This window comes from Coregonus clupeaformis, chromosome 25 (assembly GCF_020615455.1).
Source record: "Coregonus clupeaformis isolate EN_2021a chromosome 25, ASM2061545v1, whole genome shotgun sequence".
In the NCBI taxonomy this organism is placed as follows: domain Eukaryota; kingdom Metazoa; phylum Chordata; class Actinopteri; order Salmoniformes; family Salmonidae; genus Coregonus; species Coregonus clupeaformis.
Genome location: NC_059216.1, coordinates 12,505,208 through 12,567,178, shown reverse-complemented (window position 1 = coordinate 12,567,178; position 61,971 = coordinate 12,505,208). Strand labels below are relative to the sequence as shown.

Genomic DNA, 61,971 nt, shown 5'->3' with positions numbered 1-61,971 from the left:
ATTTTTTTAATAATCCTCATCAATCTACACACCCTATAATGACCAAGTGAAGGTCCCCAAGAACGCAGTTGCTTCAATCATTCTTAAATGGAAGAAGTTTGGAACCACCAAGACTCTTCCTAGAGCTGACCGCCCGGCCAAACTGAGCAATTGGGGGAGAAGGGCAACACTCCACCAATCAGGCCTTTATGGTAGAGTGGGCAGGCGGAAGCCACTACTCAGTAAAAGGCACATGACAGCCCGCTTGGAGTTTGCCAAAAGGCACCTAAAGGACTCTCAGACCATGAGGAACAAGATTGAACTCTTTGGCCTGAATCCCAAGCATCACGTCTGGAGGAAACCTGGCACCATCCCTATGGTGAAGCATGGTGGTAGCAGCATCATGCTGTGGGGATGTTTTTCAGCGGCAGGGACTGGGAGACTAGTCAGGATCGAGGAAAAGATGAACGTAGCAAAGTACAGAGAGATCCTTGACGAAAACCTGCACCAGAGCGCTTAGGACCTCAGACTGGGGTGAAGGTTCACATTCCTACAGGACAACGACCCTAAGCACACAGCCAAGACAACGCAGGAGTGACTTCGGGACAAGTCTCTGAATGTCCTTGAGTAGCCCAGCCAGAGCCCGGACTTGAACCCGATCTAACATCTCTGGAGAGACCTGAAAATAGCTGTGCAGCGACGCTCCCCATCCAACCTGACAGAGCTTCAGAGGATCTGCAGAGAAGAATGTGAGAAACTCCCCAAATACAGGTGTGCCAAGCTTGTAGCGTCATATCCAAGAAGACTCGGGGCTGTAATCGCTGCCAAAGGTGCTTCAACAAAGTACTGAGTAAAGGGTCTGAATACTTATGTAAATGTGATATTTACGTTTTTTATTTTTAATACATTTGCAAAAATGTCTGAAAACCAGTTTTTGCTTTGTCATTATGGGGTATTGTGTGTAGATTAATGAGGGGGGAAAACGGTTTAATTAATTTTAGAATAAGGCTGTAACCTAACAAAATGTGGAAAAAGTAAAAGGGTCTGAATACTTTCCGAATGCACTGTATTAGTAATGACAGCCTGGACAGTGACTGCGGTTCGTTTGGCTGTTCTTTAATGTCCTGTACAGCGTCGTCTTTGTTGGGATGCCAGATTTGGTCGCTTGGGGGGCAGCTGTTCTAGATTACTAGGCGGAAAGCACCTGTAAGTAAGGCTAGGGGGCAGATGCATTGAATGGCTTTACAATCATATGTAGTAATAGTGATTTGGGGGGGTGCTTATATCTTGCAAATCCCAACTCCCCCTTAGACACGTACAGGGAGTGGGGTCACCATTGTCCAGCACCATTGTCCAGAGCAATTGCGGGTTAAGTGCCTTGCTCAAGGTCATGGCTCCAGGATTCAAACCAGCGACCTTTCGGTTATTGTCCCAATGCGCTAACCTCAATGCTACCGGTCCATTAGTCCTCAGGGGCACATTTGCACCTGGCCAGAGGTGACCCACTCACACAGCAACAGGATAATCCGTCTTGTGAGGGTTTTACAGTAACTAAACAACAACCTATTGTCTTTATGGCTAATGCTTTTGTTGTAACACCTGCTCCAGAGACGGGCCAACACCGGCAGTGTGTGCACATTGAGCAAGGTGCTACATCAGCGTTGTTGCCATGGGCAACATGCAGAAAGGACAGTCAAAACAAGGTCTGGAGGGGGAGTTGAGCTGGCTCCACAGTCGTTGAGATTGCTGTATAATCCCTGCTTTTCATAAACGATTTGAATATGCTTGGGTATAATTTTCTGTAGGCTATCCTATCCAAACTAGGCATACTATTTTGGAGGCATTGTACAGACCATGAGATAGATATGTTATTTATTTGATTGTCTATTCCATAGCCATATCATTTTCAAAAGCCAGTTAATAGTTTGGCTAAAACAAAATTGAAAGTTATTTGCTGTGATATACTGATTACTTTATAGTGCCCTTTTCTCTCATCTGCCAGCTATGACTAATGACAACATCTGTAATAAGAATTTTAAAAATGGACAGAAAATGGACAAAACAGTCCATCCCAAAGTTTTTGATATATAATGTACTAGATGCGTCTTGTGAGGGTTTTACAGTAACTAAACAACAACCTGTTGTAACATCTGCTCCAGAGGCGGGCCGACACCGGCTGTGTGTCTGCACATTGAGCAAGCTCCTACATCAGCGTCGTTGCCATGGGTCTCATTGTGCGCCAGTGGGCCTCCCTGGACATTCTGTGACTTCGGCATGAGTCATCCTCTCCACCGGACAGACAGCTGTGTATGTGTGTGTGCATACACGTGTCAATCCATGTCTCTGTGTTGATTTTATTGTCCCCAGCACAAGGTGCACCTGTATAATGATCATGCTGTATGAAAATGTATGCACTCTGTCGTAGTAAATATATAATGTTATAGCTTGGTCTGACTAAAATCTTGTGCATGACCCATCTTGTGTTGGGCCTTTGTATTTAATACAATGCACAAGGACTTCTATCTTGTCGGCCTTATCAGCAGGTGGCTATGGACAACACCCACGCCATAGGTCTCTCAGTTCTCCCAACTCACGAGTTCTTGCGCTGAGGACACACACCCCCACACACACACACACACATACACACACACACACACACACACACACACATCATCATTGTTAAACATACACACACATACACACACACACACACACACACACACATACACACACGCACACACACACACACACATCATCATTGTTAAGCACACACACACACAAAAACCCCCTTCTCTTAGGCTGAACATCTGAAGACAGAGAACCCGACTCAGAGCCAATGCAATGGAGGTGACCTCGACCAACTCATCAGGACCAATCAGAAGATCAGAACTACTAGAATCAACCTACTTTATTTTATTGTATAAAATGTCAGCACACAATGTTTAGGGGCTCGCTCTCTCAGATATCTCCCTACGAGATTGACGAACGGGTCCGTGCACGCTATTTACAGATATCTTTACCTCTGAATAAACTGCCTTATATTATACAATTATCCACCTTGTCCGAAAGTCTCTACTTGGTCTCCGTTCTCCAGTAAACTTGTGATCATCAACAACTCACAAACTGTAAGTTGCTCTGGATAAGAGCGTCTACTAAATGACTAAAATGTAATGCTCACTAACAGGGATGTAAACAAATTTGTGCACAACATTTGAGAGAAATACGCTTTTTGTGCATATGAAGAAATTCTGGTATCTTTTATTTCAGCTCATGAAACACTGGACCAACACTTCACATGTTGCATTTATATTGTTGTGCAGTGTTGTTATTTATTTGATTGTCTATTCCATAGCCATATCATTTTAAATTAATACTTCACAAAAAGTGGCTGTTTTCCATGTTATTTGATCAAGAAAAATATTTAATTTGATGTGGATGTTTTGTGTCTTTGCACATAACTTTGCACCTTTTGATGTAAATGTTTAAGCCAGGGTTTTGTTCTTTCTGGATTCCATTAAAATGATAATTGCAGAGAAATGGAAAGGGCAACAACTCTTATAATTCCAACAATAGAATCTTGCAAGATACTGTTCTTAATTATACAACGACCTTTTTTGCCAAAGCAGAAATGCTGAAAAAAATTGCTTGGCTACAGATGTCTATATCGGTCTGCTAATACTTGTAAAGGACCAGTGCACTACTTTTGTGATAAAAAGTACCCCTACTTCCCGCTGCTATGGATGCAAGGCTCCGCACTTCGCCCAAAGGCGCATGCCGCACAGAGAGCATAGCAGGCATCCTTCGTCCTTCCTCCATCAAGACTCCTCTCTGAAACCCTGCCCACATTTTTATTGTTTGCTCGGCAGATGACATCACGCCTTTAAATATTCCCGTTGCTTTTTCTTTCCTCCCGTCCTCCTCTCTTCATCCTACTCCAGCACTCAAGCAATCAAAAAGACTGAAGAGTCAAAGGGATCAACAATGGTTTTATAGCTGTTCTGTAACATCGAGGAAAGCGTTCAGTTTTGTAGACGGGCTGCACCAATAGCACATTGCTATCTTTGTGGTTTACTTTCTCCTCCCAGCACCCTTGTGTGAGAATTGCAGCGATTGTCCAGCTGGTCACTAGCCTAGGAAAAGCTGTTATTCGAATACTGCGTGGAAAGGGGGTGGTGGAGAGCGAGTAGGCTGAAGTTACCAGTTTGTTGGAAAATAATACATATTTAGTTTGGAACATTTTTAAGTTTAGTTCACAATGGCCCTGTCTGTACCCCAGAATGGAATCAAGGCGGATAACGAGCCCGTTATCGAGCTCTTTGTGAAGGTACGTCGCTGAATATTGTCCAGTAGCATGCTCTCTTTCGGCATTGGGAAAAGTTTAGATTGTTATTGAAATATTTTCTTCTGAATAATAAGTTAACATAATTATTACAAAGCTTAAATTGACAAATATATTTAGTAGTCGGCACTGGTTTGTGGAGTTATCAGTAAAACAATATATACTTGTATTTCTTGGAGTGCGTAGGACAGTTACAAAAGTGGGCTGGCCCTATTGATGTACCATTTGGTTTTAGTTATATTGCTGCCATTTGCGTGCAAAACTGTTGACTGGAGTAGCGTAGCCTACTGCGTATAGGTCTACACAAGTCAACGAGTCTTGCAACTAACATGGTGATCAGTTTGCCCAAGCGTTTTAAGATTTGTAACAATTTCAGTAGGTTCATTTTTTTATGAACTTCTCAAAGTGTGGCCATGTGGTTTTATGTCAGCCGTGTAGGGCGGATACCACGGCCCTCTTCCCCCATCATAAGACGGAGAGGGAGAAAAAAAGCGTCCCCCCCTTTCAAATGTGCCTCGATTTGATGAAAAAACAAAAAATTATAATGAATAAGCTTGAATTGTAAATGTAATTGAAAGTTCAGCAATAGCCCTTAAATCAGCGGAACATTGTAGCATTCACTCAATCGATAACCCATACATTGTAGCACCGAGTGGTCGCATTATGGTCAAAAGAATGCGGCCCTAGACTTAAATACAGGATTCTGGTCATAGGATATCTGGGAGCTTAGTTGTTTTTTTGTGAAGTCGAGGCACACTTGAAAGGGGGGATGAAGCTTGTGATATTTGTTAATTGGAGAGAGATTAATATCTTTACAAATGCTGTCTTATGTTTATTATTAGGTCCTGCTTAGGCTGATAATGATAGTGGTGTGGTGCAAAAAACAAAACAGGCTTTCCCCTCAAGTTTATAAGAAGTCGGAGTCAATGCATTGGCAATAATTGCTCAATTTTACACAGAAATGGGTAAATAAGCATTTGGCTCCCACAATATTATCCCTCAACAAATCTGCCAGAATGAGGATACTTCCCCCTTCTTAGTTGGCATGCATTAGCGATGAAGTAATACAGCTTGTTGTAGTTTCTGTGAGGAAGCTATTTGAACTTGCATTTCGATAAATCTAAAGTTACTCAATTAAAAAAGGTATATGAACTAGACTAGAAAGTTTGGGACATCAGACTGATAACCGACTTGGAATAAGACTGAAATGTTTTATAGACTCCCATCAACCCTGTTTGTGATCTGTAAATGTATTTTCTTCTTCTAGTTGCTTGGCAGAGCTGGAAAAGAGTGGGAGAGGGAAAACTGGGTGAGGGGGTGGGATCCTGGGGGAATGGAGGGGCGGGGTGAGGGGGTTTGGGGGCCTGAATTCAATTAGGAAAAAAACGTCAGTGGCCTTTTGCCTGCAAACAAGCTTTAATGGTGATGTAAACTCACTGCCCTCCTCCAAGCAGTGTTTCACTGGTGATTATGATGATCACTAGTTATGATGCTGCTGACAGTGTGATCTTGATACATGTTTCTCTTTTCTGCATCAAAGGGTTGAATGGCAATAGACATACTCATGATCTGTCAGATGACTCATTAACTTTTTGCAATATGACTGCAGTTATGGTGGACACGCATGAACTAGCAGTCTGTCCTCTTCATCGGCCTGTGTGAGAAAGGAGACAGAGACAAATCTATACCTAATTGTTTATCACAAATGGGTCAAAAACTATTTGCCTTTGCTCCATCTATCTAATTGGGGTTACCCAGTTCTGTGCTTGGGTTCAGTAGACAGATGTGATCTCTCTCTTTCTCTCACTTTATCCTCCTTTGTTCTCATCTACTGACACAGAGGTGATCTTCAGCATCCAGGAGAGAGGCCTTTGTTGAGGGAGGATGAGTACAGATAGCTAGCTACCTCAGAGTGAGCCACCCCTCGCATTCAGGAGCAGTTACATCATCCCTGGTGACGCCACACATTTGGCCATAACCGCTTCTGTCTCTGCTGCACTTTTGTACACAAGATCGTCCCCCATTATCCGTGTGTGTGTAACATAGTAAACGAAAGTCCAAATACTAATTTGAGTGTCCCAGATTTTTTACCCACACTGTTTACTGTTGGTCTTGCCAGGAGTCTATGGAAACTGTTTGGATTGTAGAAGTTAGTTCAGGCCTCAAGGTTTTATAGATGCGGAATTGCAGAAATAACCTGACGTCAATTTAACCCTTGATCCCCTGCAATTCAGCAGATTAATTATTGTTTTACAGTAGGCCTACACATAGAAGAAGCAGTAGTACTAGCTGGCATGTTGAGGAGTGTGAATTCTAAGTGATGGTGTTGATCTCAGTTGGCTCAAGAATTCCTTGATTCCTCTTCATAGCAGTCAAATTGGTAGTTAGTAATGTCTGCCATCTGTATGCTGAGATAAATGCACAACTCCACCGCCTACCAATAATGAAAACAGTGCCAATAAACATCGGAAGTGATCTATTATGTCCCTTTCTGTGTTATGTGCCACGCAGAGAGAGTCACATGGAAACCATGGCAACAGAGCCCAATAATGTACCAGTCATTGTTTTTTTAAAGAACCCCTGCAGGGATGTCTTCCCAGGATAACATCCTGAAGGTCAACACACTTCTCCCTCAGTCTCAGACCAGAGAGATGTCACGGAAAGAGCTGCTCTCATCCTGCTCTTCTCTCCCAGTACCGTCTGTCAGTGTGTCTGTCTGTCTCTTTGACTCCATGTAATTATTAGGAACATATTTGAATAGCTTATACACTGGTAGATGCAGGATATGTTTTGTTTACTCTTTGTCCTCCTTTGCCTCTGCTTAGTCATATCATTCTGTTGTAATTGTAAAAAAAATGCAAGATCCAGTTTAAACACTGGGTTAACCATCAATAAACTATACTGTTTTTTGGCCTCGCAAGTATACACTAGTATTAACTTGCCCTCAACCTTTCTTTCTGCATGTCAATCTTAATTTGCCCCTTGTTTGCATATTTACCTGAGTCTTTGATTGTAAGACATTCTTTCTACTTCGGGGTGACAATTTGAAGCCAATTGAGAGTAGCCTGTTTCTTTTATAGTCAGATCAATATAGCAGTTTATTCTCCCCAAGCACTATTGTACTGCTGCAGTCAGCATCATGAGTTAGGGGACAAAGATGAATGGTCTGTTGTTGTGTAGTGCTGATGTTAACTGTGAGCGGTAGCTCTTCTCTGCACTATGGACTTGCTCTTGCAACATCTGGGCTTCAGAATACTTCATCATTAAAACTGTCAGGACTGGGAGTTGGCCAAATGGGCCCAGCAATGTACCACAACACAAGATGAGGGGGATTTCTTGTTATACTGTGTGTCTATGTGCTCATGCCATCCTGTTCAGAGGAAAGGCTTGGTGCATGTTGGGAGGAAGTTGTCGTTTTAACCCTTCTGGTCCCAAGCAAGCCCTCTGCTAATGAGACATTTCTCCTGTAGACCCACGAAAGGAAACAAGATTCACTTAGAATAACAAGGAACGAGGGAGAATGATGGATAGGGAGTGAGAAAATGGAGAAGAGAGGGGGGAACATACAGTGGGGAGAACAAGTATTTGATACACTGCCGATTTTGCAGGTTTTCCTACTTACAAAGCATGTAGAGGTCTGTAATTTTTTTATCATGGGTACACTTCAACTGTGAGAGACGGAATCTAAAACAAAAATCCATTGTATGATTTTTAAGTAATTAATTTGCATTTTATTGCATGACATAAGTATTTGATCACCTACCAACCAGTAAGAATTCCGGCTCTCACAGACCTGTTAGTTTTTCTTTAAGAAGCCCTCCTGTTCTCCACTCATTACCTGTATTAACTGCACCTGTTTGAACTCGTTACCTGTATAAAAGATACCTGTCCACACACTCAATCAAACAGACTCCAACCTCTCCACAATGGCCAAGACCAGAGAGCTGTGTAAGGACATCAGGGATAAAATTGTAGACCTGCACAAGGCTGGGATGGGCTACAGGACAATAGGCAAGCAGCTTGGTGTGAAGGCATCAACTGTTGGCGCAATTATTAGAAAATGGAAGAAGTTCAAGATGAAGGTCAATCACCCTCGGTCTGGGGCTCCATGCAAGATCTGCATGGAGTCCCAGAGGCATCAGTGATCGTGAGGGATCAGCCCAGAACTACACGGCAGGACCTGGTCAATGACCTGAAGAGAGCTGGGACCACAGTCTCAAAGAAAACCATTAGTAACACACTACGCCGTCATGGATTAAAATCCTGCAGCGCACGCAAGGTCCCCCTGCTCAAGCCAGCGCATGTCCAGGCCCATCTGAAGTTTGCCAATGACCATCTGGATGATCCAGAGGAGGAATGGGAGAAGGTCATGTGGTCTGATGACACAAAAATATAGCTTTTTGGTCTAAACTCCACTCGCCGTGTTTGGAGGAAGAAAAAGGATGAGTACAACCCCAAGAACACCATCCCAACCGTGAAGCATGGAGGTGGAAACATCATTCTTTGGGGATGCTTTTCTGCAAAGGGGACAGGACGACTGCACCGTATTGAGGGGAGGATGGATGGGGCCATGTATCGCAAGATCTTGGCCAACAACAACAACCTTCCCTCAGTAAGAGCATTGAAGATGGGTCGTGGCTGGGTCTTCCAGCATGACAACGTCCCGAAACACACAGCCAGGGCAACTAAGGAGTGGCTCCGTAAGAAGCATCTCAAGGTCCTGGAGTGGCCTAGCCAGTCTCCAGACCTGAACCCAATAGAACATCTTTGGAGGGAGCTGAAAGTCCGTATTGCCCAGCGACAGCCCCGAAACCTGAAGGATCTGGAGAAGGTCTGTATGGAGGAGTGGGCCAAAATCCCTGCTGCAGTGTGTGCAAACCTGGTCAAGACCTACGGGAAACTGATGATCTCTGTAATTGCAAACAAAGGTTTCTGTACCAAATATTAGGTTCTGCTTTTCTGATGTATCTAATACTTATGTCATGCAATAAAATGCAAATTCATTACTTAAAAATCATACAATGTGATTTTCTGGATTTTTGTTTTAGATTCTGTCTCTCACAGTTGAAGTGTACCTATAATACATATTACAGACCTCTACATGCTTTGTAAGTAGGAAAACCTGCAAAATCGGCAGTGTATCAAATACTTGTTCTCCCCACTGTAGCAAGGGGTTTAGGATGTGTTGGGATAGGGCAGGCAACAATTCGGACAGAATTGCAACTTTATAGATCAGTTTTAAACAAGTTTACAGATAGGCATGGTCTCTGACATCTTTAGCTCTCTGTTACATCAACTTCGCTAAGAGGGTGCTGGAGTGCTCAACCTCAGAAATGAGAGGAATCTACCCTCTGGGCAGGCAGTGTAACCCAATCTGTCATGACCCGATCCCCTCTTCTCATGTTTCACATGCTGCCTGCATCCTCACAGCGACACACTGGTAAAATGAGCGACAGCGAGCCATGCCTAGTGTAGATAACCCTTAGTGAACTATCCAAACATAGCGGATAGAGTAGCAAGAGACCAACCTGACCCATCACTTCATCAACTCCGTCCTTCACTCTATCCAGATCTCTTTCTGTCATTTAAAGCCAAGCGTTTGGTTTTCAGTGTCAGTGGGTGAACTGTTCTAGCCACTAGGTCCATAGTATGGTAATTATACCATATAACCTATACATCTACACCTTTTACAATCGTGTGGATGGACTACTCAAGTCAACTACTTACTTGGCATTGTTACAGTAAGAATGAGCTCATAAGCTTTGGGACTTTGTGTGTGCCAGACTCTGGAACAGAAAGAAACGCCACAGTAGGTCAAAGGTGGGTTGTCTAGCGTTCTGGCCAGTTGGACCAACTGCTTAAAATGAGCAATGAGGCTGGTGTTTGTTTGTGTGGCCATGGTGCAGGCTTTGCTGCCATGTCGAACTGGCAAACACCCATAGCACAATGTTTGAGCCAAAGGGTAGTTCTTGACAGTGGTCTAGACTTTAGCCGTCTTTTCAGGGAATCGCCACATTTTGTGTTAGTTGCATCTATCAGATGCATGTTGAACAGTGGAGGCTGCTGAGGGGAGGACGGCTCATAATAATGGCCGAAATGGAATGGAATGGTATCAAACACAGGGATTTCATCTGTTTGATACCACTCCATTCCAGCCATCAGTCTCCCGAGTGGCGCAGTGGTCTAAGGCACTGCATCGCAGTGCTAGCTGTGCCACTAGAGATCCTGGTTCGAATCCAGGCTCTGTCGTAGCCGGCCGCGACCGGGAGACCCATGGGGCGGCGCACAATTGGCCCAGCGTCATCCAGGATAGGGGAGGGAATGGCCGGCAGGGATGTAGCTCAGTTGGTAGAGCATGGCGTTTGCAACGCCAGGGTTGTGGGTTCGATTCCCACGGGGGGCCAGTATATAAAAATAAAATAATGTATGCACTCACTAACTAAGAGCGTCTGCTAAATGACTCAAATGTAAAATGTAATTATTATGATCCGTCCTCCCCTCTGCAGCCTCCACTGATGTTGAAGGCTAAATGTAGCGTTTTAAAGATGTGTGTGTACAGAGTGAGTGGGACGGATGGTCGGTGAGGAATGCAGTGTCTCGGAGTCATCTGTCTGGGGTCTGTTATTTTGTAAGGCGGTGGAGAGTCACAGCACACCCTGACCTCAGTGTTTGTGTTGGAACAAACTCTTTAAACAACAGTCACAGGGAGATGAGCAAAACTGTTTCATCTTCACTTTTCCTGCACATTTGTCTTTCTTTCTCTTTTTCACCCTCCCCTGTTTCTGTTTTGTTCTTTGTTTCTTACATTACATGAGTCATGTTTCACTCAACTTCATCCCTGACGTTCAGTTATATTTATATACTGTGTTATTATTCTTAACCTGGAGAGAGTAATGGGTCACAATATTGATGACTCAAAGTGAGCTAAATTTGATCCCTCTCCACCCCTCGGTCAGTGTCCCATTGAAGCTTTCATGTTGCAAGTCTAACCTCCACTACCTCTGTAGGCCTGTCTGTCTGGGAGACGTTAGGTTTTGTCTAGGAGACGTTCGGTTCTGTCTGGGAGATGTTAGGTTTCCACTCCATGACATTCACATGATTCAGAGCCACACCAGGGTGTGATGCATTTCCCTTCCCGTAGGGTCTGACTCCTCCACACTCTCATCCTTCGGACCACAGCCACCCAGCCATAGCCAAGTCCGCCTTAGTCCCAGCCTGCCCAGTCTTCCAAGTAACAGCCTCACCTCACTTCCAAGTAACTGCCTCACCTCAGCCAACTCTGCCTATACCAGACCAGCAAACCAAGCCCAACTCCAGCCAGTCCAGTCAGTCCCAGCTGCCCCAGTCCTCCCAGCCTAGCCCAGTCTGCATGCTTGTCCAGCCCAGAGGAGGCGTAACATGACGTGGCCCTTCCCTTCCGAGAGGAAATTCCTCCTGTGTCAGGGGGCGAGAGACGAGAGGAGAGGAGTGCAGCGGAGCGCTTGTTGGACGGCCTGCCTGCTCCATATTTGGTAAACGTGTGAGCCCACCCAATTTAGAATGTTAAGTCTGAGCGAAGGGGAGGACATGACCGTCATGTTACTAAAATTAGGCCTGGAGCAGACTGGGCAGAACTCTCCAAAGGGAAAAACAATAGACATGCTACCGGTCCCGGTCTAAAGCGTTGATCTCCCACCACTCTGGTTGAGTGGAGTGGAGTGTTTTGGCCTCAATGATGAGGACTTTTAAAAAGGTTAGGTAGATGATCGTTATAACAAAGGCACTGATGAAAATGACCTGACTGGTAATTTCTACAATCCCTAAAGTGTGTTGCTGAGGGAGAGAGAGGGAGGCGGAGTGGGACATCTCATGATTTTATTGCTGTAATGTTCCTAGCCATAAAATGTTATGGGACGTGAGAAAAATACACCTTTTGTAAATGCCAGTTAAAATGCTGAGTAGCCAGTTTATTACAACATCCTGAAGCTAACTACAGTGCATTCGGAAAGTATTCAGACCCCTTCCCTTTTTCCATATTTTGTTACGTTACAGCCTTATTCAAAAATGGATTGAATTAAACTTTTCCCTGATGAATCTACACACAATACCCCATAATTACAAAGCAAAAACACGTTTAATACCTTGAACGTTGTGAAAATTCTGATCAAGAGTGGCCTACTATCAACAAAATATCTTGCATAGTTTGTTTTGTTTCGGTATGTTGCATTGAATGTGGCTAATATTGAGTTGATTCGATCACAATTGCCACAGTAAAGGGAAACATTGATAGTGTTAACTAACAGGGAAAACTCTAGAAAGTTGAGTGAAGTTCAATCTCTTGCTTCTCTCTGTTGGCTGATAGTTATTCTGCGCTGTGCGCTGCAGTCCGGGGGGAGCTGCACGGCAGTCTCGGGCTACTGTGCGCCTGCACACGCAAGCAGCTTAGAGGGAACATTGGTCCCCAGCACAAGGTGCACCTGTGTAATGATCATGCTGTTTAATCCGTTTCTTGATATGCCACACCTGTCAGGTGGATGGATTATCTTGGCAAAGAAGAAATGCTCACTAACAGGGATGTAAACAAATTTGTGCACAACATTTGAGAGAAATCAGCTTTGTGTGCGTATGAAAAAATTCTGGTATCTTTTATTTCAGCTCTTGAAACATGGGACCAACACTTTACATGTTGCGTTTATATTTTTGTTCAGTATAGTTGAGACCTACTGTACCATCAGACTTGACATGGTTCAAGATGGTTTTTACACCAGTAGCGCTACCATCAGTGATATCATGATCTATGACCTCTCCACTGGTGACATGGCAGTGTGTGTGTGTGGGGGGTGCATTGTGGGCCTCCCTGGACATTCTGTGACTTCGGCATGAGTCATCCTCTCCACCGGACGGACAGCTGTGTGTGTGTGACGTGCCGGTTTTTGTGTGTGTGCATACATGTGTTGATTCGTGTCTCTGTGTTGATTTCAGGTTCTCTCGTTACTTTGATATCAAAAGCCTAATGTCAGCTGTTGTTGCTTGCTGTAAGTGAAATGGGCCCATTCAAAGCAAAAGAACATTGGCACAATGTGGAATCTCTGAGGAGTTTATGTGGAATATGACGCAATCATCAGCAACTCCTGACTAATTTTAACATCAAAAGTAAGAAGATAAAGGGATAGTGCTAGGCTATTTCGTGTAGTGAATGATACTTGTTCAGTAATAGTTCTAAGTAAGTACTGTGGGATTGAAGTTTTCTTACCACATATAAAATGTGAAATTACGATGACTGCTGAATCCCAGACTCTGGTTTGTTTTCTGGAAACTAAAAAATAAACGTACATCGGTGTGATCTCATGACCATATTAGGTGCTGGCCCAAAATAATTTATTGCCTCACTTCAGAGTTTATTGGTCAGATTTTTTTTATCCATTGACACCCACAGAACCGTCCACAAACAAAAGAGCTCTGTGCCTTTCCTCCATATTCCTGCTTGTTATTCCCAACAAGGACCTCTGTACCACACTGCTGAATGTAACGGTTCTGGGACACTGCTCAGAGCAATGGATACCCCTCAGAGAGACAGAACTAAGCCATGATTCATTGACAGTTAAGGGCTTCAGACAGGGGTTAGTGTCACAGCTATTGTGTCCCTCAAATACAGAAACGAAATCTTATAAACCAGAGCTTACATTTTGTACAGTTTGTTTGTAGCCCCCAATATTTGTTGTACTTTTAGCTAGGATAAAAATGATAATATTGAGAGTTTAAAGTCTTAAGAATATCACATGATTTGCTCTCAAACGGTATTTTCTGTCACTTCTGTAGCTCTACTGTGTGAACCCCCTCACAGATAGACACATCACCAGTGTGTGTTCAATGTCGCATTGCAGACATTCACGCACACTGATTTTCTGTGACTTCACTGTATATCAGCCTCTTCCTATGCAGAGTATGTGAGCGGAGCGACGTGGTCCTAATTTGACTGGAGCGCGGAGCAAGATTCCCAAAGGCTGGAGCATCGGCCTGCTCGCCCGCTCCAATTTCGCTCAAGTAGCGCTCACTTCACGAGCTCAGGGCATGCCCGGCCCAGCATGCATTTGTAGTCTACTTGTGTGCTGCTATAGCCCCTTGTTTTAGCTACTGTCATGGAGTATGCTAAATATTTTCATAAAGAAACTGATAAAACACACAGGTGCAAAATTAAGGTGACTTACAAAGATGAGGACCAAGAGCGAGACAGGGAGTGCGATGTAGTGTCCACAACTAAAGAATCATGAAAAGACATGTATCCCAAAAGCTTGATGGTGTACTTACTACATGCACATGCTAAAAGAAAGGAACAAGGTGGGTAGATAACTAAGTGTGTCATTGTGGCAAAGTATTTATAAACTAAAAATCTGCTCTCTTAAACGTTTCGTTCATTTTTGTTCTATTATCTATACAATAGGCCATAATTGATTTTGGCCCAATAAGCCTGACATATTCCCATGTTCAAGAAGCTTTCTGTTTTGATTGGGTTATTTTACCTAAAAACCTTTTAAGCCTTCCTATAGAAAATAAAAATAGACACTTCTCACCCACTCCATCTAGCCTTTTTGTCTTCCTTTTTCCTTAACTAGGTTTATGCTAATTCCACCAGTCTATTCTATTCATGTATTCCCTCCTTCTCCACCATTCGCCCTCCCTCCCTCCCTCTCTCTGTCTCAGAGAAGGCAGGGCTGCAGGGAGTCTCAGTAGGATTATCAGACTAGGGCTAGGCTCTCTGCAGCTCTGTGATATGTGTGTTTCCGGCAGAGTCAGACAGAGGGCTGTGTCTGCTCTTTGCTGCTGCAGCCTCCAGTGGACAGGATCCCTGCCATGTTCTGACAGAGAGAGAAAGGCTTTCTCAGCTGCTGCGCTGTGGCTGGCCATCTCTGACCACTGGCTCTGCAGCCTGAGGAGAGGAGATGAGTTCATTCCTAAAACTGCTGCTCACTCCATTCATATACTAAACATGGCTGAAATCCACGGCCGTGTCTGAATACCCATACTTGCGTCCTAAATAGTAGGCTGTAAAAAAATAAAGTTTCATAGTATGTGACATTTCGAAAAATCAAATATACTTTTAAATGCCTGGATGTCATACTCTGACAACAGATGATAATCAGCTGTAAATTAGATATGGTGATGCCCTACTGAAATGAGTGAATAGCGGGAACAACGCATTCTCAGTATGCGAAAATATAAATCATTAAAGCTAATTTACAAAATAAACCCAGAATGCAATTATGTCATTCATTTGAAATGGTTTTGTATGTGCATTTTTCAAAATGGAGTATGCTTTAAATGCCAGGATGTTATACTAATTTCGGCTTTTGATCTAGTATAATTCGCTGCACACTTTCTGTGAATTTCACAGCCACAATGCATTGGAAGAGGGGGGCTGTGAGTTATGAGTAAACAACAAAACAACTTGGAAGATGGAGAATAGCGAAGCTTCTCCGGTGGTGTTCAAATGTAAGTATTTTTTGTTCTCAACATGATCACAACTATTGAAAACAGATATGCTGCCTGCCATGCCTTTAGCTAGCTACGTGCTTTAGTAGGTCTAGAAGTTATAACTGTTAGAACAGTAACGTTAGCTACAGGGTTACTTGCTGTTGAGCAACAACTTCATATTTAACGTTAGCTAGCTAGCTGCTACTTGTTGTAAATACCACTAGCTATAACGTTAGTAACGCAGTAGCCTACATTGCTATTTTCCACAGCGGTGCTGGTCCCAACAACGGCGGTTCATCTGTGTTGAGCTGATTGTAGTGTTCATGCCACGCAATATTAGTTTCTACCTGAACGGTTACTGCCTGAATGGGTCTAGTTTCATTGCACACAAACTTTTATGGTGTAAATAATGGTAAGCTACACTCGTTACAGTTTCACCTTGGCACTCCAATTTGATAAAGGATGTGGCAGTCTAGCTATCTACAGAAAGTTCACACAACTCTACTTTGCTCATTTTTTGGTTAATGTTTTATTTCATCGTATGTATTTTCAGGATTTACGTGGAGTGTGAGCTGAAGGGGCAGCTGTCACCTGCATGGGTGAAAAAGAAGTGGGAGAACCTTAAGCAAAAACACACGGTACGCTACTGTATGTTAGCTTGACATTTATTGCTGTACTTGGCTAATAAAGTTACCTTTTTCTCTGAGAGCAACAACACTTTCCAATCTATTTCCTATGCTTCAACGGAACATTCATGTATATACAGTGGCTTGCGAAAGTATTCACCCCCCTTGGCATTTTTCCTATTTTGTTGTCTTACAACCTGGAATTGTATCATTTGATTTACACAACATGCCTACCACTTTGAAGATGCAAAATATTTTTTTCTTGTGAAACAAACAAGAAATAAGACAAAAAAATGGAAAACTTGAGCGTGCATAACTATTCACCCCCCCCAAAGTCAATACTTTGTAGAGCCACCTTTTGCAGCAATTACAGCTGTAAGTCTCTTGGGGTATGTCTCTATAAGCTTGGCACATCTAGCCACTGGGATTTTTGCCCATTCTTCAAGGCAAAACTGCTCCAGCTCCTTCAATAATAATAATAATAATATAATATGCCATTTAGCAGACGCTTTTATCCAAAGCGACTTACAGTCGTGCGTGCATATATTTTTTGTGTATGGGTGGTCCCGGGGATCGAACCCACTACCTTGGCGTTACAAGCGCCGTGCTCTACCAGCTGAGCTACAGCTGGTAGAGTTGGATGGGTTCTGTTGGTGTACAGCAATCTTTTAGTCATACCACAGATTCTCAATTGGATTGAGGTCTGGGCTTTGACTAGACCATTCCAAGACATTTAAAAGTTTCCCCTTGAACCACTCAAGTGTTGCTTTAGCAGTATGCTTAGGGTCATTGTCCTGCTGGAAGGTGAACCTCCGTCCCAGTCTCAAATCTCTGGAAGACTGAAACAGGTTTCCCTCAAGAATTTCCCTGTATTTAGCGCCATCCATCATTCCTTCAATTCTGACCAGTTTCCCAGTCCCTGCCGATGGAAAAACATGGTGTTCTCGGGGTGATGAGAGGTGTTGGGTTTGCGTCAGACATAGCGTTTTCCTTGATGGCCAAAAAGCTCAATTTTAGTCTCATCTGAACAGAGTACCTTCTTCCATATGTTTGGGGAGTCTCCCACATGGCTTTTGGCGAACACCAAACGTGTTTGCTTCTTTTTTTCTTTAAGCAATGTATTTTTTTGGCCCACTCTTCCGTAAAGCCCAGCAGAGTGTACGGCTTAAAGTGGTCCTATGGACAGATACTCCAATCTCCGCTGTGGAGCTTTGCAGCTCCTTCAGGGTTAACTTTGGTGTCTTTGTTGCCTCTCTGATTAATGCCCTCCTTGCCTGGTCCGTGAGTTTTAGTGAGCGGCCCTCTCTTGGCAGGTTTGTTGTGGTGCCATATTCTTTCAATTTTTTAATAATGGATTTAATGGTGCTCCGTGGGATGCTCAAAGTTTCAGATATTTTTTTTATAACCCAACCCTGATCTGTACTTCTCCACAACTTTGTCCCTGACCTGTTTGGAGAGCTCCTTGGTCTTCATGGTGCCGCTTGCTTGGTGGTACCCCTTGCGTAGTGGTGTTGCAGACTCTGGGGCCTTTCAGAACAGGTGTATATATACTGAGATCATGTGACAGATCATGTGACACTTAGATTGCACACAGGTGGACTTTATTTAACTAATTATGTGACTTCTGAAGGTAATTGGTTGCACCAGATCTTATTTAGGTGCTTCATAGCAAAGGGGGTGAATACATATGCACGCACCACTTTTCCGTTATTTATTCTTTCTAATTTTTTGATACAAGTAATTTTTTTCATTTAACTTCACCAATTTGGACTATTTTGTGTATGTCCATTACATGAAATCCAAATAGAAATCCATTTCAATTACAGGTTGTAATGCAACAAAATAGGGAAAACGCCAAGGGGGATGAATACTTTTGCAAGGCACTGTAAGTGTGAAGATAAACATGTTAGAAAGGTGAAGTATTCCAGAGAAATGTACTGTAATTGGCATATTACCAGGGCTTTACATGTAGTATGTTTGATGCTGAAAGTGATCCTTTTCCATATTTTTCAGGAGTTGAAAGCTCCCCCCACCGGAGACAGCACTGAGGGAGGGGAGGCCACAGCTGCGTCCAAGAAGTGGTATGCGGAGATGGATGAGCCGCTGGGGGGCTGCCACTCCATCACCCAACCGGTCATCTCCACATCCTCCCAAGCTGTGGGCTCCTCTCCCTCCCAGAAAGGTCCAGATGTGGAGTCTGGAGAAGGAGCGGGAGAAGGAGGTGACTGCCAAGGAGGCATGTCTTATGGCCCTTTTAGAGGCCATGAAGTAGTTTTATGTATTTTGTGTATATTTAATTTAGCTATTCATTTTCTAATGTTTTTGGTGAAGTCCTTTTTTTGTGGATTTCAGTTTTTTCATTGAAATGTGTTTCTTGTTTGTAATAAACATTTTCATTTGATAGCAGGACATCTACTGTTGGTGTGTTTTACTTTCAACATTCAAAAATACATTTGCACATCTGAGCTATCTTGTTGCAGGTGCATGGTAACGATTAGATAACGTGAAAGAAAAAAGAAATCCGCACACTGCTCTTGCTAGCATAACTTTTTCTATCGAAGCTTACGTTTCGGCCTCTTGGCCTTCGTAAAATATTTTTTCTCTACTAAACTAAATAAACCATCTTTGGTATAATAATTGTAATTGCTAACATTTCTATAGCGCTTTTCATAGCAATCTCAAAGCGGATCAAAAGCAAAAAACAAACAAGCAAATACATAATCATGAGTAGCTTAGCTATAGTTGGCTAGGTCAACCAATAGAGGCAAAGTCTTTGAGTGCAAACATCCTCCAAAGATGGAGAGGGTCAGTTCATGGCTTGATCAGAGGAAAGTGGTCAGGGAGATGGTTGATGAAGATGGACTCTGGTGACGATCTGGTAGAGGGCTAATCTGGGACCATCCTGAGTCATATAGCCACTGGACTTATCCTTTACAATGTATTGCACCCACTTGGGTGATGCCTCAGCAGCTCTGGGTGCCAGAAAGCTCACTACACACAGTTCAGAGTAGTGGCCAGTCGTCCTCATTATGAGCCCTCTGCCACAGTTTACCCCAAATACGTTTTTCCAAATGCTAGCTACTTAGCTAATGTTAGCCCAAAACAACAACACTCCGGTGTTAGTGAAAGGCAATGGTGAAATGTCACTGGGTGGGGCTGTAAATGATCCTATCCGGTTCATATGTGAAGCCGTAACAGATGGTGCGTTCAAGACAACTGGGAAAAAAACATGCTCCGACTGGGAAAAATAGTTTTGAACGGTCATCCAACTCGGAATTACAAGTCAGAAACTCGGGCATCCGACTTCTCTGACCCGAAGATCACAGACGTCACGATTTTTCCCAGTCTGAGCTCGTTTTGTTTCAGAGTTCCCAGTTGTCTTGAACGCACCAAAACTAATCTGTTTCGCCTGTGGCATACTTTTTACTAAACAGTACGTGCTAAATAGTACGTAGTACTAATAGTACACAGTATGCACTTTAAGTAAGTAGTAGGCAAGCCAGATTTCGGACACGGCCCATGTCCTTTGTCTACGTACCATTTTATTCTGAAAGATGTAATTCACATGGTTACGTCTGTGCAATGATAATCAGGTCTTTATTATGAGTCTGGCCTCCATCGTCATGGGAATAGTCACCATGTCATGCTGTCATTCCTACCCCTGACACATAGTAACCAACAAGAATACAATCTCTCTGGACAAAAAGCAGAAAATAACCCATTGTTGTCTTTATAGTCCCATAAGTATCAGCTACTGGTCTCTTGTTAGATAACAATGGCCTGAGGTTCCAAACCGAGCAATACGATTTGATGGCAAGCATTTCATATATAGGAATCGAATCATAAGGAGGGGACACTGAACAAAGGCTGTGATCTAATCCAACCTTTTGACTTATTGAATTGAGCTCTAACAACAGATAGAACAGCAACTCCAGCCTCTAGCACAGCCAGCAGCAGGCAGAACAAACAGAGAGAACACACTGGGCCTCCACACCACAGAGAGAGAAACAGCAGACTGTCTGTACACACCAGCAGGGTGCTGTTAGCTGCACACACTGCCTGGAACATTCTGGAAACAAAGTTCCCTATTCATTCACAAGATCACTTCAGGCCGTAACTCTGCGAAAAAAGATTTTGGCTATGTATTATTTATTGTATTTCTAGTGGTAAAGGGGGACGTTAGCACCATGGGAATAAAAATAAAGTTGTATAAATGTGTCATGAAGCCAAGCCCTATCTTGGCACAGGTTCGTCATTACTCAAAAGGCTGTGGTATGCCATTTTAATTAGTGTCTATGACATTGGAATGGGCCTGAATCTCAGAGGAATTTTTCCTTCCTCAAGATGCCCTCTGCGCTGGCCAGAGGGAAGGAGAGACATGGAATGAGAAAGAAATGGACAGGAGGCTAGGGAGAAGGGAGGGTAGGCTACAAAGTGACTGACAAGACAAGGAGAGACACACATTGACGAGCATGCAACCTTTCAGTGAGCGAAGACTGAAGTAATAGACAGTGAGAGAAGATAAATTCCTTTCCTTAATGCTCCAATGACCTTCAGTCCCTGTCCTTCTGAATGGATGAATACTGGGCATTCTACAGAATTAACTGGCTCTGAGAAGAATGGCATTCCTTTATGTGCTCACCGTCTATGGAACACTCCATAACCAGTTGTGTAAATCTGGAACGGGGGAAGATTTTGACAGTGTAAAACGGGCTGAGACTATGCTTGAGTTGATCCTCTTAAAAGAGGAAGAGGCATAATGAACTGGGACATTGGGGCTAATGTCAGAGAAGACGTTGTAATGACAAATTATCTGTGTTTTGTAGTTTGGGTGTCAATGCCAGAAATGCTTCCATGAGAAATACCAGAAACCAAAGCAAAAACTGAAAGTATACTCTAGTTACTAGTAGGAGTCAAATCAACAGCGACTGGCTCCTCCAGCTATAGTACAGTGGGGAGAACAAGTATTTGATACACTGCCGATTTTGCAGGTTTTCCTACTTACAAAGCATGTAGAGGTCTGTAATTTTTATCATAGGTACACTTCAACTGTGAGAGACGGAATCTAAAACAAAAATCCAGAAAATCACATTGTATGATTTTTAAGTAATTCATTTGCATTTTATTGCATGACATAAGTATTTGATACATCAGAAAAGCAGAACTTAATATTTGGTACAGAAACCTTTGTTTGCAATTACAGAGATTTACATTTACATTTTAGTCATTTAGCAGACGCTCTTATCCAGAGCGACTTACAGGTAGTGAGTGCATACATAATTTTTATTTTTTTCATACTGCCCCCCCGTGGGAATCGAACCCACAACCCTGGCGTTGCAAACGCCATGCTCTACCAACTGAGCTACATCCCTGCCGGCCATTCCCTCCCATACCCTGGACGACACTGGGCCAATTGTGCTCCACCCCATGGGTCTCCCAGTCGCGGCCGGCTACGACAGAGCCTGGATACGAACCAGGATCTCTAGTGACACAGCTAGCACTGCGATGCAGTGCCTTAGACCACTGCGCCACTCGGGAGACATTTCCTGTAGGTCTTGACCAGGTTTGCACACACTGCAGCAGGGATTTTGGCCCACTCCTCCATACAGACCTCCCTCCAAAGATTTTCTATTGGGTTCAGGTCTACCCAGCCCCGACCCATCTTCAATGCTCTTACTGAGGGAAGGAGGTTGCGATACATGGCCCCATCCATCCTCCCCTCAATACGGTGCAGTCGTCCTGTCCCCTTTGCAGAAAAGCATCCCCAAAGAATGATGTTTCCACCTCCATGCTTCACGGTTGGGATGGTGTTCTTGGGGTTGTACTCATCCTTCTTCTTCCTCCAAACACGGCGAGTGGAGTTTAGACCAAAAAGCTCTATTTTTGTGTCATCAGACCACATGACCTTCTCCCATTCCTCCTTTGGATCATCCAGATGGTCATTGGCAAACTTCAGACGGGCCTGGACATGCGCTGGCTTGAGCAGGGGGACCTTGCGTACGCTGTAGGATTTTAATCCATGACGGCGTAGTGTGTTACTAATGGTTTTCTTTGAGACTGTGGTCCCAGCTCTCTTCAGGTCATTGACCAGGTCCTGACGTGTAGTTCTGGGCTGATCCCTCACCTTCCTCATGATCATTGATGCCCCACGAGGTGAGATCTTGCATGGAGCCCCAGACCGAGGGTGATTGACCGTCATCTTGAACTTCTTCCATTTTGTAATAATTGCGCCAACAGTTGTTGCCTTCTCACCAAGCTGCTTGCCTATTGTCCTGTAGCCCATCCCAGCCTTGTGCAGGTCTACAATTTTATCCCTGATGTCCTTACACAGCTCTCTGGTCTTGGCCATTGTGGATAGGTTGGAGTCTGTTTGCTTGAGTGTGTGGACAGGTGTCTTTTATACAGGTAACGAGTTCAAACAGGTGCAGTTAATACAGGTAATGAGTGGAGAACAGGAGGGCTTCTTAAAGAAAAACTAACAGGTCTGTGAGAGCTGGAATTCTTACTGGTTGGTAGGTGATCAAATACTTATGTCATGCAATAAAATGGAAATGAGTTACTTAAAAATCATACAATGTGATTTTCTGGATTTTTGTTTTAGGTTCCGTCTCTCACAGTTGAAGTGTAGCTATGATAAAAATTACAGACCTCTACATGCTTTGTAAGTAGGAAAACCTGCAAAATCGGCGGGGCAGATCCACAATTATTTGACAATATATATAATAAATGATCAACCCTGCAAGCAATTCAAGACAATATTATTATGGTGGGGGATTATAATACTGTTTTAAATAACTCAATGGACCGTAAAGGAAATCACACCACAAACAATCACCCACATGCTCTTAAGGAAATTGTGAATGTCATGGATACATTAGAACTAGTAGATATATGGAGGCTTAAATATACTGACCTAGTGAGATATACAGTGGGGGGAAAAAGTATTTAGTCAGCCACCAATTGTGCAAGTTCTCCCACTTAAAAAGATGAGAGAGGCCTGTAATTTTCATCATAGGTACACATCAACTATGACAGAAAATCACATTGTAGGATTTTTAATGAATTTATTAGCAAATTATGGTGGAAAATAAGTATTTGGTCACCTACAAACAAGCAAGAGTTCTGGCTCTCACAGACCTGTAACTTTTTCTTTAAGAGGCTCCTCTGTCCTCCACTCGTTACCTGTATTAATGGCACCTGTTTGAACTTGTTATCAGTATAAAAGACACCTGTCCACAACCTCAAACAGTCACACTCCAAACTCCACTATGGCCAAGACCAAAGAGCTGTCAAAGGACACCAGAAATACAATTGTAGACCTGCACCAGGCTGGGAAGACTGAATCTGCAATAGGTAAGCAGCTTGGTTTGAAGAAAACAACTGTGGGAGCAATTATTAGGAAATGGAAGACATACAAGACCACTGATAATCTCCCTCGATCTGGGGCTCCACGCAAGATCTCACCCCGTGGGGTCAAAATGATCACAAGAACGGTGAGCAAAAATCCTAGAATCACACGGGGGGACCTAGTGAATGACCTGCAGAGAGCTGGGACCAAAGTAACAAAGCCTACCATCAGTAACACACTACGCCGCCAGGGACTCAAATCCTGCAGTGCCAGACGTGTCCCCCCTGCTTAAGCCAGTACATGTCCAGGCCCGTCTGAAGTTTGCTAGAGTGCATTTGGATGATCCAGAAGAGGATTGGGAGAATGTCATATGGTCAGATGAAACCAAAATAGAACTTTTTGGTAAAAACTCAACTCGTCGTGTTTGGAGGACAAAGAATGCTGAGTTGCATCCAAAGAACACCATACCTACTGTGAAGCATGGGGGTGGAAACATCATGCTTTGGGGCTGTTTTTCTGCAAAGGGACCAGGACGACTGATCCGTGTAAAGGAAAGAATGAATGGGGCCATGTATCGTGAGATTTTGAGTGAAAACCTCCTTCCATCAGCAAGGGCATTGAAGATGAAACGTGGCTGGGTCTTTCAACATGACAATGATCCCAAACACACCGCCCGGGCAACGAAGGAGTGGCTTCGTAAGAAGCATTTCAAGGTCCTGGAGTGGCCTAGCCAGTCTCCAGATCTCAACCCCATAGAAAATCTTTGGAGGGAGTTGAAAGTCTGTGTTGCCCAGCGACAGCCCCAAAACATCACTGCTCTAGAGGAGATCTGCATGGAGGAATGTGCCAAAATACCAGCAACAGTGTGTGAAAACCTTGTGAAGACTTACAGAAAACGTTTGACCTGTGTCATTGCCAACAAAAGGTATATAACAAAGTATTGAGAAACTTTTGTTATTGACCAAATACATATTTTCCACCATAATTTGCAAATAAATTCATAAAAAATCCTACAATGTGATTTTCTGGATATTTTTTCCTCAATTTGTCTGTCATAGTTGACGTGTACCTATGATGAAAATTACAGGCCTCTCTCCTCTTTTTAAGTGGGAGAACTTGCACAATTGGTGGCTGACTAAATACTTTTTTTCCCCACTGTACATGGCGGAGACTGAATCAAGCTAGTCGTCTTGACTTCTTTCTTATCTCATTCTCGTTGGCACCAAAAGTAAATGAAAAGTGTTGATAGGGGACAGAATGCGGTCGGACCATCATATAATAGGCATATACATTACTCTTACTGAATTTCCACGTGGGCGAGGATATTGGAAATTTAATCAAAGGCTATTGGATGATAATTTATTTATAATTAGAACAAAGGAATTTATAACTGACTTTTTCCAACATAACATAGGTACAGCGAATCCCCTTATTGTATGGGACACCTTTAAATGTGCCTTTAGAGGCCATGCAATTCAGTACTCATCTCGAAAACAAAAGCAATTTAGGTCAAAAGAGTTTATACTAAGAAAGGAAATAGAAAGTCTAACAGAACAGATAGATAGCAATAAAAACTGTAACATAGAGGCTCAGAATAAATTAGAGGAAAATCAAAAATAAATGGAGAAACTTATTCAAGAAAGATCAAGTGTAATATATTATAAAAATAAAGCAAACTGGATGGAATATGGGGAAAAATGCACAAAATTCTTTTTTAATCTTCAACATAGGAATGCTACCAAAAAGAACTTAATGAAACTGGTTACAATTGACGGAGTCACCCATAATTCACCAAATGATATTTTGAAGGAAGAAACAAAGTACTTTAAGCATATGTTTTCTTTTCAGTCGCCTCCATCTCCTCTAACTGAAGCTAATTGTAGAGATTTTTTTTCTATTGATAATGTCAAATTAACAGCCACACAGAAAGACTCGTGAAGGTGAAATTACAGAGGAGGAACTTCTGGATGCAATTAAAGACTTTAAGTCTGGGAAAACTCCAGGGTTGGATGGCATACCAGTCGAGGTATACCAAACCTTTTTTTATATACTAAGAGGACCGTTATTAGCATGTTTTAACCACTCCTATGTAAATGGTAGATTATCTGACACTCAAGAAGAAGATCTCATTATTACTGAAACAGGATACAAGTGGAAAATATAAAGATCCAGTCCATTTACAAAATTGGAGGCCCCTTACACTTCAGTGTTGTGATGCAAAAATTCTAGCAAAATGTATAGCGCATAGAATTAAAAAGGTATTGTCGGATATTATTCATTCTAATCAGACAGGTTTTTTACATGGAAGATACATTGGAGATAATATAAGGCAAGTATTGGAAACAATAGAACACTATGCAAAATATGGGAAACCAGGCCTGCTATTCATAGCAGACTTCGAAAAGGCATTTGATAAAGTTCGACTGGGGTTTATATATAAATGCCTGGAGCATTTCAATTTTGGAGAATCTCTTATAAAATGGGTCAAAATCATGTACAGTAACCCTAGGTGTAAAATAGTAAATAATGGCTATTTCTCAGAAAGTTTTTAACTGTCAAGAGGAGTGAAACAAGGTTGTCCACTATCTGCATATCTATTTATTGTGGCCATCGAGATGTTAGCTATTAAAATCAGATCCAATAATAATATCAGAGGATTAGAAATCCAGGGCTTAAAAACAAAGGTGTCATTGTACGCTGATGATTCATGTTTTCTTTTAAATCCACAACTAGAATCCCTCCACAGCCTCATAGAGGATCTAGATACATTTTCTAACCTCTCTGGATTACAACCAAATTATGACAAATGTACTATATTACGTATTGGATCACTAAAAAATACAATTTTTACATTACCATGTAGTTTACCAATAAAATGGTCTGATGGTGATGTGGATATACTCGGAATACATATCCCAAAGGAAATAAATGATCTCACTTCAATACATTTTAATAGAAAGTTAGCAAAAATAGATAAGATCTTACTACCATGGAAAGGAAAATACCTGTCAATTTGTGGGAAAATCACCCTGATTAACTATTTAGTATTATCCCAGTTTACCTATTTGCTTATGGTCTTGCCTACGCCTAGCGAACAGTTTTTTTTATTATATGAGAAAAAAATATTCAATTTTATTTGGAACAGCAAGCCAGACAAAATTAAAAGGGCATATTTATATAATGAATATGAATTCGGAGGACAGAAATTATTAAATATTAAAGCATTAGACCTATCACTAAAAGCTTCAGTCATACAAAAGTTATACTTAAATCCGAACTGGTTCTCAAGCAAATTAGTAAGATTGTCTCACCCAATGTTCAAGAAAGGCCTTTTCCCCTTTATTCAGATTACAACAACTAATTTGCAGTTATTTGAAAAGGAAATCATCTCCCAAATATCACTATTTCTAAAACAAGCCATAGAAAGTTGGTTGCAATTTCAATTTAATCCTCCAGAAACGACAGAACAAATAATGCAACAAATATTGTGGTTAAATTCAAATATACTAATTGACAAAAAACCTTTATTTTTTGACAGAATGTTTAAAAAAGGTATAATCTTCGTAAATGATATCATCGGTAGGACTGGTGGAGTTACATGCAGCTAACAAAACATATGGAAATGTCTGCTCTACCCAAAATTACAACCAAATAATTGCAGCCTTACCGCAAAAGTGGAAGAGGAAAGTGGAAGGGGGAGAAAGTAAGGAACTTGTCTGTCGGCCTTGCATTAAAGAACATAATTGGTTAAGGAAAACTGTGATAAATAAAAAAGTATATCATTTTCACTTAAGGACAAAAGGATTGACAGCCATCCCATATAGATTGCAAAATAGTTGGGAAGAGATTTTTGACGTACCGATCCCATGGCATAGTGTTTATGAACTGACACGCAAAACGACACCGGATTCAAAAATTAGAATCTTTCAATTTAAATTATTATATAAAATTCTTGCTACCAATAGAATGTTATTTATATGGGGGATACAATCTTCCCAGCTCTGCAGATTTTGCTGTGAAGAGACAGAATCATTAGATCATTTATTTTGGTTCTGTCCATTTGTAGCTTGTTTCTGGACACAGGTCCATGAATGGCTAAAGGATTGCAATATTTACCTAGAGCTAACCTTGCAGATAGCATTACTGGGTGATCTGAAAAGTCATAGTCAATCGATCAATAATATAATAATACTTTTAGCAAAAATGTTTATTTTTAATTCACAATCTGTAGAAGCAATGAGAATAGAAAGGTTCAGAACTTTTGTAAAACATCACAGTACGGTTGAAATATATATGGCAAATAGAAATCCTATATGGATGGTGTTAAGAGATAGATGGGAGGTATTGAATAGAGTTGAAGGATGGGACTAATAACAAATAACAACAAATAATAACAAAGATAGCTAATAATGTAAGCATACTGTGTCCATAATAAGTATATAGGTTGTATGTTGGGAGCTTTTGGGAAAGAGAACAGTTAGAAAGATATGGCATATAGAAGCAAACCGGATGGACATCATGAAAATGATCGGAGAGGTTGAGAGTAGAAGAAGTTCAGGAGCAAAAATATTTATATATATATATATATATATATATATATATATATATATATATATATATAATAGAATTATTGTAAAATTAACTGTGTCCATAAGGTGTAGATAGTAAGTATAGACCGGAAGTAGAGGCCTGGACATTGTTGTTCACTAATTAACTCCAAGTAGGGAAAGGATGGCGGGGTTGAAAAGTAATAAAGGGGAGTATATATATAAAAAAACATGGGGGATTGGAAGTGATGCAGACAATTACATTGATAGAAGATACAATCTATCTTCAATATTAAGCTGATCCATCAAAAAAAAAAAAAAAAAAAAAAAATTGGCAGTGTATCAAATACTTGTTCTCCCCACTGTATGTTTGTTTACACAAGGAAGATCTTTACTCATGAATATTGAATTTCACCCTCCTAATTAGTAATTACTATACACATGTGTAACATATTAATTAATATTACATGCGAGGAGGATAGTTGCATCAAAAACTCCCTCTCTTCAATCTACCGTTTTTTCTTTACTCAACTACACAACTATTTCTGCACCCTAAGCTGGAAACTGGGACTTGCTTGTACTGAAGAGCCCTATTGATATGGACCAGCTTGAGGTGGATGAGTGGGAGGGAGAGAGGGAGAGTGTGCTGGCGGTGGTAGTTGGAGAGATCTCTGGTGTGTTTATAGGACAGTGTGTCTGCCAGCGGAGTGTTTAGAATATCTCTCTCACTGCCTCATTTTTACATTTTAGTCATTTAGCAGACGCTCTTATCCAGAGCGACTTACAGTTAGTGAATAAATTTTTTTCATTTTTTTCATACTGGTCCCCCGTGGGAATTGAACCCACAACCCTGGCGTTGCAAACGCCATGCTCTATCAACTGAGCTACATCCCTTCCAGCCATTCCCTCCCCTACCCTGGACGACGCTGGGCCAATTGTGCGCCACCCATGAGTCTCCCGGTCGCGGCCGGCTGCGACAGAGCCTGGATTCGAACCAGGATCTCTAGTGGCACAGATAGCACTGCGATGCAGTGCCTTGGAGGTCTGTGTGTATGCTATCATAATGCACAGTAGTAGTTTCTCATGAAGGGGAGGTGAAGGTGGCAGATCTATTTTGGGTAAGGAAAATCCCCAATGTGAAAGTGGGTCTCTACTAGTGGGTAGTTGCATGTTTTTCCCCACGTCCAGAGATTGTCTGATAACAGTAGCCTAGTTTGTCCATGTCTCTTGTTTGGAAGGCATGTAGTCCAGTGTTCTTTTTATAAATTATATTTTATTTAACCATTATTTTAACAGGGAGTCATACTGAGACAAATTGTCTCACAGATGAGCCCTGTATACACATCAATACACATCAATATGCATGTGTTACAAATCAAAATACCTTCAGTGATGTTGTCATGGTGAAGGTTGAGCACAGTGATTAGGCACTGGCAGACATACTGTATCATCCCCCCTCCCACTCAAATACATCAGACTCTCGCTTTAGGTCTACTGAAACAAGAAGCTGTCCCGCTCCCTCTCAGGGTCCCTCTCAGTCACTTCAGGGGTTTGTGTTCCACTTGGCTGCCTGGCAGTGTGGATGAATGGAGGCGGCTGTGGAAGTGTGGTAAAGCGTTTGAGACAGAGGTTAGCCTGCTCTCTGGGACTCAGGGAGCTAGTCTAATCTTTGTGAAATAATCATTGTCTGCTCAAAATAGGTCAGTGCAGTAAAACACCACTGGTCATTGGAGATTGTAGAACAGAGGTCTGATAATATTCGTGTTCCAAGACCATTATCCATTTAAGGCTCGACCTTGACTTGATTGTGATCAGCTTACAAGAGCCATTTAAATCTTTGTCAGCCATGTTGGATTCTCTGCCTCTTATCCTTGCAGCCATGGTGCATTTTCTTTGTGTTTGTGTGAAAGGCTCCTGTAAGGTGAAACCAATGCCATGTGAATAATGCCGATGTAGTCTTACCTAATCTAACCTTCTCCTCTCACTCTTTCTCTCGCTCTCTCTCTCTCTCAGGCGGGAAGTGATGGCGAGAGCATTGGGAACTGTCCATTCTCCCAGAGACTCTTCATGATCCTGTGGCTGAAGGGAGTGGTCTTCAACGTCACCACAGTGGACCTGAAGAGGTGAGGGAGACACCAGACCACCACGTCACACTAGCTAGCCCACTCCTCCACCACACGTCACACTAGCTAGCCCACTCCTCCACCACACGTCACACTAGCTAGCCCACTCCTCCACCACACGTCACACTAGCTAGCCCACTCCTCCACCACACGTCACACTAGCTAGCCCTCTCCTCCACCACACGTCACACTAGCTAGCCCACTCCTCCACCACACGTCACACTAGCTAGCCCACTGCTCCACCACACGTCACACTTGCTAGCCCTCTCCTCCACCACACGTCACACTAGCTAGCCCACTCCTCCACCACACGTCACACTAGCTAGCCCACTCCTCCACCACACATCACACTAGCTAGCCCACTCCTCCACCACACGTCACTCTAGCTAGCCCACTCCTCCACCACACGTCACACTACTTAGCCCACTCCTCCACCACGTCACACTAGCTAGCCCACTCCTCCACCACATGTCACACTAGTTAGCTTGCTCACTCCTCCACCACACGTCACACTATCTAGCTAGCTTAGTCCCCCAGAAGGGATCAGCCTGCTACTCTTCCTCAGCTCTCAACTAGCTCCTGGAAAGCCAGGGGAATATTCTCTCTCTCTCTCTGCTCTCCTCTTTCATTGGCTCCCAGAGCTTTTCTGGGCTCTCCACTAAGACCTTAGCAGCCTAGCAGAACACTTTGATCCAGCCACACCTCAAACATCCCCACCGCCCTGACTGCTTATTTGGTTTTCCCATGACCTTTCCAAACCCGAGAAATCTGGAAAATAAACAAGCAACGTTTTGGAGAGGCTAATTGAGGTTGTGCTCACTTCCTCCCTATATGTTATTTTTCTTACTCTAAAATCAAAACAGGATCTAGAAGGATCATCTTCCCCTCCCAAAGTAATTTGAACACTATTTAGTCTCGGCTGTAACTACAGCAAACTTTCTTCCCCATGTTCACTGTAATGTGTAATGCTGCCTGGCAGCTCTTTACCCAGCCATTATGTCCCTCTATGAGTCATCCTGATAGTTTTTCCTCTTCCAAGGCAAGGCTGCTGGGATATGTGTGATTATATGGTCAAATGAACTCTTTATTTCCATGGGCCTTTCATCATTTCTGTTTGACTCAGACAGTACAGTATACAGTAGGCTCTCTGATTAAGTGTTTTAGAGGGGAAAGCTCATCCACGTAGATGCTTTTTCATCGCTTAGCATCTCTTCTCCTGAGAGAGCTCAGAAACACTGCTACCTCTGCCAGGGTCGGTCCTGTCGGCAATCTAGACAAGACAAGACTGAGTAGTACACAGAGCAACCTTCTTTTTTACTTCTGGAGGCACCGGAATGTTGTCTGTGGGTGTCTGTGAATGTTGTCTGTGAATGTTGTCTGTGGGTGTCTGTGAATGTTGTCTGTGGGTGTCTGTGAATGTTGTCTGTGGGTGTCTGTGAATGTTGTCTGTGAATGTTGTCTGTGGGTGTCTGTGAATGTTGTCTGTGGGTGTCTGTGAATGTTGTCTGTGGGTGTCTGTGAATGTTGTCTGTGGGTGTCTGTGAATGTTGTCTGTGGGTGTCTGTGAATGTTGTCTGTGAATGTTGTCTATGGGTGTCTGTGAATGTATTTGCGCATGTACGTCTATGTCTGTGAGGGTGTGTAATGCGAAACGAGCTTCCGGAGGTCTTGTTAAAGGCAGTGGAGGGTGTCCGCCCACTTAACAGTGTCTGTTTCCCCCTCTGTCAAACATGTCTTTGTTCAGCTGTTCTGACCAGGACTGATAAAGGCTTCACTTTTTCCACACAGTATAGTGTGGTCTCCAGTCAAAAGAAAGGCAAAGTATTACACAAGAGTGTGTCCTATTTTATCCCTTTTTATTGCTATATGGAACTCAAAAACAGTACATTTTATTTACTACCATTCTACATTGATGTGATTGTGAGTAGCCCACTTAGTAAGGAAAGATGTAGAATTACGATTTCTAATCTGAAGTTTTGTGACCTTGCTATAGAAAACTATTTTTGGCTCAATTCTATGACTAACATGTCTATGATTAAAGCATTTTTATTTATCTTCTTGAGAGAACGCTTTTACCCCCTCCCCCTTAATGTTGCCATGGGGCGAGTGTGCTTCCTGTGCTCATGCCAAAGGGTTGAGGTCACTTCCTGTTTTGGTGCCCCTGTGACTGGTTGGTCCTATTAGTGTGTTTCACATCTCCCCTTGTAGGGACATCTTAACCACTGTACGTATGCACATCACATTGCATTTTGACATGGCTTGCATGTGAAGCAGTCTCTATGGATAAGTCAGTGGTAGGCTGTTCTCTGCATCAAAGTTAATTTGCTCCTCATTATTTTGACAATTAACTCTACACTGTAAGACCTTTAAAAGGTTTTATTTTGGTTTGTGTGGATCATTATGAAACATGACTCAGGGCTGTTGACAGGTCATTCATCACATACTCATTATGTTGTGTGTGTTCTCATCATATCTCACCTCCCAGACATCTGGAACAAAACAAGCCTGTTCTGAGCACTGCGGACAGAGGAATGCACTTGGCATAAAAACACATGCACGAACACATGTACACAACCCTGTTGAAAAGAATTTCCAGCCCAGGGTCTGTGTGTGTGAGAGGGAGCGCTAGAGAGGGCAAGACAAGTCTGGAACAGTTGAGCATGGGAACTGGGACAGGGAATTGTGTCCTGTCCGTGGGCCACAGCCACGTCCACCGACCTGAGAAAGCAATAGAACTGAGCCCTGGGAGGACGCAGAATAACACTAATGATTGTTGATGATTGTCAAAGAGTAGTCAAAGACTAGATGGATTATTGGGATATAAAGTGATAGATTAGTGAGTAATCAGTGATGTCTCAGTTGTATAGTAGTAGTATAAAACTTTATCCCCAGAGGGAACTTGTTTTTGCAGCAAAGTCATCCATACAAACAAGACAGACATTTCAACAACATTAAGGACTTAACACAGTATAAGATATGCATTGCATTTGGCTGATATGGGTATTTACCAGTGTGTTGTGACATGAACACTAAATCCCCTGTCTTCTCTGTTTCCCAGGAAGCCTGCAGACCTCCAGAACCTGGCCCCAGGCACACACCCTCCCTTCATCACCTTCAACGGGGAGGTCAAGACAGACGTCAACAAGATAGAGGAGTTCTTGGAGGATGTCCTCAGCCCACCCAAGTGAGTCGTCTGGTCTGGGTTGCAACAGCCCGTCACGTCCACTAGGCACATCACACTGTGTACTGTAACCTAGTTATCTACACTTGGAGGCACTCTGCTTGTGTCAGATCTAACCAGGTGTATCATCTGTTTGTGTGTGTGTAGGTTCACCAAGCTTGGCGCCAGACACCCTGAGTCCAACACTGCTGGGATGGACATCTTTGCCAAGTTCTCAGCCTTCATCAAAAACTCAAAACCCGATGCCAACGAAGGTGAGCTTCCACTCCCTTTAACATAATTATCAAGCGTGTGCTTCACCAGTTCTGTGGTTGCTAGGCGACAGCGGTAGCCTGAGGTGATTGGTGGCTGGGTGAAAGCGGGGAGCCTGACATGGCAACACAGAGCTTTTATTCTCTGGGGTGCCCTCTCTCTGTCCCCAGGACCATTCCTGCCACTGTCCCCCTGTATCCCATGTCACCTTGCTGGGCTCTCTAAAAAACAAAAACAAACGCCTGGTAAAAACAACAGAGCGAGATGGTCTGGAAATGAGCTCAAAGCAACTCTTGTCTCCCCTGGCTTTGGTTTAACAGGCATGCTACAGCTATAAATATATTGCCCACAGACATGTTTTGTGCAAGACAAAAGAGATGACAGTATACTGTAGCTTTGCCTCAGTCATATTGGCTAATATTTCTCTGTCTGTATGCCATGTTAATCTGGGGTAAGCTGTTTATGACACAGTATCAGTTCATGACCTCTGGTATCTTGTTTGGTTTCTTTCTATTCTCCACCCTGCGGAAATATTGACCTATCGTGACGGTTGGCTTTGAATATCTTCTGGGCTATGTCAACAGCACTTTAATGCTGAAAGTCATATCTGAATGATAAGCATGCCCTATTTATAGGACAGTCATACTGTAAAATTTAAAACACAATATGCCTAGTCACACTCTCCCCAACTGGCTTAAATACCCAACATTCCAATAAGTAGAATTTGCTCAGTGAACCACAATTAGTCCAACCCCTGCTATCTATTTTGGCTGTATGGACTACTCCTTATTTGGGGTCTCAAGATAATGCCAAAAACTGGGATCAAGGAATGTACTCTGTCAAAGTACTTCAGCAAGGCAGCTTAAGTTCTGCCATCTTGCTATGAAATGCTGTCCTCGTGTGGCAGACTACAGAACTGCTGTGTGTATCATGTAGTGTCAGTTTGAAAAGTGGTCCAGAATACTCAACACAATGCAGGCAGGCTGCTGTTGTTGTGCTAGTTAGAGATGATAAATGTTCCTTTTTTTGCTGTAGGTCTGGAGCGTGGGCTTTTGAAGACCCTGCAGAAGCTGGATGAGTACCTGCGCTCCCCACTGCCTGACGAGATCGACCACAACAGCATTGAGGACGTCAAGATCTCCACTCGCAAGTTCCTGGACGGTGACGAGATGACACTGGCTGACTGCAACCTCCTGCCCAAGCTGCACATCGTCAAGGTAAGAGCAGAACCCAATAAACAGGACCTTATACACCGAGTGTACACAACATTGTATACTCACTGCTCTTTCCATGAGATAGACTGACTAGGTGAATCCAGGTGAAAGCTATGATCCCTTATTAAATCCAATTCAATCAATGTAGATGAAGGGGAGGAGACAGGTTAAAGAAGGATTTTTAAGCCTTGATACAATTGAGACATGGATTGTGCATGTGTGCCATTCAGAGGGTAAATGGGCAAGACAAAAGATTTAAGTGCCTTTGAACGGAGTATGGTGGTAGGTGCCAGTGCTCCGGTTTGTGTCAAGAACTGCAACACTGCTGAGTTTCACGTTCAACAGTTTCCCGTGTGTATCAAGAATGGTCCACCAACCAAAGGACATCCAGCCAACTTGACACAACTGTGGGAAGCATTGGCGTCAACATGGGCCAGCATCCCTGTGGAATGCTTTCGATACCTTGTAGAGTCCACGCCCAGACGAATGCGCCATCCATGCGCAACTCAATATTTTGAAGGTGTTCCTGTTTGGTATACTCAGTGTACACACGTTACAGTTGAGTTAGCGAAGTCCCTATAGTAATCCCTCAGCAAAGCTACCTGTGCTATTCTTATGGTAAAATGGAATGCTTATGTTAGACAAATAGAGTACATCTTTACACAGCAAAGCCCAGAGCGCTTAGTGATTTATGCATTCTGCTACCCAAATCATTTTGTACCACCCTTAGCCTACAGAGGGACCGCTTCTCTAGAAGTTTATCTAAGACTAACTTAATTCATCAATGTCCCCCTCCATCCACAGGTGGTGACCAAGAAGTACAGAGGCTTTGACATCCCCAAGGACATGACGGGCATCTGGCAATACTTGCAGAACGCCTACACGCACGAGGAGTTCACCAACACCTGCCCCAGCGACAAAGAGATCGAGATCGCCTACCAAGATGTGGCCAAGAGGCTGGTCAAATAGGCCCGTCCCACCTCCACACCCTCCTCCCCCACGCCACCTCTATCCTCCAGCACTGGGACTGGTCTGTTCAGACACGAGAAAGAAAACTATGGACTACCTTTCCTTCTCTCCTCAATTAGAGCAAACCCAATGCATGAGCTCCTTTGTTCCTACTTTTCCCTTTTATTTTTGGAAGATCTCTTGAGTACATTAAGCAGCTCAGAAAGGTCACTGACGGTCCATTGTTTATTGCATTTTTTGTTTTCTCTTTGTTATGATTTGACTGGTGAGGTGGTCGAGGAGCTTGTCAGTGTTGGAGGGCAATCTATACACACTCCTTATAAAGTGGCCTTCCGGCTGACCCTCTGTCTCCACACGGGAATATGGTCACAAGCTGTTTTTTTCTATTGTCCGTTCAACTGTTCAATATTGATTTGCTTTTTAGGCTTGCTATGAAAGTGAATATTACAAGGCTGATATTGTGTTTTGGCTACGGAGTTGATTTATACAGTGTTGAAAGCTTCAGTGTTTTTGGCTCTAGAGGATAAATGAGGGCAGGTTTCACTGCATGTAGACAGACGCTAGGCCAAACCACCGAGTTTGACATATTGGTGCGATATGCTTCATTTTACTGTTGCGTTCCTTAAGTCAATTGCAATAACTATTATACAGGTAAAGCTACCTGTTATCCATGCTCTGATACAATTTCCTCCATGACCTTATGCTGAGCTCAGTCAGGGCTTTCCGAGATGTACCTGCACCAGGTGCTTGGATGATATGTTTTCAGCTCAGGACAATGGAACCTGAGATTAATGAAATATATTAGATCATATGTAGCAATTAAATATTAGATAATATGTAACAAACAAAACATTTAGACTTGTATGGGAATACAAACTCTCCTTCATCACTGCGTTGCCTCACATCACTGCTCCATATAGACACTGACATTCTTGGCAGTAAAGCTCAATTTTACCAGAAATAAAATGTGTTTTTTATTCTCTCCTGCAAAGCATGAAGGGAAGTATTTAGCTTGTGTTGTGCTGGCAGCAGTGGTAGCTTATATTACACTTCACCAAAAAGGGCACATTTATTCTGGTCTCACTGTGGATTGAATGACTATCTAAACTAGTGAAGTACAAAAACCTCTCCCGGTCTCTCTTTCTCCCATAGAATACGGAAGAACACTAATGTGCGGTCAGGCAACAGGAAAGGTGACACTAAAGATATTTATGAGAAAAGGCATCAGGGAGAGGAGAATGGTAATGTAATGAATATCATGTAGGATTTCATTTTCTCATTATTTAGAATGCTCGCAAAGGTAGTGAATGTATTATGTCGTAGTTCCAAAATGCTTTAGTGTGGATAAAGCAAAAATATATATTTTTTGTTTTTTATCTCCCTATGTTTTGCTGCCATCTTTTCAGACATTTGTTGTAATACGCATTTCATAAAAGGAATTGTAAATATTTGTTTTGATTATTCAGAGTTCAATGTGTACATTTTGAACACTTATTGGTTTGAATTTGGGGGAAATAGGCCTTTTTTACCTGCTTGGGTTTTAATACTAGAAGACATCTCCTCTGGCCTTATTTGTTGCGCAGGTTTTCAAAGATCACTGCAATGACGACATGTGTATGTCAATGTCAGAAGAAAAGATCCAGGCTATGTCATGGCTTTTTTAACAATATTGACGTTATTGAAATAAACCTCTTATTGGCACTCTGGTTTGTAGGTGTGATTGCTAGGGGCTGTTCCAGATTGCAGGATCAATTCTAAAATCACTTCATCTTTTCGAGGAATATAGACTTTAAATTGGCATGCTATAATTGACTCGACAACCAACAACCATATTCAAGACAAGTTTAGCTTCCTAAATTAATCAGAAAATCAAGAGATATATTTTCCTGCTTATCAAAGGTAGCTGGCTACCTTTGCTTTCTGGAACACCCCATTTGACTAATGACCTAGCAGGCCTACAGTTACTGTGCATGTCATTATGTTATGTGTGATTGATGGGAGACAGCAGAGGGGGGAATACTACAAAGCAAGATCAATGCATTAGCCAGCTAACTTGCCTTAATATTCTGAAATAACTTCATATTTTTCAGAAAGATTGACCATGCCAATTTCAAGGTTAACTGTCTCAACAACCAAAAATACATATCTAAGTTTAGCTTTCTTAATGAAATCATAAAATCAATAGTTATTTCTGGTTGTTTATCAAAATAAGCCTGCTAACTCATTGTTCCTATTTTGTAGTATACCCCTTTAGCTATACTAAGACCAGAGGGGTATCCTATGAAGCAGATTTGAGGAGTTAGCGAGGTAACTTTGGTCAACTCTGATGGGGATAACCGGGTCATATGAAAGTGGCTCACCTTTTAGCCAGGTAAGTTTCTATGGCAATGAATCCTTCAGAACTAAGTGTCTGGGCCTCCTCTGTAGCTCAGTTGGTAGAGCATGGCGCTTGCAACGCCAGGGTTGTGTGTTTGATTCCCACGGGGGCCAGTATGACAAAATGTATGCACTAACTGTAAGTAGCTCCAGAGCGTCTGCTAAAATCTAAAACGTAAACTAAACTGCTTCGAGTCAGGCTAACTCCACTTACCCTTGAATGAAATGACTGAGCCACGAGTTGAGGGAAAGGGGGATACTTAGTCAGACGTATAATGAATGCATTCAACTGAAATGTGTCTTCCGCATTTAACCCAGGCCTTCTGAATCTGCGGTGTGCTGCCTTAATCGTAATCGGGGAACAGTGGGTTAACTGCCTTGCTCAGGGGCAGAACAACCAAATTTTACTTACTGGCCCAACGCTCCTACCCGCCAGGCTACCTGCCGCCCCCGGGACCAATTAAATCAGATTCCTTCCCTCTTGCAAAGATTGCATCATCATCCCCGTAATTTGAGGGAAACTACTGATTAAATATTGAATTAATCAATTGTTTTTGTGTTATCAATTGTTTTTGTGTTAAAAAATAGTCATGTTTAAATATCACATTATACATTTAGTAATAACAGAATGCATTTTAAACTTCACGCACGGTATAAACACTTTTGTATTGTAATGACCCAGCTGGGTCATAAAGTAAAAGAGAGACGGGCACCAGGTGTACAGGCAGAACACAGGTTTATTCCTGAATGGGCTATTGTTCAGGCCACAGCCCACGCCGCTAAACCTCGAACATACACAAATATAACATGTCAAGTCAAGGGTCCCAAAACAGAAGAGAGAGAGATGAGACCGTAACCCCTATTTAAGCATTCCAAAACCCAGCGGGATTACCCATCATACCCCCCCCCAACCTTTCCATCTGTCCTGGCATATTTAACCCCTGCTAACACCCATGAGAACGATAACACACCCACGAACACAGAACACAATACCGGGTCGTTACATAGCCCCCCCTTTCTAAACCCTAGCCCCTAGGGTTACAAAACAAAATCCTTAAAATGACCCGTAGGTCGCATCAGGCTCTTGTGCCTCCCCTTGACTCTCACTGGTGGACCCCCAGAACACTCATCTGCCCCAATGTCATTTCCAGCGCCCTCCGAAGAGGCAGCCCCCGTTCCAGGCTCAGGTTGCGCTAGAGTCTCCTCGCTAGACTGTCCCCGTGTGCTCACATCAGAGTCCTCACTTCCATTCCCTACCGTTTTCCTCCCTCTGTAGGGCGCCAATCGGTCCCGGTGGACCACCACCTTCCTGCTCCGTGGGGGAACCTCCACCCGGTACGTCACCTCCCCCACTCTCTCTATCACCAGGCACGGCCCCACCCAGGCACTGTCCAGCTTTGGGCACCGCCCCTTCTTGCGCGTGGGGTTGTGAAGCCACACGCGTTCTCCCGCTCCAAAGTGCCTCCCCCTAGCGCGTGAGTCATAGTGGCGCTTTTGGCGCATTCCTGCGTTCTCGAGTTGCTCTCTTGCGAAGGTGTGAGCCGCTTCTAACCGGTTCTGCAGACGACGAACATAGTTCGGGCCAGGCAAAACCCCGTCGTCGTTATCAGGAGGGTGGCCAAACGTCAGTTCGGCTGGGGTGCGCAACTCACGACCTAACATTAGTAGCGCTGGGGAGCACGCAGTCGATTCTTGAACAGCCGACCTACATGCCATAAGAATAAACGGTAAGTGGGTGTCCCAATCTCTCTGATGTTTTGAGGTAACGATAGCCAGCTGTTGTGCTAATGTTCTGTTAAATCTTTCCACCAGCCCATCACTCTGGGGGTGAAGCGGAGTAGTGCGCGTCTTCTCCGCGCCTAACCGTCTACACAACTCTGAGAACACCCGTGACTCAAAGTTTCTCCCCTGGTCGCTGTGTATAGACTGTGGCACCCCAAACCGACTGATTATTCCCCCTACCAACGCATCAGCTACTGTTTCTGCCTCCTGGTCTGGGAGAGCGTAAGCCTCTGGCCACTTGGTGAAGTAGTCCATAGCAGTTAGAATCCACCTGTTACCGCTGTCTGTGGTTGGAAACGGTCCAACTATGTCTACCCCCAGTCTCTCCATGGGCTCCCCTACTGGGAATTGTTGTAGGAGGGCGTGTGACTGACCTGGAGGTCCTTTCTTAGCAGCACACTCGTCGCACTGCCTGCAAAAGTCCTCCACATCCCTCCTGTGCCTGGCCCAATAGAAGCCTTTACGTACGCGCTTTAACGTTTTGGAGACCCCAAAATGCCCTGCGCCTACTCCCCCGTGAAGCTGCTGTAACACGCTCCCTTGCAGCCTTTTGGGAACCATTACCTGCCACGTAATTTCTCCAGTAGCTGGCTTTTTCCACCCCCTCTGGAGCACTCCCTCAGCCACTCTAAGGACTGAGAATGTAGCCCAGAGTCCTTTGGTGACTGGTGATAGAGGGGCTACTTCCCCCCACGGCGGTCGTCTTCTCTCTTCCACCCACCCCAGCACAGGACGCAGCTCTGCGTCCTCCTCCTGGTGACGCCTCCACTCCCCGACGTCCACAGCCTCAAGCTCCCGGCACTCTGTCACCCTCAGCTGACTCACCGTGGCGGTGACTCCCTCCTCCATGCACAGTTCCCTCTCTCGCTCCACCCGTTTGGCACAGTACCCACAGCCGTCCTCAGCACACGGGCGGCGGGACAAGGCGTCTGCATTGCTGTGGCGAAGGCCGGCCCTGTGCTCCACCTGGAAGTCGTAGGGTTGCAGCTCCTCCAACCAGCGGGCGATCTGACCCTCTGGCTCCTTGAAGGAGAGAAGCCACTGCAGGGCGGAGTGATCCGTCCCGCACCACAAACGGCAGGCCCCCCAGGTAGTACTTGAAATGGCGTACTGCTGCCACGACAGCCAAAAGCTCCCTTCTTGTCACGCAGTAGCGTTTTCAGCCTTATCAAAAGTTCTGCTGTAATAAGCTACTACGTGCTCCCCGTCAGAACCACGCTGAGCCAGCACAGCCCCCAAGCCCTCATTGCTTGCGTCGGTGTCCAGGATAAACGGACGGTTCGGGTCTGGTGAGGACAGGACAGGGGCCTCCACCAGGGCATGTTTGAGGGCCTCAAACGCCCGCTGGTGCTCTTCGGTCCACTGAAAAACAGTGTCCTTCTTGAGAAGGTGGTTCAAAGGAGCTGCTATCCCCGCAAACCCTTTCACAAACCTACGATATTAGGATGCCAGACCCAGGAAGCTCTTAACCTCTTTTTTCCCCCTTGGAATTGGCCACCCCCTCACAGCCTCCACTTTGTCTGGCATCGTGCTGATGCCCTCACCACCCAGCTGATGACCCAGGAACGCCACCTCCCTTTGCATGAAATGGCACTTTTCCGGGTGTAATTTTAGCCCCGCCCCCGAGATCCTCTTCAGCACTCGCCTAAGTGCCCCCAGTGCCCCCTCAAACGATGTGCCGTGCACCAATATATCGCCTAGGTACACGACACACTCGTCTCTCGGAACCCCCGCCAGCACTCTGTCCATGAGCCTCTCAAAGGTGGCAGGAGCATTACAAAGCCCGAAGCACAGCACCTTGAACTGCCAATGGCCCCTATCCGTGGAGAAGGCAGTTTTTTCACGTGCCCCAGGCGAGAGGGGCACCTGCCAGTAGCCACTGCGCAGATCAAGGGAAGAGAACCACGAGGACCCTCTGACGTGGTCTAGCGACTCATCGATCCTCGGTATGGGGTAAGAGTCTTTAGTGGTGACAGAATTTAGGCCCCTGTAGTCCGCACAAAACCTAAGTTTACCCCCTTTCTTAGGCACCATGACGACCGGCGCGGACCATGGGCTATCTGATGGCTCAATGAAATCAGCCCGCAACATGTCAGCAATAGCTGTGGCTGCTGCTTCCCTCTTGGCAAGGGGAATGCGACGAGCCGAATTTTAATGGGTTGGTTGTCCCCAGTGTCGATGTCGTGCTGAACCAGGTGCGTTTGCCCTACCTCATCTTCCCCCAAGCGAAGCTATCTTTAAAGTCAAACAGCAGCTGCTTTAACTGTCTCTGTTGTCTCTCATCCAGACCTTGACAGTTTTTCAGCCACACAGCCTCAACGGGCGTCAATAACTTCCTCCTTCCCCCGTCGGGCTGATGGGGTGAAGGAGCCAGTGTGTTTTGGGCTACTGGGATGCCTGTGCTTGCACCATTATGGGGAGTGAAGGTCGTTGCCGCCGGAGACAGCTGCTGGGATGGCACAACGACCAAGGGAGCAGCCGGGACGACCAGTGGAGTTTCGGCAAGCTTGGAGGAAGACGGAGGGACAGCCCTGCCCCCTGCTGGCCCTCCCGAAGGCGACATTCCCACTGTGGGCCCCCGACAGCCTCAAAGTGCCCGAAGCTAAGTCCAACTGAGCCCCACAGTTTTTCAAAAGTCCATTCCCAGTATACAGGGGTCCTGTACCGCTGCTACCCACACAGGACACCCCACAATTCTCCCCCCCACAGTCACAGACAACCGACACTTCCCTAACATGGGGGCTAGCTCCCCCGTGACAGTCCGTAGCTGGACAAGGGTCGGCTCCACCCGCACCCCAACAGGTAGTATGTCTGGTCTCACCAGGGTTACTGTAGAGCCCGTGTCGACCAGGGCCAAACATTCCACCCCCTCTACCTTGACGATGACATTGCAGAAGTCCCCAATGGTGGTACGTCCCACCACAACTACCGGACTAGGAAACACGGTGGCAGCTACACCCTGGGGAAGCAGGTCCCCACCCTCTTGCCTGCGCTGCTGGGTACCTCTTCTGCTTACTGTGGGTTCGGGGGCGGAGGGGTGGGCCCGCGCTGCCCCCTGCGCGAGAACCCGCTGTCGTTTCCCTGGTGACGGGAGAATCTGCCACACTCCCGCTGAATGTGGCCAGGCTGGCCACAACCCCAGCAGACAATGGGAGTTGAGCTGACGCTGCGATGTTGTCTGGAGCCCCTCTCAATGACAAGCGAAGCGGTCTTGACTAACCCGCCCAACTCGTCGACCCACTCTGGTTTGGTGACCCCCGGCACCCCGGCCGCCGCTGCTCTCACTTCTGGTTGACTGGCAACCACCACTCTCACTCCCTCACCCCAGATCAGCTCCCTCTTCCTGGCTATCTCCACTGCAGCCCGCAGAGATGCTGGGTCCGACATCTGAACATGCTTACCCAGTTCGGTGGGGGAGAGCGCTCTAATAAAACTGTCCCGTGCCAGCTCGTCTTGCACCCCAATCGGCATAGTTGCATAAGCCCGCCTGGTCAGGCTCAGAATATCACTTGCCAACGCCTTTAATGATTCCCCCTGAAGTCTCTTTTTGTTACTCAGTTCAATCCGCAGCATGTTGGGCTGTGCATCGCTGCCGAAACGGCCCCCCAATGCCTCCACTAGCGCACCGTAGTCGCCCCTCTCGTCAGGGGCTAGCGTTAGCAGGCATTCCGACGCCTCCTCTGCCAGGCTCAGGGCAAGCTGTAACCCTTTCGTCTCGTCAGACCACCTCCCGGCTCTAGCCAACAACTCGAATTGAGTGAAAAAAACTTCTCATTTACCTTGTCCATTGAACTTTGGAAGTTTAGCCGCTACCGTGGCTAATGGCAATAGGGCGCTGCCATCTCTGTTTACATAAGGAGGCCCAGCCATTTCCGCACGCGGTGACGTCGATATCTTCGTCGCCGTGACGTCTGTTCTGGTCGAGCGGTTTGAAGGAAAACCCGCCCGTTCTGCCATCTTGCTGACTGACAATTTAACTTCCGCCATGTGGCTCTCCAGCTCTTCTACAGCCGTCGTCGCCTGACCCTCCCGACCGGGTACACCGAGCCCACAACGGACACTTTGTCCGACTCTTCCATAATTTTCCGCCTCGCCCCGATCATCATGACCGTAGATGCGAGTCACGCTAAAGCTAACCACGGCCTATACTGAAACAGCTAACTCGCCTAATCTCGATCTATCCCCGTCGTTCGAAAGCACTTCTGACACCAATGTAATGACCCAGCTGGGTCATAAAGTAAAAGAGAGACGGGCACCAGGTGTACAGGCAGAACACAGGTTTATTCCTGAATGGGCTATTGTTCAGGCCACAGCCCACGCCGCTAAACCTCGAACATACACAAATATAACATGTCAAGTCAAGGGTCCCAAAACAGAAGAGAGAGAGATGAGACCGTAACCCCTATTTAAGCATTCCAAAACCCCGCGGGATTACCCATCATACCCCCCCAACCTTTCCATCTGTCCTGGCATATTTAACCCCTGCTAACACCCATGAGAACGATAACACACCCACGAACACAGAACACAATACCGGGTCGTTACAGTATGATGACATTATTTTTTATGATAGGAGTGGGAAAAGGTGCATCGATAAGCACGTCAAAGTCGGTATTAACGATAAGTAATAAAAGCCTATTTCAAACCATATCCTGCTGAATTTGCACGATAACTTTTCTTTCTTTTTGATTTCGCCACAAATTAAAATGTGGCATGGAATGATGTTTCAGCATTGTCTCAAAGAAGGGTTCGGCGTTCGACTAGCCATGTGCCACATGCATGCGCAGTTAAAAGCCTGCTAGTTAGCAGCAGGTTGACGAGCGATATCCGCCGTCATAGTACAGATGAAGCCTGAGCTGGAATGTGAAACCCTTTGTAGATCTAGCTTGCTTCATAGGATACCCCTCTGTTTGTTAATTAACTGACAACCTCATAGTTTTCACAAGAGTGGAATAAAATGTCCCCCCCGTTTTGGAGCCTGTCTGCTCCTAATTCTCCACTGTTTCACTGCACAAACAAGTCAATTCTACTGGCAGATGATTCCCAAAATTGTGCAAGCAGGAAGAGGTGTAGGGGTGTACAGTTGGGTGCCCTCCAGATCATTAAAGTGTCATGATTCACTCCCAGGCATTCTCTTCTCTGGCTGAATAACATTGCCACACAGTCTCTCTCTTTCCTCATAACACACATAGAGGAAATCCACCAAGACATAAACAGATGGACTGGAGCTGTGTGTAACCAAAACAAGGCTGGCAATCATTCAGTCAGACCACACAGTCCTTAGGGGCAAAGTATATTATGGTAATTATGTAATGAGGGAGAAACCAGGAGGGGTTGTTGTGCGTCTGATATCTTAAGCCTGCGCTTTTTTTATTTAACCAGGCAAGTCAGTTAAGAACAAATTCTTTTTTACGATGCCTACACCGGCCGGGCCAATTGTGCGCCGCCCTATGGGACTCCCCACGGCCGGTTGTGATACAGCCTGGAATCGAACCAGGGGGTCTGTAGTGACGCCTCAAGCACTGAGATGCAGTGCCTTAGACCGCTGCGCCACTCGGGAGCCCATATAAGGACTTTCCTGAACTGTAAAACGACTAACCAAAATCTAAAACTGACCCTTACCTTAACCATAACCTAACCCTAACCTAATTTTAACCAATTCTGAAATTAAATATCACTTTGCAGGTCAGGAGTGTCCATAATGCCTTTTCTGTGTTCCAGTCTCTGGTCTGCTCTGGGCGTGAACAGGAAGGCAGGAGCCAGATGACCAACAGGGTATGCTAGTCACCATAATCTGCATTGGCCTTATCTCCCGAGAGAGACAATGACATGTTATGAGTGTATCTGTGGTTACTATATGGTCATATGAATGGTGTTAAAATACGTTTTTGAGCAAGTGGTTGGAAGGATTTTTTAACCAAACAATATTAAATGCACTAATATGACAATTGTTCAGCCAATACCCTTGTTCTTTTGAACTGAATATGTATTTAGTTTATTTGTTGATATCTATTGTCACATAATAATCCAATAGAGACAATGTATTTTGCCATATTTCACAATTCATGTCTGTTAGCATAGTGACTGACTGGTATCCTATGGCGTGTATTCATGGATGCCAAGGGAAGCCAGGCTTCCCCCAAAAAATGACCAATCTGTGTATCATAATTTTCCTTCAATTCGCAAGAGGCTAAATGTATCTCACCGGAGAAATAATCAAAGCGAATGAAACAACGCCCCTCTGTCTCTGTATTAGAGGCTGTTGCTGCCTATTGAAATCACTGGCCACTTTAAGAAATGGAACACTAGTCACTTTAATAATGTTTACAGTCACTTTAATAATGTTTACATATCTTGCACTACTCATCTCATATGTATATACTGCATTCTATTCTATAATATTCTACTGTATCTTAGTCCATGCCGCTCTGTCATTGCTTGTCCATATATGTATATTTTCTTAAATTCCATTCCTTACTAGTTTTGTGTGTATTAGGTTGTTGTGAAATTGTTAGATATTACTTGTTAGATATTACTGCACTGTCGGAGCTAGAAGCACAAGCATTTCGCTACACCCGCTATAACATCTGCTAAACACGTGTATGTAACAAATTCGATTTGATTTGATTTGATGTGTAGCCCATCTATGCTGTCTGGTCAAAAAGAGTATGACATTGTTGCCGCCCGTAGCATTGAATGCAAGTGAAGCCAGCAAGCATTTGGCCTCCCTTGAATTTTTTACAATTAAATAATAGCCAATCAGCGTTGAGCTAAACTGAGTAAACTCAGCTGTGAAAGGTCTTGCGGCACCAAAAAAAAAGTCTCAAGGGAAGCCAGTTTGGATTTGGCTTCAGACCAATCACATCACATTAGAAGCCAAAGATCATTGACAGACAACTTTAATTGTTGCATCCTGTTGTGTCGTTGTCCTCCGGTGGCAAGCTAGCTAGCTAAAATAGTCCCTTTCCTAAATTAGCCGTGAATGGAGATAGGTATTTAGACTTCTGGTTTTACTTAATTCTCCGTGCTGGCCAATGGTTATAACGGCGATTCTGATCCAACCATACATTCATACGTTGTGCCCCTGGCCTGAGAGGATGGAAGTTCAACATGTAGCTAGATGTAGTAACGTTAGGCTAATGTTAACTAGCTGGCCTGGCGCTGCGTTGCCCATGAAAGGAAGTTAGGCATTGCCATCAGCATTGTGTCAATGTGATGTTCTACCTGCTACACCAGAAACAAACTGAAATCAACTTTTTTCTCATTATTTCCATTCACAACATAGAATGAACGTGAGTGTCAGCCATCGAGAATTGAACCTCGGCGATTCCTGACCTTGGACGCTGCCATTGGACGTGAGGCAATGCGGGCAGTATAGCAGCTTTCATTGATTTCCAAGGAGCATTCCCTCAATGGCTGATGGCAATTGAGTGCCACAGTATGAGTCATAATAACCATCTAGGTGAGGCGAGGTGAGTAGTCATGCTGTACTTCGCTCCGCAGGTAATATGACACATTACATTACAATGGAACGATTTGATTAGTGTAATGTTAGCTAGCTACATAGTTGTATTTGTATCAAAGATAAAGGTGTAGTATAGAGAAACTATCGAGGTTAGCTAGCCAGCTACATTCGTTCGCACCGACGCCGTTTTTCAAACAAAGTCAACACCGCAGCCATTGCTAGCTAGCCAACACTACCAGCTAGCAGTACTGTAGCTACTAAATACAATATCCTTTTAGCCAGCTACATTCGTTCGCAGCGACGCCGTTTTTCAAACAAAGTCAACACCGCAGCCATTGCTAGCTAGCCAACGCTACCAGCTAGCAGTACTGTAGCAACTAAATACAATATAATTTTTAGCCAGCTACATTCGTTCGCAGCGACGCCGTTTTTCAAACAAAGTCAACACAGCAGCCATTGCTAGCTAGCCAACACTACCAGCTAGCAGTACTGTAGCAGCTAAATACAATATAATTTTAGTCAATGAGAATTTTGCAACATAAAGCTTCCCTTTCTGAACATTCGAGATGTGTAGTCCACTTGTGTAGCTAGCATGACTGACTTTGTGCTAGCTAGCCAACGTTTAATTATTGCTGCGTTATGAAAGGAACTGGACACGGACACGAATTATCTGTTTAGTGTGTTAACACACTATTGGTAGTTTGTTGTAACCAAGTATTGGTGCTAAACCGTGTGTTATTGGATGCTAGCATGCTAGTTAGCAATGGCGTCATAGGATACGGTGCCCTGGGCGGTTTTTCATGGAAGAATACTGTATCAAGTTAGCTAGCTGAATAAAGTAAGTTAGAGTCTATTCCTAGAAACATTGAACCGCTGTAGTTTACAACAATTATAATTTCTAAAGTGGAAGTTGGGAGAGTTATATTCGGGTGTTTCAGTGAAACAATTATAGTTTCTGAGGTGGAAGTTGGGAGAGTTATATTTGGGAGTTGTGGTGAGGGAGGCCCCGCTCTCTCCTTTCCCAGATGTTTAGTTCATTTCATTCCGATCTCCTCTGCATTATTGTAGCCATTTGCTGCAGCCTGTCAACTATGCCTCTGCCTATCCCTGTTCTCTCCTCTCCGCACAGGCTACACAAACGCCTCACACCGCGTGGCTGCTGCCTCTCTAACCTGGTGGTCCCTGCACGCACCACCCACCTGGAGTTCCAGGTCTCAGGCAGCCTCTGGAACTGCCGTTCTGCTGCCAACAAGGCAGACTTCATCCCAGCCTATGCTACCCTCCAGTCCCTCGACTTCTTGGCGCTGACGGAAACATGGATTACCACTGAAAACACTGCTACTCCTACTGCTCTCTCCTCGTCTGACCATGTGTTCTCGCATACCCCGAGAGCATCTGGTCAGCGGGGTGGTGGCACAGGAATCCTCATCTCTCCCAAGTGGACATTCTCAATTTTTCCCCTAACCCATCTGTCTATCTCCTCATTTGAATTCCATGCTGTCACAGTCACTAGCCCATTTAAGCTTAATATCCTTGTCATCTATCGCCCTCCAGGTTCCCTTGGAGAGTTCATCAATGAGCTTGACGCCTTGATAAGTTCCTTTCCTGAGGATGGCTCACCCCTCACAGTTCTGGGGAATTTCAACCTCCCTACGTCTACATTTGACTCATTTCTCTCTGCCTCCTTCTTTCCACTCCTCTCCTCTTTTGACCTCACCCTCTCACCGTCCCCCCCTACTCACAAGGCAGGCAATACGCTTGACCTCATCTTTACTAGATGCTGTTCTTCTACTAATCTCACTGCAACTCCCCTCCATGTCTCCGACCACTACTTTGTATCCTTTTCTCTCTCGCTCTCCTCCAACACTACTCACTCTGCCCCGACACAGATGGTAATGCGCCGCCGCAACCTTCGCTCTCTCTCTCCCGCTACTCTCTCCTCTTCCATCCTATCATCTCTTCCCTCTGCTCAATCCTTCTCCCTCCAATCTCCTGATTCTGCCTCCTCAACCCTCCTCTCCTCCCTTTCTGCATCCTTTGACTCTCTATGTCCCCTATCCTCCCGGCCGGCTCGGTCCTCCCCTCCAGCTCCGTGGCTTGATGACTCATTGCGAGCTCACAGAACAGAGCTCCGGGCAGCTGAGCGGAAATGGAAGAAAACTAGAATCCCTGCGGACCTGGCATCTTTTCACTCCCTCCTCTCTACATTTTCTTCATCTGTTTCTGCTGCTAAGGCCACTTTCTACCACTCTAAATTCCAAGCATCTGCCTCTAACCCTAGGGAAGCTCTTTGCCACATTCTCCTCCCTGCTGAATCCCCCCTTCTGAGACCTGTCTGCTGCCTTTGATACTGTGAACCATCAGATCCTCCTCTCCACCCTCTCCGAGCTGGGCATCTCCGGCGCGGCTCACTCTTGGATTGCGTCCTACCTGACCGGTCGCTCCTACCAAGTGGCGTGGCGAGAAGCTGTCTCCGCACCACGTGCTCTCACCACTGGTGTCCCCCAGGGCTCAGTTCTAGGCCCTCTCCTATTCTCGCTATACACCAAGTCACTTGGCTCTGTCGTATCCTCACATGGCCTCTCCTATCATTGCTACGCTGACGATACACAACTAATCTTCTCCTTTCCCCCTTCTGATAACCAGGTGGCGAATCGCATCTCTGCATGTCTGGCAGACATATCAGTATGGATGACGGATCACCACCTCAAGCTGAACCTTGGCAAGACGGAGCTGCTCTTCCTCCCGGGGAAGGACTGCCCGTTCCATGATCTCGCCATCACAGTTGACAACTCCGTTGTGTCCTCCTCCCAGAGTGCGAAGAGCCTTGGCGTGACCCTGGACAACACCCTGTCGTTCTCCGCTAACATCAAGGCGGTGACCCGATCCTGTAGGTTCATGCTCTACAACATTCGGAGAGTACGACCCTGCCTTACACAGGAAGCGGCACAGGTCCTAATCCAGGCACTTGTCATCTCCCGTCTGGATTACTGCAACTCGCTGTTGGCTGGGCTCCCTGCCTGTGCCATTAAACCCCTACAACTCATCCAGAATGCCGCAGCCCGTCTGGTGTTCAACCTTCCCAAGTTCTCTCACGTCACCCCGCTCCTCCGCACACTCCACTGGCTTCCAGTTGAAGCTCGCATCTGTTACAAGACCATGGTGATTGCCTATGGAGCTGTGAGGGGAACGGCACCTCCGTACCTTCATGCTCTGATCAGTCCCTACACCCAAACGAGGGCATTGCGTTCATCCACCTCTGGCCTGCTGGCTCCCCTTCCTCTGCGGAAGCATAGTTCCCCCTCAGCCCAGTCAAAACTGTTCGCTGCTCTGGCACCCCAATGGTGGAACAAGCTCCCTCACGACGCCAGGACAGCGGAGTCACTCACCACCTTCCGGAGACATTTGAAACCCCACCTCTTTAAGGAATACCTGGGATAGGATAAAGTAATCCTTCTACCCCCCCCAAAAAAAAGTAAAAGAAAACCAGCATAATGACTGTTGTGTCCTTTTTATGGACAAGTCTTTAGGGAGCTAGCCAGCTAGTTAAAGTTAGCTCACAGTTTGTGTAGTCATACTTTTTCACACGGTGACATGTTAGCTAGCGTTAGCCCACCAGAGAAGGGATATTTAGCTAGCTAGTTAACGTTAACTCACAGTTCGTGTAGTCAGACTTGCTAGCTAACGTTTGGCCGGCACCATGGCAAGGATAGTTGGTCAGCTAGCATTTCACCACTTAGAAAAGTCTGACTACACAACCGGTGAGCAAATGTTGACTAGCTATCTAAATATTGCCTGGTGGGCTAGCTAGTTAGGTACCTTGGTTGGCTAGTTATCTACATTAGCTAAAGTTAGCTGGCAAGTTAACTCACAAAGGACTTGTGGGCTCAATGTTTTCCTCATACAAAACACAAACGGTTTTGTTACACGAGTGCATCTGTTGTACATGACTAATCAAATGACCTGTGAAGCCAGTTAGACATGTCAGCAGGGATGGAAATTAAGCTAGCCCGAGGCTAATACTTTTCAGACAGGGCCAGTAGAAAATGTGCCAAACTAGCCTGACACAGCAGTGAAATCTTGCCTTTACAAACATCGCATGCCACAGATTTAGGACCTGAATGTTACCCGGGCTAGTAGAAATCGTGGTCTGCTGGCCAGTGCCCTGCATGTCAGTCCCTTTCAGACGATCCCCCTACCTCTGTTGGTCCTCCTCAGTGACCTCACGGCTGAGGGTTTTAACTAAACTAAGTACAGTCATATAGCTCATCACAATACTTCACCTCTTCGGGCAAATAGTACCCTAGACTGTCCTGATCATCTAGTTGAGCATTCCAGATAATTCCTCCATCCCAGCAGAAATGTCCCATCCACATAGTAGAATTTTAGATGTGCAGATAGACCAAAGCCCAGTCTATTTTACCATTACTATAGTCAAGTCTGTGGGTTATGGTATTTCAATATAGATGTTACCATTTTAGTAATCATCCTAGCTAGCTAGTAAAATGTACTTTTGTTTTGTCTTTCAGACAGGTGGACCAGAAACCCAGTGACAACACTTGGGTCTGCAGCTGCCATTTTCCGTTGGGAAAGAGAAATGGCCCTGTATTTACCAGAAATGGTAGCTCATCCACCATGGCAGAAGAGGAAGATCCAGACACATCCACCATGGCAGACGATGAAGTTCTAGGCCCCTCAGCCGCTGAAGAATGTAGGAGGCTGCTGTCTGCACAGTTGCAGAATGTTCTCAATGAGGTGCATCTTGATGAAACAGCGCAGTTGAAGGTTCTACAGGAGAGTCAGCTGTATACCTGCAACAGGTATTCAGCATCACAGCTGTCTGATAAAGTACACATAATGCGGTGATAACATACTGCAGTGATCTGTATTCAGGATCTGTGTCGGACAAAGCCATTGTCCAGATGTTGGGGTTTGAGAAGATCTTCACGTCTTGAGACATGATTTTGGCAGACAAAGGCTTCTTGATCCAGAGCTTGATTCCTGCAGGAGTCAATGTGAACACTCCTCCATTCCTGAACCATGGAAGGTTCACAGAGAGTGAGATACATCTCACAAAAGACATAGCGAGAAACAGGATCCATGTTGAGAGGGCAATTCCTCTACTAAAAGATTTAAAAATCCTGAGATTCATCCCACTTTATCTGCGCTGTTATAGTAATGTGCTGGTGCAGACATGCTGTGCACTTGTAAACCTCCAAGACCCACTCATCAGAGAAGTAGCTGATGGTTATGAAACAAGAACAAACAATGAGGCATGAGGATTGGGTGTTGAGGGACCACTTGTCACATTGTCCAAGGTGGGTTTGTATTATAATAAACTATGTGTTTTCTGTCCAGATAAAGATGGAGATACAGCATTGAAAAATACCTACCACTGACCAAATGTCTCTTTGTTTTCCAGTCCAACAGGAATGCATCCCTCAGACCATCCGGTGTATGGACATCCTGTGCCAGTGTGATCCGAGCACAAGCGTCCAGTTGTGGAGACTACATCACATCGAGCCTGTGGACGGACAGGTCAGTAACTCATCAAATACGATACCATTTTGTGTAAAACATGCATTTCTAGATGCATGGACATTTTTACTTCATGTCCTCTTTTCCCCATGTTTTAGACATGAGGCGTGACATGCGGAACATCAGCCTCACCCCACGAGAGATCTGTTGGAAGTGATGGCTCTCCCATCCATATATTCTCTCTCTCTCTCTCTCTCTCTCTCTCTCTCTCTCACTCACTCACTCACTCACTCACTCACTCATTCACTCATTCACTCACTCACTCACTCACTCAGAGCAGTCCAGATTATTTTCTTGGGTGTGTCCTATCCAACTCTACTTACTTTTTATTTGGAGTTCAATGGAAACATTGAAGTTCCAGGCACAAGGGATGATGCAAGATGCCGGGATAGCAGGTAGCCCTTTGCTTTGATGTTGGCAGTTAATTTGAAATATTGTCAGTTAATCCTTTCACTTCAACTGGCTGGCTAGTTAGCTGACAAACTAACATACTGTGCAGAGATTAACTACATTACTTTAGTTGGCTGCATTGAGCAAAACTTTAATGTAATATAAGCATACTGTTTGTGTATGATCTTTATTAATTGTTCACTTGTTTTTCAACAATGTCAGGTACAGGCAGGGATGACTGGAGCCTTCAGCAAGTAAGACATGGAGTAATACATTATTTTAACATCACAGATGTGAATTCCCACTGTGCCCATGATAAAGTTAAAGGAAAACCCAAAACCCCAAACCACTCATTCCTATAATTTACAGTGTTACATAATGCTAATATGTGAGAACAATATTTTTTTGTGAACAAATGTTTCATTTTGTCATTAGAAGAAGGTTGGTAGCAACATGTGAATATCATTGTGGAAATCTGTTGCAGCTAAAGTCAACAACAAAACCCGCAATGCTCTCTCTATGGCCTGGCAGGCTAGCTAGCTAGCTAGCTAGGTAGCTAGGAAACGTAGCTACACACAATAATACCAAAGTCAATATCAGTATGTAAGGTAGCTAGTTAGCTGTAAAATCGCCTAAACAAACTGCACTATCAATTTAGGAGTCTACAATCTCACCATGTTCAACCTGCAGATCGATGTGCTTCACAGAGTGGAGTCTGAAATTTGCAACGGCACCATTCAATGCACCCTGGACTGAAGAGGAAGACAAATAGAAGAAATGTGTTAGACCCTCTGTTAAATTACAAATTTCTCGAGGTAGGATTATCGCCAAATTATGATCAATGGCTCATTCAAGAGAAGACAATCTACCACGTTATGACATTGGCCAGTATTGAAATCTAACATGTATGATAGATGTTTTCGCAATCTAAAAGTGTTTTCCTATTAACTTCCAGTGCAGTGAGTGCGGCTTTATCTCAATGCTACCGGCCGACCTTCTACCTGCTTGAACGGCAATATATCAGATACACATGAAAACATGAATTGACCCAGAGAATCGATAGAACATCGCTCAGAGATGCACAAAAACAATAATAACATTCAAAATGGGTGAATCTTTATAATTTAACTACATTACTTTAGTTGGTTGCTTTGAGCAAAACTTGTATATACAGTGCCTTGCAAAAGTATTCATCCCCCTTGGCGTTTTTCCTATTTTGTTGCATTATAACCTGTAATTTAAATTGATTTTTATTTGGATTTCATGTAATGGACATACACAAAATAGTCCAAATTGGTGAAGTGAAATGAAAAAAAATTACTTGTTTCAAAAAAGTCTACAAAATAAATAACGGAAAAGTGGTGCGTGCATACAGTGGGGAAAAAATGTATTTAGTCAGCCACCAATTGTGCAAGTTCTCCCACTTAAAAAGATGAGAGAGGCCTGTAATTTTCATCATAGGTACACGTCAACTATGACAGACAAATTGAGGGAAAAAAAATCCAGAAAATCACATTGTAGGATTTTTAATGAATTTATTTGCAAATTATGGTGGAAAATAAGTACTTGGTCACCTACAAACAAGCAAGATTTCTGGCTCTCACAGACCTGTAACAACTTATTTAAAAGGCTCCTCTGTCCTCCACTCGTTACCTGTATTAATGGCACCTGTTTGAACTTGTTATCAGTATAAAATACACCTGTCCACAACCTCAAACAGTCACACTCCAAACTCCACTATGGCCAAGACCAAAGAGCTGTCAAAGGACACCAGAAAAAAAATTGTAGACCTGCACCAGGCTGTGAAGACTGAATCTGCAATAGGTAAGCAGCTTGGTTTGAAGAAATCAACTGTGGGAGCAATTATTAGGAAATGGAAGACATACAAGACCACTGATAATCTCCCTCGATCTGGGGCTCCACGCAAGATCTCACCCGTGGGGTCAAAATGATCACAAGAACGGTGAGCAAAAACCCCAGAACCACACGGGGGGACCTAGTGAATGACCTGCAGAGAGCTGGGACCAAAGTAACAAAGCCTACCATCAGTAACACCCTACGCCGCCAGGGACTCAAATCCTGCAGTGTCAGACGTGTCCCCCTGCTTAAGCCAGTACATGTCCACACCCGTCTGAAGTTTGCTAGAGTGCATTTGGATGATCCAGAAGAGGATTGGGAGAATGTCATATGGTCAGATGAAACCAAAATATAACTTTTTGGTAAAAACTCAACTCGTCGTGTTTGGAGGACAAAGAATGCTGAGTTGCATCCAAAGAACACCATACCTACTGTGAAGCATGGGGGTGGAAACATCATGCTTGGGGCTGTTTTTCTGCAAAGGGACCAGGGCGACTGATTCGTGTAAAGGAAAGAATGAATGGGGCCATGTATCGTGAGATTTTGAGTGAAAACCTCCTTCCATCAGCAAGGGCATTGAAGATGAAACGTGGCTGAGTCTTTCAGCATGACAATGATCCCAAACACACCGCCCGGGCAACGAAGGAATGGCTTCGTAAGAAGCATTTCAAGGTCCTGGAGTGGCCTAGCCAGTCTCCAGATCTCAACCCCATAGAAAATCTTTGGAGGGAGTTGAAAGTCCGTGTTGCCCAGCGACAGCCCCAAAACATCACTGCTCTAGAGGAGATCTGCATGGAGGAATGGGCCAAAATACCAGCAACAGTGTGTAGAAACCTTGTGAAAACTTACAGAAAACGTTTGACCTGTGTCATTGCCAACAAAGGTTATAAAACAAAGTATTGAGAAACTTTTGTTATTGACCAAATACGTATTTTCCACCATAATTTGCAAATAAATTCATAAAAAATCCTACAATGTGATTTTCTGGATTTTTTCCCCTCATTTTTCTGTCATAGTTGACGTGTACCTAATGATGAAAACTACAGGCCTCTCTCATCTTTTTAAGTGGGAGAACTTGCACAATTGGTGGCTGACTAAATACTTTTTTCCCCACTGTATGTATTCATCCCCTTTGCTATGAAGCCCCTAAATAAGATCTGGTGCAACCAATTACCTTCAGAAGTCACATAATTAGTTAAATAAAGTCCACCTGTGTGCAATTTAAGTGTCACATGATCTGTCACATGATCTCAGTATATATACACATGTTCTGAAAGGCCCCAGAGTCTGCAACACCACTAAGAAAGGGGCACCACCAAGCAAGCGGCACCATGAAGACCAACAAGCTCTCCAAACAGGTCAGGGACAAAGTTGTGGAGAAGTACAGATCAGGTTTGGGTTATAAAAAAATATCAAAAACTTTGAACATCCCACGGAGCACCATTAAATCCATTATTAACAAATGGAAAGAATATGGCACCACAACAAACCTGCCAAGAGAGGGCCGCCCACCAAAACTCACGGACCAGGCAAGGAGGGCATTAATCAGAGAGGCAACAAAGACACCAAAGTTAACCCTGAAGTTAACTGTAAGTCGCTCTGGATAATAAAATATACAGTGGGGGAAAAAAGTATTTAGTCAGCCACCAATTGTGCAATTTCTCCCACTTAAAAAGATGAGAGAGGCCTGTAATTTTCATCATAGGTACACGTCAACTATGACAGACAAATTGAGGAAAAAAAATCCATAAAATCACATTGTAGGATTTTTAATGAATTTATTTGCAAATTATGGTGGAAAATAAGTATTTGGTCACCTACAAACAAGCAAGATTTCTGGCTCTCACAGACCTGTAACTTCTTCTTTAAGAGGCTCCTCTGTCCTCCACTCGTTACCTGTATTAATGGCACCTGTTTGAACTTGTTATCAGTATAAAATAAACCTGTCCACAACCTCAAACAGTCACACTCCAAACTCCACTATGGCCAAGACCAAAGAGCTGTCAAAGGACACCAGAAAAAAAATTGTAGACCTGCACCAGGCTGTGAAGACTGAATCTGCAATAGGTAAGCAGCTTGGTTTGAAGAAATCAACTGTGGGAGCAATTATTAGGAAATGGAAGACATACAAGACCACTGATAATCTCCCTCGATCTGGGGCTCCACGCAAGATCTCACCCGTGGGGTCAAAATGATCACAAGAACGGTGAGCAAAAACCCCAGAACCACACGGGGGGACCTAGTGAATGACCTGCAGAGAGCTGGGACCAAAGTAACAAAGCCTACCATCAGTAACACCCTACGCCGCCAGGGACTCAAATCCTGCAGTGTCAGACGTGTCCCCCTGCTTAAGCCAGTACATGTCCACACCCGTCTGAAGTTTGCTAGAGTGCATTTGGATGATCCAGAAGAGGATTGGGAGAATGTCATATGGTCAGATGAAACCAAAATATAACTTTTTGGTAAAAACTCAACTCGTCGTGTTTGGAGGACAAAGAATGCTGAGTTGCATCCAAAGAACACCATACCTACTGTGAAGCATGGGGGTGGAAACATCATGCTTGGGGCTGTTTTTCTGCAAAGGGACCAGGGCGACTGATTCGTGTAAAGGAAAGAATGAATGGGGCCATGTATCGTGAGATTTTGAGTGAAAACCTCCTTCCATCAGCAAGGGCATTGAAGATGAAACGTGGCTGAGTCTTTCAGCATGACAATGATCCCAAACACACCGCCCGGGCAACGAAGGAATGGCTTCGTAAGAAGCATTTCAAGGTCCTGGAGTGGCCTAGCCAGTCTCCAGATCTCAACCCCATAGAAAATCTTTGGAGGGAGTTGAAAGTCCGTGTTGCCCAGCGACAGCCCCAAAACATCACTGCTCTAGAGGAGATCTGCATGGAGGAATGGGCCAAAATACCAGCAACAGTGTGTAGAAACCTTGTGAAAACTTACAGAAAACGTTTGACCTGTGTCATTGCCAACAAAGGTTATAAAACAAAGTATTGAGAAACTTTTGTTATTGACCAAATACGTATTTTCCACCATAATTTGCAAATAAATTCATAAAAAATCCTACAATGTGATTTTCTGGATTTTTTCCCCTCATTTTTCTGTCATAGTTGACGTGTACCTAATGATGAAAACTACAGGCCTCTCTCATCTTTTTAAGTGGGAGAACTTGCACAATTGGTGGCTGACTAAATACTTTTTTCCCCACTGTATGTATTCATCCCCTTTGCTATGAAGCCCCTAAATAAGATCTGGTGCAACCAATTACCTTCAGAAGTCACATAATTAGTTAAATAAAGTCCACCTGTGTGCAATTTAAGTGTCACATGATCTGTCACATGATCTCAGTATATATACACATGTTCTGAAAGGCCCCAGAGTCTGCAACACCACTAAGAAAGGGGCACCACCAAGCAAGCGGCACCATGAAGACCAACAAGCTCTCCAAACAGGTCAGGGACAAAGTTGTGGAGAAGTACAGATCAGGTTTGGGTTATAAAAAAATATCAAAAACTTTGAACATCCCACGGAGCACCATTAAATCCATTATTAACAAATGGAAAGAATATGGCACCACAACAAACCTGCCAAGAGAGGGCCGCCCACCAAAACTCACGGACCAGGCAAGGAGGGCATTAATCAGAGAGGCAACAAAGACACCAAAGTTAACCCTGAAGTTAACTGTAAGTCGCTCTGGATAATAAAATATACAGTGGGGGAAAAAAGTATTTAGTCAGCCACCAATTGTGCAATTTCTCCCACTTAAAAAGATGAGAGAGGCCTGTAATTTTCATCATAGGTACACGTCAACTATGACAGACAAATTGAGGAAAAAAAATCCATAAAATCACATTGTAGGATTTTTAATGAATTTATTTGCAAATTATGGTGGAAAATAAGTATTTGGTCACCTACAAACAAGCAAGATTTCTGGCTCTCACAGACCTGTAACTTCTTCTTTAAGAGGCTCCTCTGTCCTCCACTCGTTACCTGTATTAATGGCACCTGTTTGAACTTGTTATCAGTATAAAATAAACCTGTCCACAACCTCAAACAGTCACACTCCAAACTCCACTATGGCCAAGACCAAAGAGCTGTCAAAGGACACCAGAAAAAAAATTGTAGACCTGCACCAGGCTGTGAAGACTGAATCTGCAATAGGTAAGCAGCTTGGTTTGAAGAAATCAACTGTGGGAGCAATTATTAGGAAATGGAAGACATACAAGACCACTGATAATCTCCCTCGATCTGGGGCTCCACGCAAGATCTCACCCGTGGGGTCAAAATGATCACAAGAACGGTGAGCAAAAACCCCAGAACCACACGGGGGGACCTAGTGAATGACCTGCAGAGAGCTGGGACCAAAGTAACAAAGCCTACCATCAGTAACACCCTACGCCGCCAGGGACTCAAATCCTGCAGTGTCAGACGTGTCCCCCTGCTTAAGCCAGTACATGTCCACACCCGTCTGAAGTTTGCTAGAGTGCATTTGGATGATCCAGAAGAGGATTGGGAGAATGTCATATGGTCAGATGAAACCAAAATATAACTTTTTGGTAAAAACTCAACTCGTCGTGTTTGGAGGACAAAGAATGCTGAGTTGCATCCAAAGAACACCATACCTACTGTGAAGCATGGGGGTGGAAACATCATGCTTTGGGGCTGTTTTTCTGCAAAGGGACCAGGACGACTGATCCGTGTAAAGGAAAGAATGAATGGGGCCATGTATCGTGAGATTTTGAGTGAAAACCTCCTTCCATCAGCAAGGGCATTGAAGATGAAACGTGGCTGGATCTTTCAGCATGACAATGATCCCAAACACACCGCCCGGGCAACGAAGGAGTGGCTTCGTAAGAAGCATTTCAAGGTCCTGGAGTGGCCTAGCCAGTCTCCAGATCTCAACCCCATAGAAAATCTTTGGAGGGAGTTGAAAGTCCGTGTTGCCCAGCGACAGCCCCAAAACATCACTGCTCTAGAGGAGATCTGCATGGAGGAATGGGCCAAAATACCAGCAACAGTGTGTGAAAACCTTGTGAAGACTTACAGAAAACGTTTGACCTGTGTCATTGCCAACAAAGGGTATATAACAAAGTATTGAGAAACTTTTGTTATTGACCAAATACTTATTTCCCACCATAATTTGCAAATAAATTCATTAAAAATCCTACAATGTGATTTTCTGGAATTTATTTTCTCATTTTGTCTGTCATAGTTGACGTGTACCTATGATGAAAATTACAGGCCTCTCTCATCTTTTTAAGTGGGAGAACTTGCACAATTGGTGGCTGACTAAATACTTTTTTTCTCCACTGTAAAATGTAAGGAGCTGCAAAGCTCCACAGCGGAGATTGGGGTATCTGTCCATAGGACCACTTTAAGCCGTGAGATTGGAGTATCTGTCCATAGGACCACTTTAAGCCGTACACTCCACAGAGCTGGGCTTTACGGAAGAGTGGCCAGAAAAAAGCCATTGCTTAAAGAAAAAAATAAGCAAACACGTTTGGTGTTCACCAAAAGGCATCTGGGAGACTCCCCAGACATATGGAAGAAGGTACTCTGGTCAGATGAGTCTCTAGTTATGCAATAGTTATGCAAGCCAATGTACTATAACCTATTCCGGGAGCCTAGTGTGTGTGTGTATGAACTATGTGGAATATGTTTGGACCATTGGCTTCCCTGAAAACAGGTACTCACAGGACGCGTGACGAGAACACTGGATTGGGATGGTGATGGAGGCTTTGGTGGTCCATACAACACAGAAGCAAGTGTCCCTTCCAGTGATGTGGAGCTACCTTTGAACCTGGTGCCAGTAAAGATGGTCTTCACGGAGGCGGTAAGACCCTCCCTCCTCCTGGATATAGAAATCCTGCTACTTCACTGCCTTCTCAATGGTAAGGTCCCTTGCACCATAAGGACACTTGACCTCCATCACTGCTGTGGAGCCCACCAGACCATCCGGTGAGGCACCCAGGATCCCAGACCCCATGACCCAAAGCCCTGACTCCTGCACATCAATCCCTGTAGCCATTTGGAATGCCTTGATGCCCTCCTCTTCATTATCTGTGCCCCACTTTACAGACAACACCCCATCCAACGACTGGGTCTGAGGACCCTTTTTAGCAGTGAAGGACTAACACGCTTGGCCCTAACCACTGCTCCAAAATTGCTGGCCGTCAACCTCCCTGTCCTCATGGTGTGCCAGTTTGGGTTGGTGCACTGTTCAACTGTTGCCTGCTGTATAGCCTCCTTCTGCTCCACCGACAGCACCATACCAGCCAGGATGCCTGCATGCCCCAAGTGCTCTTATTTTTTATTTTATTTTACAATGTCTGGTACAGACAGGGATGACATAGAGGGTAGCGGTTATTCTGGCTGAGGTTCAAGGAGACATGCCATTCTAATGAATCTGCTCCTTAGCCACTGAAGAGCCTCCTCTGTGGGCTCTAGGGACAGAGGCTTGTAGTCTTCGGCTGGGTACAGGTCCTCCACTGACTGCACCTGGTTGGGCACGGCTGGCTTCCTCCACTC

At 44.3% G+C, this 61,971-nt stretch overlaps 1 protein-coding gene and 1 long non-coding RNA gene across 2 annotated transcripts; both read left to right on the top strand.

The window, feature by feature from the left end:
* The first annotated feature begins 3,794 nt into the window (after nucleotides 1-3,794).
* clic4 (chloride intracellular channel 4) lies at nucleotides 3,795-37,730 on the top strand. The gene is made up of 6 exons (XM_041847504.2): nucleotides 3,795-4,303; nucleotides 30,304-30,413; nucleotides 33,472-33,597; nucleotides 33,742-33,848; nucleotides 34,882-35,063; nucleotides 35,865-37,730. The coding sequence occupies exons 1-6, from the start codon at nucleotides 4,235-4,237 to the stop codon at nucleotides 36,027-36,029; spliced, it is 759 nt and encodes a 252-aa protein (XP_041703438.1). The 5' UTR covers nucleotides 3,795-4,234; the 3' UTR covers nucleotides 36,030-37,730.
* Nucleotides 14,527-18,804, top strand: LOC121539190. The gene is made up of 2 exons (XR_005995327.1): nucleotides 14,527-16,407; nucleotides 18,409-18,804. It is a non-coding gene; the product is annotated as an uncharacterized LOC121539190 (long non-coding RNA).
* Nucleotides 37,731-61,971: the final 24,241 nt, after the last annotated feature.

Bases quoted from the DNA above. Each gene is read 5' to 3' on its own strand.
- clic4 (XM_041847504.2), top strand. From the start codon at position 4,235: ATGGCCCTGTCTGTACCCCAGAATGGAATCAAGGCGGATAACGAGCCC. The intron at 30,414-33,471 runs GTGAGGGAGACA...TCTGTTTCCCAG, and splicing joins ACCACAGTGGACCTGAAGAG to GAAGCCTGCAGACCTCCAGA. The intron at 33,598-33,741 runs GTGAGTCGTCTG...GTGTGTGTGTAG, and splicing joins GATGTCCTCAGCCCACCCAA to GTTCACCAAGCTTGGCGCCA.